Below are 69,069 nucleotides of genomic sequence, written 5' to 3'. Positions count from 1 at the left end.
ACACCGGCTTCATTTTAAGGTGATTCCTTCTCTGAAGTATAGTAAACTCCTTTACAAATCTTCACATCTTATACAAACATTCAAACTAGCATGTTTATTTATTCTTTCTTTTTTTTTTTGCCATATAGGCCTAAATCAAAAGGGTGAGAGTAAATAACGATAAACTATATAGACAACATAACACTCTAATGATAAAGATAACGATGAATCAAGTAAACATTCCAAGCTTTTACAAACAATTATTGAAATGAGTCTCAAACTGGTCGCTTCATTATCCTCATATCATTCTTCACTCTTTTAATCTTACGGCTGCAATAAGCGGAACCCTCGTTTAAGTTATGGGAGGGTTCCAGTGACCTGCCCTACTTCTCCGGGAGTGAGGACTACAGTGATCAACGCTGGCTGTGCGGGAGGTGGTGGTAGAATCTGCGGCAGAATTCTGGTTGTCTTTAGTACGTTTGAAAGTTTGTTTGTTAGGGTTTCTTAAGCCAAATTTTGAAAGTATATAATTTTTCTTCTGTTTTTCTTTGACCAGAATATAACTTCGTTTGCCAACTGGAAGGGGTATAGGACTCCCTTCCTGGGTCGTTCGCGTGTTCGATCAGCGGCTCATTCTTTCAACTGTTCAATATGCTCGGGTTTGCACCGACCTCTTACAAGATCACGCGATTCCTTATCATGACTTTTCCCCCTGATTTAAAACAATTTACCAAGTTAAGATAAACATAAATTATGTTATTTTTATTTCTATCTACGTTTAATGTATGATCACATGCGCTATTTTATATGCTGAAGAACTGTCCTATTTATTACGGCATTCTGCCTAAATTCGTCCGCACGGATGTAGGGCAAAATTTGACTGAAATAAATCGATGCACAAATGCAATGGTTGAGCAAATAAACATACGACAGTACTGAAATTAATGCTCTTTTGATCCTTTGCATTCCATCATAAAAAGTAATATTTGATATTTGATCGCGTTACTAATAACATGGTATTACGTCACATATCTTCAAAAGGTACTTGCAAAAACTCATTTTGAAGGTAGGCCCTGTCAGCTGTAGCTTATATAGCTATTATTTCCATGACGACAAAGATTTACAGCTATTCGTGACCGAATGAAACAGAATATGAGAATCATGATGCATATCACGTATGGCACAAAAGTGATTATTGCCTAGTGATTCAAATGATACCATCATTAGATTATGCATCAATTTTCATACTGTGCGATAGCCTTCTCAAATATGATCATAAGCACACTATATATAGCAAAAGAATCATGCACCGGTTATAGATATCTAACTCATCGACAGCAGGGTTTCAATCTTTGCAAATAAATCATAAAACTATTATCATTTGTTTGTTTAGTCTAAATGACAGCGGAAAAAGTAAATATTCAGTCCTCGGAGAAGAGTGACGAGAAGGGGTGGGGGCAAAAAGAAGAGGGCGGAGTCCGGGTAAGGGATAATTGATAGACTGTGGCGAGTTTTTTTTTTTTTTTTTTTTAATAACATCTCTTCAAATGTTGCAAAATGTCGTGAAGGAACATGAGTTTCGTATGGGTATATGTTAATGACCTTCTTTAGAGTGGAGTGAAGATCATAATTCTCATTTTATTCATTACACAGATATTTGGTCTTCGTGATTCTCTCCACCATGGTTCGCAGTGCTTTTCCTCTTAAAAAAACCCTGAAATGTAAAGGAAACATTATGATTACGATGAATAGCCTCGTCGTCATTTTTTCTTCCGAAATCGTAACGTTGCAAATTTAAAACAACAGTATTTTGCCAAATGTAATCTATTGCCATTGTCCTAATTATTCTTGTGGAGTTTTCCCTTCAATTTTAAATTATGTAACGGTTACCTCGTATACATAGCCCAGTTATAACGACAAAGCAGAATGACAACTAGTGTGCGAATTCATTGAATTTTCTGTTAATTTATTCTTGCGGCTTTCATCGCGTATAACCGAATAGTATGTAGGAATGGTGTCGCAGACAACAACCTTGTATGTAAGTGGAGGCGGGGTGAGATCATAGTTGCCTTAAACTTACTGATGACACGATATTGGGTTTATGTAAAAACACACACCAAAAAAACAAAACAAAACAAAACAAAAACTATGTGCATATATTTCGGAGTACTTTTCCTCTGGAATTTTGGATTTTCTTGCAAAGTATTGATGACAAGCGCGCCGGAACACTTCTGGTTTTTGGGGGGCAAAATCTCAACGGGGGCACAATGTGACGATGTGAGATCCTCGGCGCGGGAGCGAAGCGAGCGAGCGGGGGGGGGGGGGGGGGTGGAAAGGGGGATACCCCCCCCCCACACACACACACACGCACACACACTGTAGGGAGCTTTTGTAAAACATGGTACAAAAGTCCCGTTTATAGACCATTTAAAAGCAAATTTCTAAGGAATTAAACATAGTGAAAAATAATCAGTGCGAAGGACTATGAATATTACATACGGGAGTACATAATAATGTGATGGTGTGAGATCCTCGGCGAGGGAGCGAAGCGACCGAGCGAGGGGAGGGTGTGGGAGGGGGGATACCCCCTCCCTAGGTAGGGACTTTTTGTAAAAACAGAGTATAAAAGTCGCGTTTATAGAGAATTTAAAGCAAATTATAGAATTAACATATTGAAAAAATCAGTTTGAAGGACTATGATCATAACATACGGGAGTACATTAATAATGTGATGGTGCGAGATCCTCGGCGAGGGAGCGAAGCGACCGAGTGGGGGGAGGGTGTGGGAGGGGGGATACCCCCTCCCACGGTAGGGACTTTTTGTAAAAACAGAGTATAAAAGTCGCGTTTATAGAACATTTAAAAGCAAATTTCTAGGGAATTAACATATTGAAAAAAAAAATCAGTTGCAAGGACTATAATCTTAACATACGGGGGTATATTATGTGATGGTGTGAGATCCTCGTCGAGGGGCGAATCGACCGAGCGGGGGAGGGTGTGGGAGGGGGATACCCCCTCCCACGGTAGGGACTTTTTGCAAAAACAGAGTATAAAAGTCGCTTTTATAGAGCATTTTAAATTAAATTTCTGAGGAATTAAACATAGTAAAAGAAATCACTGCGAAGGAATATGATAATAACTTATGAAAACTTTTCATTTTACTGTAAGTATGGGCAGAACGAGCGATCGATCCACTTTCACTTTGCAATTTATCTGAAATGTACTCATTAAAAGCTTAAACGTGATCGCATCTTTCGAACAAAAAAAAATATTCTTATACTGCTAGAAAGCAAAGAAGAAAATGAAAAATGTAAGGTTTACTAAAGGTATGTTTCAGCGGGCACACTCGAGGACACGAGGCTACCATCTATACACTAAATTTACTCATAAGTTTATTAGTGTATAGATACAATAATGTATGTTGTTAGTGTATTATAATTTTCGCCCCGTTCGGGGCGGAAATTTTTGCATTTTCAGTTATGAAATTACAACATTTAGACAAGAAATATGCCTTTATTGTTCATTTTGGTCTTTAAATCAGTGATTAAATTGTTACGGGGGGCACTGGGGGGGGGGGGGCAAAAACTCGTTTTGCCCCCCCCCCCCCAATTTTGTTTGGGGGGCAAGTGCCACCCCTGCCCCCCTGCTTCCGGCGCCCTTGATTGATGAAACTGTTTTTTTACAAGGATGACTGCTAACGATGGCTGCGTTATCATGTGTATTTCCCACGAAACTATATACGGTAGCTTAATATTTCAAATAACCGCAGTATTCTGTAAGATTACTGCAAATCTATACTGTTCCCGCTCTGTTTTGTTCCTCACGTATACGTAACCGCTATACTCCTCTTTAGCCCAGTTTCCGTTATGACGAAACACCCAAATGACAAGAATGATCAATGTATACTCGACCTCGTCGATTTTCTGTGAATTTGATAATTCTGCGGCTTTCATAGCGTATCAAATTGGTAAAAGAATTTGGAGACATGAGTGTGGCAGTCGACAACCACGCAAAGTTAATGGCATTTTCAATGATCACGCCCTCTAGAAGTGCATTTGTGCTATACGCTCCTGGTCTGAAAAGCAGCAAGGTCGTTCTTCGGGTTAAAAATAGCTGTGACGGCTTTTTGCGTGATCGCCGACTCGCTATGTAGGACGGGTCCTTACAACGCGGATCAAAGGATGGAAGCCACTGAACTCTAAATGTGTTAACTTTGCGTGAGATGATACCATAAAATTCTTGTCTTTTTGTCAAGAGCACACACATTAAATGCCTCAAGTATGAAGACATTGATCACAATAGACCTATATGTAATAATCATTATAAATTTCTTTGACGATTCAAAGAGAAAAGGCAGCAGTTTCTTTGTAAGTGACGTTACCTAATTGCCAAGGTTTGCCAAAGTTTGCGGGTTGCGATGCTGTCCTTTGATATGTAAGTAGTAGGGAGAAATGTATGGAAAAATGACATAATCATATCTAAAACACCACTTAGGCCTTAGTATACAATTCGTCAAATTTGTGGAAAGTGAGGAAACAACATTCATTTAAAAGATGATGCTTGAATTGCGATATTTGGTCTAAAAACTAAAGTCCAGTCCCTCCATGGCGCTGATAATGACGTCTTAAAGCAGTCGTGTAGTAGGACGAGCGTGCTTGAGTGGCTAAACAGGTTGACGCGGGAACTTTAGCGTTGCTTACATCATTATTGTATGAAGGTATAAAGACACTGTGGCAACTCAGGTGTCGTTCTCAGCAGGCAAGCAAGCGATTAAGTCGCCTCTTTTTCTTCCGAGGGCAATACTTTCTATTCTCTTCCAGAGTCTCTGTACGTATTCAAGTTCCTTGAACCATAGCTCCTTGCCAGACGACGCCATGCTATGCAATCCAAAGCACAGCCTGCCTCGATGTTGTCTGGTGAAACGCAGCGGTTTTGAAAGATCGCTATTTAGAGCATTTTGTACTCTTCAATCTTCTCACACGGTTATATAAAATATGTAACAATGGTGCCCCATCTTGTCTCAAAGACTTGATTTCTCTCCGTTCCTCCACTTCAACCCGATCCGTCCGTTCTTCCTCTACTCTGCAATTAATTATCTATCACTGTGTATGGTCCTAGTACTTGTACATATTATGGTGATAGGGGAGTTTCTGTCATTGCTCCATCTCTTTGGAACAAATTCCCTTTTATATTCAAAACGCTGAAAATGTAGATAAGTTTAAATCAATATTACCTAAAACTAATCTTTCTAATCAATTGATTTTTTGAATAATAATTATATGCCGTATTGTAACTGTTTTCTTCATATTAATGCGCAAAGTATTAAGCGCTATAATAATCTTTATTTTATTATCATCATTGTTAATACTATTCATTATTGAGCACAGGGGGCCTCCTATGCTCCTTGGACGACGGCTAACAAGATTTCTTGCTTTGGAAATTTGTAGAGTTCACTGCATTGGTACTCACTGGTAATCCGTTGCGCGTACTCTGACATCCAGTAAAAACATATTTTAAAAACTACGTCCTACCTGAAGCTACACTGTACGATTATCACTTTGGGAGTCCACCAGTTATATCCATCTCGCGGGTTAAAACGTATCAGTCAGTTGCTGATTCGCAGCTTCTGTAGAAACTGGCTGCATTAAATTCACTGTCACACAAAATACAAATTCTTGAATTATTCATGTAAGGTTTAGCTTCTTTCTTTTTTTTTTCGGGGGGGGGGGGGGGGTGGAGTAATAACGGTCAGGGCATTACAGTTATTATAAGCTCGTGTGTATTCTTCTACGAGAAACTGTCGCGCTATAAGTTTCAAAGCCACGGGTGTACTTTTAATGAGCAGGAAAAGACCCAGAAGCATCGAAAACACACAAAAAAAAAAGAAGAAGAAAAAAAAAGAAAAAAGAAAGACTGCGCCGTCTTCACATTATACTCCTGTACAGAAATCAGTGTTGTTTTTTACGTCAATATCTTAATGAGCACTACGCATGAAAAGGCATTTTTATCTTACAAATCATTTTTTTTTTGGGGGGGGGGGAAGATGCCGATTTTAATGCTTAACAATAAGTCATGTTGAGAACCCAGGCTTCTAAACGATCTGGAAATATTTACCTTCCACAAATATTTGCAATCTACTCTTTAACATGACAATGGCATGGGTAGGTGAAGTCTGGAGGGTCAGCAATGACAATGGCGAGAGAGAAAGAGAGAGAGAGAGAGAGAGAGAGAGAGAGAGGGAGAGAGGGAGGGAGACAGAGAGAAAGCGTGTGTGTGTGTGTGTTACTAGTATTAAGTTGTCAGTATGATCGCGTGCAAGTGTGTTTGTGTGTGTGGGGGTGGGAGGGGGCTGGACATGTGGGAGAGATGAGCAGTGGAAACTTAGCAACACAATGGATATCCTACTCAGTTGAAAAGAAAGTAAATATTAAAAGGAATAATTTAGTGTATACGCCCAGTATGGCGGACTTCGGAACACGAGCTGCTTTGGGTAGACTTGTAAATCCCGCGTGCATTTTAGCAGTTCGTGCGCAGCTAGGAGGCCTTTATACCACATCTTATACTGGTCCCATCCACAGACTTAATTTTCAATATGGAATCTAAACGATTGATACGCTGAATACAGACACAGACAGACAGACAGACAGACAGACACACACACACACACACACCCACCCACACACACACACACACACACACACACACACACACACACACACACACACACACACACACTATTAATACAACTCACAAACAAAACAAAACATGTACAGCAAAACAAGCCATACAAGTGAAGTGGAACGAAACGAAATAAAACTAGAAAACGACCATTAACTTTCATGAAATTCTCATTTGTAATGAAAGATTGTGAACGTCTGAAAGTTCATGAGGCTGAATGGCGCAGTCATCTAGGTCATCACGAATCGGCTGAGCTGACAAAAGAGTGCTAGGAGCATACTGTGTGGGTCTGGACACATGCTGGCGTTTTTCTATGCGCATCACATTTTTAGTCCGCCACTGTAAATCAGATAAAGTGGCGGATCGGGTTGGGGGGGGGGGGGGGGGGGGGGGAGGGAGGGAGGGGATTCGGGGGTTTAAACCCCCTTGGCTTGTGCTCCGTATTCCTTTGATTTTTCTGTTTGTTTGTTTTTTTTTTTTGGGGGGGGGGGGTGGGGTGTAGGTTATCCCCCCTAAGTTTTTTCCTCTTTTTTTCCTCTTCTTTCGCTCGTTTTTTTTTTTTTTTTTTTTGTACTTATTCATTTACATATCTTTGCTTGTCAGCCGATTTTTGGCCGCAAAAAAAAAAGGAAAACTTATTCATATTTGCTTGTAAGCCGATTTTTGGAATGACGACCTTTTGTTTTGTTTTTGTTTTGTTTTTGTTTTTTTGTTTCGTCTTGTATTTGTTTTGGCTTGTCGTAACCCAAACTTAACTCCCCCCCCCCCCCCCCCCACCACCCGCATAGCAAAAAAGCTTTATCTGCCCCTGAGATAGGTCCAAAAGCAGTCACTATCACTGCCTCACTGGTTTTCACTGTCCCGCCCACTAATCTTCATGATGATTATGATTAAGATGTTTTGGTTTTGAATACAATTCATACTGCAGTAGCTGGAGTGTGTGCGCATGTGTGTGTGCATATATTATGATAGATGCATGTGTGATGACTTCATGAATCATTCTGCTTCCAGACCGTACTATTTAATTTTGCTATACAGGCACAGAGATTCCCCCCCCCCCCCCCCCCCACCAGTTACTGGGGGAAATCTCTTTGTATACAGGATATTGACGCCCTCAACGTCGCAAACTGGAGTAGGTTTAGGTGGATTCTTCCCCGGCGCGGAGGGCGCATTTGGTAAGATTAAAGAGGAGTCCAGGTGGCAAAGGGTCTGGACACCAGACTTTTCTGGGGACTTACCCCCACATGCAAACTGTTTGTTTGATTGTTTGTTGTTGTTGTTGTAAGTTCCCCAAAACATTATTTTAATTCCATATATGAATTTGATATACTATTATTAAACTGACTTCTGTGTAGACAGATATTCTGTATACATGGGATATTTGTTACTGGTGGTACCATTGTTTGATCCATAACGTGCAGTGTACAAGTATATCAAATATACTGTGTTGTATTGCAGACTTTAAACTTCATCGCTTCTGAACAGATTGTTCAGTCTTCCTTAAACTTATACCACTAATGTGATCTACTACATATGAGCGCTGCCTTCACTCAAGCCATATTTATATTTGGGATTCATTCTCTATCTCGATCGTAAACATACGATCCTGGCACGTCAAATAATTATGAGGTAGACAAAAAAAAAAAAAGAAAAAAGAAAGAACAAAAGAAGAAGGGATAAATCACAAGACTGCATATCAAGTTGATTTTTTGCATATCTGCACATGTCTGTTGTTTATTGTGAGTGCACTGTGTACACGTCATGTGCTGGAATCCCTACAATTACAAAGTAAAAGGAAAAAAAAAAAAACCCATCAGAAATCATCTCGACAAATAAATGCATTTTGAAATTGCTGATGCCACAAACAACCACACAGAAATGAGATCATGAGCGAAACATGAAAGCGTCATATTTGACAAAACAGTGTTTGTTGACACACAGAGAACATATTTGGTTTTTAAAAAATGACCCCCCAAAAAAGCTTACAAAAGAAAAGCGATCTGTCATACAACCTCGGGTCTAACTGGGTTACTGTGATAACTGCCTCATCCGTGCACCGTCATTACCATGGTTACTGCTCCCTGGCATCTGATTGCGGGCGTGCTTTGCACCTGGCTCCAACCCAAGCTATGATAAAATACTGTTACATCATCACTTTGAAATTCTATAATATGGTTTTTTAGTGGTGGCACAATCAGCCACCAGTTCTATAGAAAATTCTGACATCCCCCCCCCAAAAAAAAAAAAAAAAAATCACACGTGGTGACCTATGCTGTACTTGGTTACATAAGGCAATGGTTCTAGAATTAATGTGCCTTATCATCTATTTCAATGACATGTAGCCACAGTTTATATAAAATAGACCTAAAAATTAAACAGACACAAAAAAAGTCTTCAGGGGGTTTAAAGGCACATGGTCCCGGTGGTTTAGTCGAATGCATACGCAGGCGCACGGCGCAAGTTTCCTATAGAGACCTACGCTATCGACTCCTCTTTAGCACTTACGCTGTGACCCACTTCCCCCCCGAGTCCAAAGAAGTTCGATCCACTGTAGTCAGTGGTCTGATCACAATTCGGCTCATGATTCGGCTGAGGAGGATGACAGCTTTAGCAAACTTCTTTTGTGATGTCATAATAAGAAGCACATATGCACGCACCCTGGTATCACTACAGACTGCGCGATGCGCAGAGAAGACAACAAAGGCAACGTTACTTAGCAACACCTACCCACTTTACTCTTGATGACAGCTCAACTTCAGTAATCTTCATATCAATGTTAACGGTGATCGGCAGTATCATCAACAGCACCCTCTACACTACCGGGACTATGTGCCTTTAAAGGTAAGGCATGACTTCAAAATAGTAAATTCTGCACTTTCATTTGTATGCATGCATTGATGCATAACTACAGAAATCTATCACGTTTTTGTTTGATTTGCTGCCCCTAAGAAAAATCAAATATCATACACTTTAAAGTAGTACAACTGCACAGAATCAATTTTATGATTTTCACCAATTTAGTGCAGCGAGCACCATGCTTTTATCTTAAAACCTCTACCTCCAACAAGATCACATTCTATTCGCCGTCTCTTATTTTTTGTACAACAATATTACAGTGTTATGACAAACCATCATAACATATTCATTAGCTCTCAAAACTCTAATTTGACAGAAGAAAACTCAAGTGATTTTTTTTTTCTTGGCTAGACTGCACTTGTCCACCAAAATCCCTCTCTAAGCAACTTGACATAGACACTTTCGACTCTTCTGCCTCAGTGAGTCCTGCATTTTAGATCTTTTGTCTTTCTGGGACGGCAACTTTCTCAGTCTGAGGGCAAGTACAGTCAACCTTGCCTAAGTCGAATCTATTTGGACTCGAGAGAAATAGCTTCGACTTCGAGAAAATTTGACTCGTGAGGGATTAAAATCACTAGAATATAAAGAGAAGAGGATGTGAAAAGACCTTAGACATAGACGATTATCTGACTTACACGAGGTCGACTTAAACAAGGCTGACAGTACATCTAACTGGACAGAATTAAGAGTGCTCAGTTTAAAACTGTGGGAGAACATGTACATGGCTTACATGTACTTAGCATGAAATGTCCTCTGGTGGTTTGGTCTCCCTTCAGCAACATATGTCAAAAAACAAACAAGATAAACAGAATATAAGCATAATCATACTTAGGGTGGTAAAGTGACTCATGTTAACCCATTAAAGACTGGTCCCAAGTATAAATACTATAAGAAATACATGTTATAATGAAATCAGTAATTTCTCAATGGGTTAACAGAGGACTTATTACACAAAACCTATGAATGATTTTTGCCTTCTCATTCTATATTTAGACAGGCATCTCTCGTTAGACCCAAATCATTCATCTTCTGATAAAACAGTCTCGATTTGATTGTCTCAAGATAATTTCACAGTAATAAATTCGCATCTCTGGCTACTCTATCGATCAGAACTCAGGCACTGACATTTTCTTAACCTACCCTACGAGAACCCTGCGCCCTGTGTTATAATCCTACTATGAATGCCAACAGTAGTTACACAAGATCGGAGGTGGCAAACTTCACTCAGTGACCTTATTTCAGTCACTGCTACCTTCCAGCCTACTGCACTGATTCAGCTCTTGAGCATTTTTTTCATCGATCCCATGGCTCCTGGGTCAACTACAGAGGGAGCCCTTGTCAATCACAGTCACAATTAATGACACTTGGTGCCTCTTAAAATCAAGTTTCAGCTCACTCGTGTTACGTTGTCTGCTGAAATCAATTCAAGAGCTGAAGACCACACCTTTCCTTCATAATTACAGATGATCTATGGCATACTTGGTCCTTCTAACAGCCACTACACGTAAAATGGCTGAATCTATTAATGGAAATCAAATCAGTACATAGCATACTGGTATGTAAATATGCCACTAAGAATAGTATATTGAAACATACATTTTAAACAATAATATAGTAAATTTTTGAAATATTTGATGATAGTAGGAAGCCCTTCTTTGCAAAGAAGGGGTGAGGAAGGGGAAGAGTTGGGGAGGGGCCTTTTTTAAGAATGGAATTAAAAAAGAGTATCATTAGTTCATAATGACAGGCCATGCCATCATCACATATTTCTTGCTGCTTGTTAAAGGTCCCCCCCCCCCCCCGACATAGCAAAACTTTGCATATAAGAACGTAAAAGCCAAATTAAAATTTTGCAAAACAAATTGTCATCTTACTTTTAATCCGAAAGAAGATTTGGGTGATGATTGAAAGGACTAGCACACACACAAAATAACTACTTCTGAATAGAATAATGATAACAAAACATACATAAATTTGTCTCTTCTTTTGTCAGCCACGCCCTTTATTGTCACCATGGAAACTGTGAACCATCACAATGCCTGCCAAACATACAAAAGAGAACATCACTTGGTGATAGTTAGATTGGTCAGTGTTAACATGAATCAGGCGTGCTACAATGTATGTAGCACCTTCATGGTCAACCTACCAACATCTCCAAAGGGACCAGCTTACTTCTCCCTATTATTCAAAGTCAGTGGAATTTTCGGCTTAATTCCCAAAGAGGTGCTAACATTCCACACCAAAGGCAGAGAGATTTAAGGTACATGAAATGTAAAATGGGAAATTTTCACACAAGTAATCTTTCGCGCTCCGCCAGGTCAAATGATTTTTGCATGTTTTTAATTCCGCAGAATCAAAACATCAAGATGTGCTACACATAAGAAGCAAGAATATTTGCATGCTTTTGTTTTGGGGGCTAGTTTCTGGTTGCGTAAAATGTGCAAAAAAATGTACACACCGCAAAAATTTCCACTTGTAAAGTAAGTATCAGGGAGATACCGATGCAGCTAAATATGCAAAACTAATTGAATTCCCATATCAGGAATGCTTTGATATTTCTTTGCCAAAACACAGAGAGCTATTCCATTTTTTTTCAGTGAGCCTCATGCAGATTCAGGGAAACTTGTTAATTCTGCATACAAGTCTTGAAAATATACAAGAAATAAGTCGTAATATGGTCACTTTTCGAATGGTGCCGACACAACAACAAGGATTTACATGTGGATATGTAATCCTGCCTGACTTTGGAATTCTCTACAATTGCTGCGACGGGAGACAAGACGAAATATTCTGTGATTCTCAGCATATCTTCAAAGTTACAAAGCACATTTTACAAATGCAAGCCGTCCTCCGTGTTGACAATGATCAGACATCACAAAGTATTTTATGCACTGCATGGTGGGCAAGTGCATTATACACATAACTCTTACAATCATCATCATCATTATCATTATCAATCATAATGAATACCAAAAGTGTTTTGGGTATAGCACTCTATAATGTACACACTGCACTCACCAATTCTCATGAACTGGTCATGTTGAGATCCATTCATCTCTTCGTCTGAGTACCAGTTTGTTCATATATAAATTTATACTGTCACTTTGGTCGCATTTCCTATACAGTGCTTGAAAGTAAGACACCAATAGTACACACTCTACTGATCTACTTTGACGCTAATGCAAAATCCCGGTAACGCTGTTACTGTGGATCAATTCAGTGAAATCATAGCACGATGCCAAGTAAGCCAGGGGAGGCTCAACTAAACCATTAAAGCATTGAAACAATATGACATAGAGGTTAAGAGTCATTAGTATTAGTGTCATCACGAATGTTCAAATGTTACAGCATGATATGAGGTAATAAACTGTAAAATGGGGAATGTTCATGTGCATTTCAATTTCGCGAGAGACAAGATTTGCAAAATTAAAATGTACATGAAAGTTCTTGCCTACACTTTATGCATTGAATGTTACTGAGGCAACTTGCGAAAATTTCATGCCGCGAAAAAGGCCGTCGGCTCCAATTCGCGAAAATATCATGTTTTACGGTACAGGAGACTTCACCCTGAACTGCAATGTTGGGGAGGGAAGGGAGAAGATTTGGTGCTTAGCGTTTGTGACTGTTGCGAATTTGCCACAAAAAAAACCCCAAAATCTAGAAAGAAAAAAAAATCACCTTCGTCGTCAGAAAGAGTCCTACTGTACTGACTCTGCGGAGTATTTCAGGGCTTTAAAGTCGCAATCTGCAATACTTTTACGGTAGAAAAGAGATTACCTAATAATGATAATGGAAAAACAATTACATGTAATATCAGAATGACAACTGTACAAACTACACACATACCTCATGAAGATGGTAAGAAAATATGATTTACGGTCCACCTGTGTATACCTTAGCCTTTTAATCAAAGTAAGAGTGGTTGGAAGAATTAGATTAATGCACATTTTAACCATACTGTAATCACTGAAATATTTACTTATACCGGTGAGTCATAGTATTCAGGTTAGATGAAAATACACCTGGTTAGAGTATGATGGGCTTGTACATGCAGATTTATATCATCAAAGAGCATTTCTTTATGTATGTGTACAAACGTGAGGAGAATGTCATTCACAATTCTAATTCTGTTTTTCTCGTACAAATTTCTATCAAGGTGAGGAGCTACCTTCACTTCAGGTTAGATAAAATTTGCTGCTAATAAAAATAGGAGAATAATTAGGACAAACATGCCACTGCACAGTAACCATGCTCTATCGACATCGTAAGTGCAGAGCAGAACAAAATAAAACCAAAATGGTATCTGAATACTTGTTCTGCAGTATGGTTTCATGGAAGGGATTCTCCTTTAGTTAAAGATCTCATGATACAAAGAGATGTCCAGTCTACTAAATAATATACACTTGACAAACTCTTTGTTTGCATTTAATTGCCTGAGGAACAAATGCAACATCAACATGATTGGCATGACTTCAACAACACTTACTCACAGCAAGCTTCAGTTTTGGTTCTTGTTCATGTCATGGCCACAATTCAGTGACAGAGTACAAGTCTACATAGAAAGAAATAGTATGAAATAATCTATACAAATGAAGATAAAAATAAGAAAAAAAAAATGCAGAGGGAATAAAATTTACAGCATTCATAACTTTAATCTACATCAGCTCTCAAAACAGACTGGGCTCCAAACCACCGTGGTACTGATGTGTGCACGGGTAGGAATGCCATCGGCTTCTCGCGATGATGTCCACTGGTGCACACACGAATATCAACAGGTGAGACTACAGATACGGGGAGGTCAGTCAATCTTGACGGCACTGTAGATCTTTGCCACAAACCAGTAGGCGGCGTAGAAGCCTATCGTCCCGGTTAGGATCCAAAATGTGACGACCATCATGAAAGTGTAGCCAAAGTACAGAAGGGCGGGAATGAACTGGGTTATCTCCAGCTGTGCAGGTTGACAAACAAACAAACAAACAAACAAACACAGAGGGAGAGCAATGAGTAAAAACATATATTCGTACATTCACTGTGGAAATGATAACTGGGTCACAATTTAGGTGGGCTAAACTTCAATGAATTTAATTTGTTTACAATTTTGCAGAAGTGCATGTTTCTGAACATACTTGATATCAAAGAAAACATTTGCTTGTCATTATTCTGTACTTGCAAAGAGCACATAAATTTCCCCAAATTTGCAAACTTAGAAATTGCAACTTTGGTTAAATTTGGGGGCCAAGTTTGTAGATTATTTGGAAGTAATATATTTTCATCCCATTACATCAAATTTTGTTGAATAAAATGGCACACCGTTTGTCAAACTGGAGGCACTTCAATTTGTTTACAGATACCTTTTCTCGTGGGGATTACCTCCTGCAACTTGTGTCAAACAGCAAGTTAATCATTGTCCAAAGAAGATCAGCCTTTGTCCAATTGGAGTGTAATCTTGGTCAAAAAGGGGGTAGACTTTGTTGAAAGTTGGTAATTACCATAATTGGTAACTTGTTTATCACCTGGAGAATATCTTGCAACATTCATCCAATGAGGTAAACTTGCAGTTCAGTCAAAAGTTAGCTTTGGTCCAAATAGGAGCTCATTCTACAGCTGCTGTCCAATTCCAGGGCATCAGTAGTCTATAAAACTGTGGAGTTCATTGCTCTCCAACTGGGGCCTACCCCATTTCTGATTCTATGGGCAGACAACAGCTGCTTACATGGAGGAAAACTTCTCCAAGGTCCCCCATCGCATGAAAACATGGTAACTCTGGAATCAAGAATAGTAGCCACCAGAATGGCACTGCAGTGGACTCCCGTTATAACGAAGTCCTCGGGACTGGCAGTTTTCTTTTGCTATATCAAAATTTCGATATAACAAAACAAATAAACAATAACAAACATAGAGTGGATTATGTTGGGGGCTTGAATCTTCACTTTGTTGTAACCAGGATTTTGTTATAACCGTGTTTGTTATAATGGGAGTGCACTGTATTCCATAGCTAATCAAAGCCAAGAATTTTAAGAAATCAATGACGTTTACCACTGATTCCAGAGTTACCGTCATCATAAAGTTACTGCAGTTCTATGCAACGGGGGGCTCTGGTACCACAGCGCATGCCATAAATTCTCACCTTGGTGATGAAATAGAAGACAGAGTATACAAAGACATAGAAGGCTGACCCGCCCGACACGATGAAAGACCTCCACCACCAGTGGTAGTCCTGAGGAAAAACAACAACAAAACAACATGCCATCTTATATGTAAATGATAAAGAAGTACAGTCAACCTTGTCTACATCAATCTATTTGGACTGAAGAAATAGCTCTGACTTATGAGGGATAAATTAAAGTCAATATAGAATATAAAGAGAAGAGGACTTGAAAAGACCTTTGACTTGGGCGATTATTTGACTTATGCCAGATCAAATTAAGCAAGGTTGACTGTATTATCTTTATCTTCAAGTGGATGGCTTCGTTTTTGGTGGGGGAAAAATAATTATCCAAAACTTTCACCACACATAACAGCAAAATGAATGCTAGCCAAGAAGACAAAGCTTTGTCAATCCAAATTGAGTTATCAGATTCAATGTCTGTCAGCTCTCATACAGCAAATTTACAGAACATTTTCAACGTATGCCTTCAAGAATATCAAATCTTAAGGATCAAATGGAGAGAATGCAATTTCCAGAGGGAATAAGTTTTGACTTAAATCTTTAGCTTGGCAGCATAAGCCTGGTAGATAATAATTTATTGTAATTCTGACCACCACTACTAGTCTGGGTTGTGCCATGGGGGTCTGTATTCGACAGCCACTTCCAAGATTATGTCAACACTGCCAGGTAATTTTACCGAGTATTGCACCCTGCTCTCTACGACTAGTGCAATGGGATCTTTTACATCGCATATCCACTGGCTGTAACTCTTTCGCAAGAGGAAGTGTCATGTCCTGTCGTACATGTAGAGTGTTTTGCCTCACAAAGGGGGGAAACAGCACAGATTTATGACAGTGCGTTCAAAGGCTCTCCTAAAGCAAATTGAACTGTACCGTACACGCACCAGATGAGCACTCGAATGCTCCTAAAGTGTAATGTACTCAACCGAACTGAGCCAAAAGTGGACTACCTCCCGACGTGTGCCAAAAGTGGTCCCAAAGCGTACTAAAAGTTCGCGTGTGGAGAATATGTTTAACAAGCACATATGTCATAATGCACAGAATTCATTCTCTTTGTTTTGGACAGCTGTAAGTAGTTTAAGCATGCCCGGTGAATGACCCAGTTGCTACAAAATGTGTGATCTCTTCTCAAAATAACTCACAAGGTACGCTTTCTCCACAGAGCACTCAAACACTCCAAATCTGGTAAGTTCAGCACAATTCACTTTGGTTTGCTTTGGAGCGCTCGAGCGCACCCTAACACAAATTACTCGATGGGTCTAAATTCAAATCTTATTTCTGTCGATGTGAATGTGCTAGTTCATTGGCTAGCTTGCTGCCCTCTACTGGTCACAATGAGAACAGGTCATCAGACAATGAAAGCAACAACAACAACAATAACAAAAAAAGACTGGCTTGACCACCTCACCTCTCCACACAGTTGAAAGTAGACCATAACGATTGCAATTTGACCGCAGGAGACGATGAGGATGAGGAACACGAGGAAGAGGAAGCCAAAGAGATAGTAGAACTGGTTCTCCCAGATTGCCTGAAAATAAATACAGCAAAATGCGACCATTAGGAGTGGAAGGCACAGCCTACACAGCTGCTACTATCAATGTGTATTATTTTCTTCCTTATTTACACTCAGTATGACAGTCTAATATTCATGAAGATGAGTTGCGAAGGATTTACTGTTGGTGTAAACTTTATGTGAACCATTCTGTGTTGCAATTTTGACTGAACTGTTCTCCTCTCAAATAACACTACAAACTTTACAACTTAAAAGAGCACTGCCACTTGCTGAATGGCCCTCCTATCCAAAACCACAAAACAGTGAGAATGATACTTTAAGCACTTGCATATTAAGACTACACAACACATACGCAGCCTAAAGAGCTGACTTACGGTTAGAATGAAAAAGAGCTCAATGAAGACAGCTCCAAACGGCAAAATTCCAGCCATCAGGGTGCTGGAAGAGGACATAAAAAGAACAAAAAGATCAAAAGAATGAACAGGAGAGCTGGATTAAAAATGCCACAGAGTGTCAAAATTGAACACATGCCCTTATCGAATGTATTAAACAACATATCGTCATATAATAATGCATAACATTGTGGATAAAAGCAGAACATCTTGGAGAGACATTGATTTTAGCAGTGTATCTCTTTACAGGCTGAGGTAAAGAAACAAACAAACCTGGACCAATCCCAACATCAAGTACAATATTGGTGTTTGAGATAATATTGGCGTTAGCAGTGATGCTCTTATAATGGTACAATAAAGTTGATACTGGTGTACTGAACTCTAACAAACTGTCAGCATTTGATTACTTGATGAATACTGAAGAAATATATGAGGTACAAACATTTCAGATTTCTGCCTTTTTCACATTACCATAACTGCCAATTCAAAAAAAGTGTAGACAACCCTGTGTTTCTCTAGACCAAAGTTCTGAGCACAACTCACCTCAAGAAGGGGTTCATGTACCAGACTTGTTCTGGAACTTGACGGGGGATTTGGTTGGTCCTCACTGGGTGATCGTATGGCTAGCAAGACAAGGGTAAAGGAAATCACATATTACCACACATTTCTTTTTCTTTTTCAAAATTTCTTTCTGACTTTACGTATGTATTACAATCAAGATACTGTAAAACATGATATATTCGCAGCACGAAATTTTTGCGAATTGGAGCCGATGGCCTTTTTCGTGGCATGAAATTTTCGCGAATTGCCACTGGCGTTCAATGCATGTAGTGTAAACAAGAAATTTCGCGTGCATTTTAATTTCGCGAATCTCAGCGCTTGCGAAATTCGCGAAATTAAAATGCACGCGAACATTCCTCGTTTTACAGTACTTCCCTATGTACTGATGATTCGGGGGATTACAAAAATTCATAATTCATAATTGTGAGATATGATAAGATAGCAGTATGGGATTAAAAAGTAAGGACACCGTACATCATCTCTACTGTGTGTCGAGTCATTAAGCATGGCAATAGAACAGCAAGCTGTGATAACATCTCATCAAGGTAAAAAGAAAGAGTCACATGTCTTCATGAAATCTTTCAACAAAAAACTGTCAGACATAATCTTTACCGTAATTCTAAGTTCTAAACCTGAAGCTTGGTCTCAACCAAAACTATTAAGCATGAATGAAAGGAGAGAAAACGCTGTGCCTTACCTGTTTCCTGTACCCAAAGTAGTATCCGACGAGGACAAGGGGCAGGGAAATGCCAAACCACATGCAGAGGAGGGCCAGCAGAGTGGTAAAGGGCACAGCCCCTGACGAGTGCTTGCCCCAGATGAAGAAGTTGAGGAAGAAGGAGGTTCCGAACATGAAGGATGGGTAGATGAGGGCAGTCTGGATGGATGGGAGGAAACAAGCAATAAGAACGATGACAATATAGGAAGTATGGTTCTCTCAACATGTTCATGGTAAATATAGACAAAAAATATAGACATGCATGTAAAAGGGCATTTACAGTTCCACTTTGTGCATGAGCACAAAAAGGTCATTTGTACAATCAGGTGTGTTGGTTTTTAAATTCACTGAGATAAACATTTTAGTTACAGTGTACATCATGATTATTCCAGAGGGGATGTAGTTACACTATGCTCAAAATGGCCTGAACTGCCTCTGACACCATCTCACACTGGACTTTCTCATAATGGCTCAGCCTGGCTTGTACTGGCAGATTCAGGCCCATTTCTACTCAGTGTAAGATTGGTCTGAATAGGTACCACCAAGAAACAAACTTTGTCCAGTGTGAATCGGGTGTGAATGAATTTGAGAATATGCCTGTGCAGGTCAGGGTCACCAAGAACTCACCATGAACGCTGCTGTAGTCCACCTTGTTCCCTTCATTGTCTTATACAGCCTGCCCGAGAAGTATCCCGCAAACACACTGGCATAGGAAAGCGGGAACAGAACAAAATGATTACTTTAATTGTACACTTGCACTAATTCGTATTTCAAATGCAAGTAATAGACCTCTTTGCACTGTATTTGTAAAATACCACACTCGATGGCTGTGTTTTAATCTATGTGACCCTATTCATGTCGAAACAAATGAAAAATGACATCAACATATAAATGACATCAACATATCAATGACACACGTGCAGGAAACTATCATTTGTACTTATTACAATATCTTTTCTCTGACTGAGGTATAAAACACACCAGCAGCAGTCCTGATATAAAATCCTAAGTCACATGATTGTGAACCTCAACATGAGTTGAGGTTCACACAGGACATCAGTCAATGAAACTAACCTTGCTAAAAATTCTATCTACACTTTTCCACCTTTCCAAGGCCCTTTTTGAAATGTTGCATGTCTCTGTTTGAAACCTGCCCTTTGAATCTTGATATATCATGATTATCTCAAATAATGCCAAAATTATAGAAACCGAGGGGCCATTTCATTGAACTGCATGAAGCTGTTGTAAATCAATATAACTGTATTTACCACAGAAATAATTAAAATCCTCCAGGCTGATTGCTGTTTTTAGACAGGCACCACAATAACTGCAATCACTGCAACTTACAGATTGCAAACTTCCTCACGAAATGGGCCCCAGATCAGTCAAAATTTTAATGGGCTTGGACTAAAAACTAATTCGTAAGTTACCAAGACAATTTAAACAGATAGGAGTTATCTAAGACACATCCTCACAGTATCTCTGCATAGCCATCTACAGCTTTCATAGTAAAGGCATTGTGCTGATATACAGAGATTTTCTTACCCAAAGAAGACGAAGCCAAAGAGAGCTGCATTCAGGAGGGCTCCTCTACTGCTTGGTGACAGCATGCCAAACATTGCAATCACTGTAAAATACAAAAATACAACAAGGCAAGTGCCATAATGTGTCTCGCCCATTCGCGCACAAGAAATTGTACGCAAATGGGATATAACAGATTTAAAAAAAAAGAGATATAAAAGGGTAAAAATTTATGGCAAAAAAGAAATGTGCCATAAAAACTTAACATTGGGCCCTTAAAGTTTGTTGACCCCTGCCTGTGACCTTTGACCTTGTGGTGACCATCCACTCCCCAAGGGACATGTACCATCCAAGTTTGGTCACAAACGGACCTATGGATCAAAAGTTATGACCCATAATAGAAACGCACCATAAAAACTTAACATTGGGCTCTTAAAGTTCCTTGACCCATCCTTGTGACCATTGACCTTGTAGTGACCATCCACTCCCCAAGGGACATCTACCATCCAAGTTTAGTCACAAATGGAGTTATGGATCAAAAGTTACGACCCATAATAGAAACGCGCCATAAAAACTTAACATTGGGCTCTAAAAGTTTGTTGACCCCTGCTTGTGACCTTTGACCTTGTGGTGATCATCCACTCCCCAAGGGACGGCTGCCATCCAAGATTAGTCACAAACGGACCTATGGATCAAAAGTTATGACCCATAATAGAAATGCGCCATAAAAACTTAACACTGGGATCTAAAAGTTTGTTGACCAATGCTTGTGAGCTTTGACCTTGAGGTGACCTTCATATATGGTAAAATGTGAAACTTTGTATGACCCCTCTTCCCTCGAAGTTTGATTGCAATTGAAGCCCAGAGTAAAGAGTTATTGAAGTTTTTGTAGCGTTACGGACAGACGACGGACGGACGGACGACGGACGGACAGACGCCGCAGGCGATCCCTTGGTCTCCCCTCACCTCCGGTGGGCTCGACAAAAATCAAGTTGAAAGAAGCAAGACTGGGGAAGAAACAGAGCTCAAATGGTGGGAAGCTGTCACTCTGCAAACTCTGTATGTGCAATGTCCGCATGTCCGTCTCAGTCGACGTCGAAGTTAGCATACGTATTTTGCTCAAACGCATAAACCCGCCCAAACCGATAGATAAATAGCCAAATGCGGGCGATTCCATTCCTGTCACATAAAGCTTTCATTTTATGTGGTGTTTGAATATTACATGGTGTTCCCTACTGGACTGGAGAGTAAATTCTTCTAAGTTTGTGTCACTGTTTTGTGTGCAAAAGTCATGGCTCTATGACAATCTACTGGTCATTTGAAAGAAAAACAATCATGGATTTGTCATACAATTAACATCAAAGCAAAGCTTGGCATTTTTCCTACAACTTCGCTCATTCCATGTCTGGGATAACAAAACTCTAAATAAGTTATATGGATTTAACAAACAGAACGTTTTCTGGAAGCATGACTGCATTGCCGTCTCAGAATACTTTTGCACACAGGGGGTTTGTACATCATGGCACATCAAGAGTTAAAAGCTGAAAAGAGATTTCCCTGCTCGCATCAAATTTAGTGGGCAACTTTGAAAGAACATCAACTTGAAACGCATCCACTTACCAATGGTCATCAGTGCCATGCAAAGAATCTGGACTCCAGCACCGACCAGGGCAGCCAAGAACTGCTTGAAGCGAGGAGGGCGGAAGACGTCACCGTGGACCAGCTTCCATCCCGTCTCCTCTGCTGTGTCCTCCTAGATTGGTGGAAGAATTGTAACAGCACTTGGACATTTGTGGCATTGTGATATGGAGTGGTGTTAGGAGACTGAAAGGGGAGCCTAGATTCAATTCAAACTTGCCATGCTCACAAAACATTATACTACATCCGTAGCAATTTCTTCTCCTCTACTGTAACAAATTCAGTATAGAGTTTACAACAACAGTGCATATCTACTAGTCTTGTATATCATGATACCAAATTATGAAAATCTAATAGAAACTATTGACATAAAATTCATGATAAGGACTCAATTTGATCTTGTCAATTTGTTTTTGTCTGTTTCTGTTTCTCTTGGTATAAGTTCTGTTCTCTACACAGATTCACAATGTGCTATCATGCCTGGCCATGGTAGTAAGAAAAGGAGTACTTTATACCACATAATTCTTTATTGCTTGCAAACACAACACACAATACATAGAACATACATGTATACTGGGAAAAGGTTTCATCATATCACGTAAGGTTGACATTTTCAACACCAGAATTTAACCACTTCCCTTCCTGATTCTAAAATCCCCAACAGACTTTGCACACAATCCATGAGATTATAGCAAGGAGGGGGTTAACTGCCTGCAGCCAGTGTGGACGTCACTCACCCCATCTTCTTCTGTGTACCTGGCGATGTCCCTCCTCAGTGTTCTGATCATGATCATTGTCAGGATACCTTGTAGTGGGACAGATATCACAACACAGGGAGGGTGATCAGTTTGAAGATCAAAAAGCTTTATCATGATCAGCCACTTGTAATGATATATATATGTAATGATACAGGGTCCATTGCATAAAAATTAAAACTAATATCAAACTTAATCACGCATAACTCACTAACTTTCCACCTATGAGAATCAGCTATTTAGGACTCACATTTGATTTTATGTTTGATATCAAAAAGCAACATTTCTTATGTGGTATGCTTATTCTACATCCAGGGTAAAATTATCATTGTCAAATATAAACTTGTGTGCATGTCTGTCTGTGTTTATGTGTGTTTGTCTGTGTACACCCGTGTACATCTGTGATCAGTTAGCGTTTCCACATTAAAATCAGGAAGATTTTACAGAGCCCTCGGGGAGACACAGTGTGTATCAAGCATCTCAAAGACTCAATTGTCAACAATCAGCCACCATATCAAGGATGCTCCAAAGAGTTTTTCAAGAAGATACTAGTGTGATATGTAAACCTCAATAGGTGTTCACAGTGCTATATCAGGGATAGGCTTTTTATATTCTTTTATAAGGGAATCAAGAAATTATCAATTTTTTTTTTTTTTTACAGAGAGCCTCCGGCACAAGCACTGAAAGAGGCTTGGTAGGTCTACTCACCAGCGAGGAAGAAGATGACGACCAGGGAGTTGATGATGGAGAACCAGTGGATCTGGACGTCGCTCATGGCCAGGTAGGTGTCCCAGCGGGAGGCCCAGACGATGTCACTCTCCTCCCAGTTGATGCTGTAGGAGAAGACGAGGGTCTGCTTCTCCGCTGGAGATGGGGGTGGGGGGTATGGAAATGATGCAATGCGTTACAAAACTATTACGATTACTGTATACGCCGAATATTTCGCGAGGTTTTTAATTTCGCAAATTTCGCGAGTCAGGTGCTATTCGCGAAATTAAAGACACACGAAAATATTGTCTCTGATCCCGATGTGGATGTGATGTATGCGTGCACATTTCTCCGTTCAGTACAAGACTCCACGATCGCGAATTTAAGCACTCACGAAATCGTCGGGAATTCCCAATTCGCGAAAATTTACACTCGCAAAATATATGCCGTATATAGTATGTCATGCGCTGTGGGTAGCTTTGTGATTTTTGTAACCCCTGCAAGTATTTCTGTGAAATTCTACTTTCAACAGCATACATTTGTACATCAAATTTGAGGCATGCCATTTATTTGAGACCACGATGTCATCTGGATTGACGTGAAGGCATAGTACTGTAACAGTGGAAATTTTCACAGTTTGGAGATTTTTGGAAATTTCATAAATCGCATGCAAGTTCCAGGTGGTGGAATATCAATGCATCATCTTTTGTGGATTCTCTTTTTTAATTGTGCCATTCCTGCTCCTACTCACCATCAGCGACAACCTCCATGGCTTCGGGTGGAGGGTTCTGGTCAACTGCGGGCGCTGTGCAGTCGTCCGACTCCTTCTTGCCCGCTTCGTGCTTCAGGCTGCGGGCGTGGACATCAAAGCCGACGATGCGGAACTCCGTTCTACACAAGGAGGACAGGGGAAAAATGTAGAAAGTGACATCTACAAGAATAGGCCACGCAGAGCTTTGTACAACCACAGAGTCTCTCTACTCAGCTTTGGTCTGAGAACTGGAAGTATGATGTTGGTGTAAAAACATACTCAATGGCTAGTAGGTAGGATTCCCCTTCCTAGCAAATATTTCACTTTATCACCAAACTATTCTTACAACAGGATCTTTTGAAAGCAAGCTAAGCATACATTTGGCTAAAGAATATTCATGAAACTGTAATAAGACAGGTTACTTGAATGACATAACATGCAGTCACACACAACATTTTCTGTGAACCTAGATGTTTTATGAAATTGCAAAAAACGAAATGGTTTCTCAAGCAAGAAAGCTGCTTTTACTATTACTAAAGATGTTAAAATCACAAAAGATACATGTGCAAGTATTGCTCATTCAAAATCCTGGTGTTATATCAGCTAAGCCTCACTTCGTTTTTGTTTGTTTGTTTGTTTGTTTTGTTTGTTGTTGTTGTTTTTTTTGCTTCATCAAGACCTAGACATGAGAATGATGGCTGAATGAAAACAATTACCATGTTTTAAATAAAAGATAACTTCACTTACTCAGTCAGTTGATGATATTTCATGTTGAGGTCTAGATGATTATGTACATAAATCTGCATAAAAAGAAGAGGAAAAACGAAATCAAATTTTCTAACCTACAACACGAGCAATTTTGATATAACTTTAATTTCCTCATCCCTATATATGGATTAGCACGATGACCCCTTTAATACACAGATTTGCAAAAAGGTAAATACCATCTCAATAAAGTGAAAATGCAGTGCCCCCCCCCCCCCAAAAAAAAAAAAAAAAAAAAAAACACCCCAAAACAGTTCTAGTTACAACTAATCTGTATACATTTAAATTTAACTCATCTTAACAGAAAAGCTCCAACAAAGACAAGTGAGAGAGAAAAAAAGAATATTTAGCATAACCTGTGACAGCTCATATACTTTTCTCCATGAGAGTAAGATTTTTGCTCTGTTATCTATAGTTATATGAAATACAGCACTCTATTAAATTATACTGCTGTATGAAATTCTATATAATGTAAACTTTTTAATATCTAGGAAGAATCTCACTTTCAATCTGCTAAACTTAAGATTGCTTCAGAGAAAAGAAGATAGTACATATCATGGTGACAGCAAGAAATGAACAGAATTATATTGAAAAATAAGAAAACTGAGTTAAGAAAACGAGTTCATTTCACCAAATATTTTTTTTTTCCACAAAAGCAAAAGCGATAACAGATGTGTTGGCTTGCACAAACAGACCTTGCTGTTGGCCACAAAACCAAGTTTGTAGCCGTGGGCATACTGAAAGGTGCCGTCATTCTCAATCTGGATCTTTGTTGCTGCTGGCAGATTGTCCGCAATCCTGCCATGAAGAAAGCAAAATGGAAAAGAAATAATGTATTCTCATCAATTATTCCTCTCTAAAATCAAAGACAGATGAAATAAAAACAACAAAGAAAAAAATAGACAAACATGTAGTGGACACAACACAGGAAAATTTGCTGGGCCACCTACTGTATGAAACAGCAGCAGACGAGGAAGGGATGACCCTGCCAGGAGTGACAATGGTACTGATGCACACTGGTACACTGATTTGTACATGTACAGCGTGTGGGGGGGGGGGGGGTACAGGGTATTAAAGGTACAACTGAATTGGACAACCAGGTGAAAATCAGGTGAAACAACTAAAGTGAAATTTGATGACATGCTCAAGTTGTTTTTGATGAAGAGGAAAATGAAACAAATGGAATCAGAAGACATTTAGCTGGAGATCAAAGTTGAAATAACATTTAAAAAAACATTATTTACTTTTATAGAATTTTTAAAATTTCATAGGGTTTCATGAAGCAGGAATGCTGGTCACAATGACATATTGGAAACACTGTGTAGGATCAAGGTGACAATTTTACATCCTGCACACGATGCTCCTAGACACTTGATTTTCTTTTGACAGACACAAAATTGAAGGGAAAGGATTGTATTCTTTGCAGAAATTGTGGTGCAATACTTTACAATTCATTGTATTAAAACATGGCAAATAGTGACTTTTGAGGAGGAGGGGAATACAGTAATTTGTTCAGTCTGTTTTGTTTGATTTCTATAAAACTTTGTGAAGTTCCGTTTTGCTAAACTCTTTAATATGCCAATAGAATTTCCCTTTAATTGGTATGTTGTACCATGACATGTTCATGTTAGACTACAGAATATTTTTTAAAAATACATGTAGCACAAAGTAAAAAGTACTTTCTTGTGCTCATCAGCAAAAGGCAGACTGCAAATGCACTGATTTTTATAGCTGTCACAACGGTTATTTAATACTAATGACTACTTCCACCCTCCACTGGTAAAAGGAAACACCTGACTTTAGCACTTGTTGGTTGTGACACCTCCTGTACCAGTCATGCCACGTACACTACAATTTGTACAGTGTATTTTTGAATACCACGTATGTACAAGGTTGTATGTGGCCTGAACCCAAGTTTCATGACTTTGACACTTTTCATAGCAAAGGCAAAAAAAAAAAAGAAAAAAAAAAAGAAGAAGGACAAAGCAGGATGAAAGATGAACATGCACAAAGTCACAACTCCCAAGGCACATTCTGTACAATGTACATTATTGTAAAATGCACAACTACACTACACATCAATTTGTGCTACTATATGAGTACTAATCAAAGATGTACATGTACAAACAAGAGACACAAGACAGGTATACACATACAACGTGTACAATGTAGAAACACATACACAACCATCAATTTGCAAATCTTTCAAGACCTCCGGCATGACTCAATGACATGTAATCTTCATCCATTTTCAATAGATCACAGGCCTCAGAAACTCATACTCTCATTGACCAATATCTCCACTGACGCTTTGTCATTTCTTTCATGGGTGCACTTTGAAATTATAACAATACTTAGTCCTTGGCCTAAAAATTCTATGAATTGTGCAATTACAAAGTACAAATGTAATTGACCTGGAAAAGACCCACAGAACTACTCAGTATACTGTGTGTCAGCAATCCCTATACCCCCTGGAACGGCCAATACCCAAATCCCAGTGCTCTGTTGTGCCGAGGTGACTGACAATTATATAAATTTTGTGCACGCACAAACAAACTGCATTGTGTTGCATCAATGGCTAAAACACGCTTTAATACAAATAAAAGGAAAAAAAAATCTTCTCATAATGTACATGTATTATTCATTGCTCTTGCATTCAAGCAACCTGCATATACTCACAAGTGTACATTGTAGTCTTCTTTGATCCTCTGAACCAGTGTGTGGGCTTCTTTCTTGTTCAGCTCGACCTCACACAACACTTTGCAACTGTGCTGTACCTTCATTTGTACCTGTATAAAAGCAAGACGTGATAACCAGAATGAGGATACAAGGACAGATGTAGAGGAAAGAACATGGTACTATAGATAGAGTAAATGCATTAAAACCATGCATGCATCCCTGCACTTTACATAGTGGTGATGTCCTTAACCCGCTGAAGACGAGTGCCGAGAGTACTCGGGCAGGTGTCTACAGTATGGGAAATGCGCTGCAGCAACATTAGCCCGTCCTCAACGGGTGAAAATCTAGAGTATAGAATGTCTGTAGCATTCACATACAATGAAAATCCCAGAGGCTTGACCCACATACATTGTAACTGCTCATCTGTCAATCCAAGGAGATATTTTATCTCACCTTCATGAGCAATCCAATTGAGTACAGCAATGTCATAATACATGCAGTCCCATATGTGACATACAGATGTATGTACAGTATTTACAGAACTTTGTATTATCATGATAATTTGCCCGCGGTGACCGTGTGAATGCTGGAACAAATAATCTCAAGATTTTATATTCCATCATTTAAAGCATACAGCAGTGTGCGCACCACGCCGTGATATGCAAGAACAAAAGGGCAAAGAGAAGCACATACAGTGAAGCATACTGTGGGCGCTAGTTTGGCAGATTTCACGCACTAATTATTGTGATCAGCAATTAGTGCGATATTTCTGTCCATGGATGTGAACAGCAGCAAAATACTTGAGATCTGGATTGCAATTGATATCCTGCTATTTCTGTCTGTGCGAATACTTGCAAAAAATCTTGAGATACAAACTGTACAAGCTGTATGGATCAGGACTGTTATCCTGCTATTTTGTACATATAGTGTACAGTATGTGAATGCAGCCTTTGATAACAACATTCTCCCACCTCCCAAAACAAAGAGCTGTTCTACAATGTAATGAACATACACTATTATGTACATTTGTAGCATAATGCTATCATGGTACTCAACATCAAAGCAACTGCACAAATCAAAATGCATTCAGGAGCTCCAAATACAGACCCTGCAAATGCACTCATTCACACGCACTGTGCATGTGTATGCATACTGTGTGGAATGTGAATAGTTTAATGCATAAAAAAACTCTCACCATACTGCACATATCATGACATAAAATGTACTACAAATGTAACAGGACATCCAATTGTGAGTACACTCTGTGTATGAAACTATGATATGAAATCGAACGGATGCAGTACTTCAGCCCTCCACTATGATATGCAACAGAAATCATGTCCTGAAATATTGATGAGATTCATCCAATCCAATACACTTTCAATGCCACGAATCAGGGAGGTGAGACAAAAGTCCAATTCCTGCCACGTGCTGCACTTTCTGATTTTGTCAAATTGCCTTCCAATTAATTTGCACATTCATCTGAAAATGATGGTTCGGTAGCCATCACATCCCAACATACATGTACAACTACAAGTACCGTACATTGTAATGGCAGCAGAAACCAACATACAATGTATGTACATTGTACCGGTGCAGTGTACCAGGTACAGTGTACTGGTATATGTAAAACATGTCATACGAAGAAGGGTAAAAATAACATTACATTATGTACGTATATAAAGGAAATAAAAAAAAACTCCATTTATTGATGAAAAGATGCCATGTACATACTGTACATTTGTAAGCTCTGTAAAGGAAGTATATTATTCCATGTCTTCAATACGTCAATGAACAATGTACATTCCTTGCTCAATGCTATACGAAGTAGACTGTGCAGGATATCTTAATCCATGATGGCAGCATATGTTGTACATTTGTACATTGTATGAATGACAGTCTTGGGTTACACAATTGTTTTTGTATATTGTTTCACAAATCAAGTTGTACATTGTACATGTGTACATGCAGACCTTTTCCCTACACTGCAAATAATGATGATATGGAACAGAAATCAAGAAAAAAGTACACTGACTTTAATAAAAAAGAAAAAACACACACACAATAAAACAGAATAATCAGAAGCATCCCCACAACGAAATTCATATTTGACCCTGAAATCAACAAGATATTTTTAAATACTTCTGTCAAAAATTAGCAGCTCTTTGTAATTTTTTCCTGATTTTGTGCAGATCTAATGAATCTAAACACTTCCATATAATTTTCTCAAAATACAGAATATGCAGTAAACTTGAAAAAAAAAATTATGAGGACAAGATGATAAAATTCCACAGCAAAATTATAATTTTTATCACTGTCAGACAATAAAAATTACCATATTATCATAATTTCATCACTGTTGTATGTACCAGCTATACCGGTAATCTTGCAAGGTCTTAACTAGAACAACAGTGCCCTTTCAACTAAATTTTTCATTCATTCTGCATAGACGGACATATTATGGATGATGACCTTTACTGTGTGTACATTGTACACATCCACTGTTCAGCCACTAAAGCCCAGCTGTTGAAACGGAACTGAGTTTAAAACATTCCTATAAGGTACACAGACGCTGAAATGGAATTGGCAAAGGAGATCAATACAACATGTTTGCTCTACAAACACATTATGTCAAAGGTATAGGTAATTGGACTTTTCAAAAATGTGCACTGATGTACACACATTGTACAGTATAATTGCAATCTGCATATCAATCAATGCTTCTTCCCTGTTGCATGCTAGGAGAATGCCATATTAATTTGAGCCAGGATCATCAACAGGGAGAGTGATTTATTAAGTACTGGAATTTATGCACCCCCTCCCCCCTCCCCCACCCCCCTCCCCAAAAAAAGGGCCTTGTCAGACTTGTACACTGTAAATTGGCTAAAAAATGTAAAGTCTGCTATTACTTACCAAATACGCGGCTCATTCAAAACCTCTCCATCTTTGTGAATACATTGTACTGTCTGTTGCCCGTGAGTATGAAAAGCCGAATCAAGCCAACATTATTTGTAACTAACTACTGTATACGCCATACGAGCCTGTATATTCAGTGAGTCTAAATTTTCGTGAATCAGGATATCCATACAATTTCACGAGTGGTTAAATTCGTGAACGTGGAGTACCGTACTGAATGGGAAAATGTTATACACACATTGTAACATGTGCAGTACACAGTGGTGATCTTAATATACATGTAAATTTTACATGTTCTGTAATTCCACAAAAACCATGTTCACTGCTAAATTTGGTGGCTGATAATATTTGAATGCCCGCAGCCAATGGGCAATCACAATTTGTGACCCTGCACCTCAAAACAAACAAAAAGTCGCCAGACATGAATTTTTAGTTAAGACCATATTCTGAAACAGCAGACTTTAAGCTTTAAAATGATGTATAACTCAAATCAAATGAACTCTCCTAACCTATCTAAATATTGGAAAGAAAGCACAAACTCAGGAAAAGTGTGAACTGAGAAAAGAGGCTCTGAAGTACAGTGTCTATTCAAGCAAACCGTGCTGGCTGTACGATGAATGGGACAAAAACCAGGAAGTAAACCACCAGAGTAACAACAATGAAGGGATTATCAGATTAAACTGAAATTAAACATGCCTCATTAACACATTCTGTCCATAATTAATGCCAACTTTCAAAGCAGTAGCACTATCCTTTCAAAAGTTATTAGAGTTGAAAGTGAAGAGTGTGGACAAGGTTTTTCAGAAATGAAAAAGGGATTCTAAAGACACACCTAATCACACTATTCTACCAAAAATGTTCGAGATAAACTGCTAAAAAAACACACTTTCCTGCCCGTTTTATGATACCAAATTTTAGCATAATGTAAAAGAAGACCCACTCTTTCAGAAAATATGAAAAAGTCAAGTTCGGCTAGGTTGACCCATTTCACTTATTTTAAGTCCTCACGCAAAATCAGTGTGTGCGACTTTATGTTCGTTTTGAGGTGCACGGTCACATTTAGTCCCTTCCATACACGTTCAATGGGTTATCCGAGGAAAATACATTCCATCAATCATTTGTAAAATTGAACATGTTTACACCATCCAATATCATTCTGCCACGGGAAACTGTGCTGTCATGCACTACACTGTACATGTATAACCTACAGCTGTAATTGAACTAATTGATTAATTAATTCATTCATTCATTCATTCATTCATTCATTCATTTATTCATTCACTCTATACTGTGGTCAGTCTAACACTTCACAGTTTAACTATCACATCAGCTGACAGTGTACAGGATAATCTTGACGAGTTCACAATATTCAAAGTGTACTGTAGGCATACATGTACTATGTGTAGTTCACCACCCTACAGAGGGTAGCACCTACAGTCATGTTCACTTGTACACATGGTACATTGTATTTGTTTAGCTTCAAGGGTATTAAAATACAGGTTGCAAACCCTACATTCTGAAAGAGATGTTACAAGAAACAGTCTAATTCGCCATTTACTGGAGTAATGTAGTGTGTGCATAAACTGACAAGTACCCCGGTACAGTGCTGTATGTGTGTTCACCTTTTCCACATAAAGTACAGCTAGCAAGTGGCTGCAATTATTGTGTCATGTTTTCAGAGACAAACTTAGCATTGACAACCAAACTATACTATAGCCACAGTGGCTACAGTGACATTTTCAGGCACAGTCTGCAAATTACGGGCAATTTGAAGACAGCATTACATGCATTCAAGAGCTAAGATTGGCTGTTTCAACAAAAAAGTGCACACACCAAAGCGGGAGGAGACTGTCCTGAATAGAAAGAGCAAACAACCGCCCAAATCCAAAGGAAAACCACTCAACCAAACACTGCATAAAAAACAACTCTTTCTCTGCCCTCTGAAGTCTACCGAAGGAAAATATGCCACGTGTGAGTCTTCTACTAAAGGCAATATGTTGCCTGAGATCTCTTGGTATTCCATCACAAATGAGTAAAATCTGGAATTGTTTAGGTGCTGCACAGTATACAGAATAGTTTTTTTTTTTTTTTTTTTTTTTTTTCACTCTAGAATGCAGATTGCGCATGAGACACTCAGATTTTGGAATAACCATGTTGTGAGCTTATCTTTCCCCCCCCCCCCTTTTTTGATGATAGCTTGATACAAGATTTCAAGAGGCTCAAGGAAATTCACTAAAGAAGTTATATCATATGTACTGATCTTACAATTTACTACGTTACATGATGAAAACTTGGATTGTAGTTGGAGAATGAGTTTAAAGTTCAAGTATCAAAGAAGAAGAGCATTTTCTTTGCAACTGATTGACAAATTGCCCTGCATCGACGTAAATAAGCACTGAATTGATCAGTGTTTTAGTAGTAGCCATGATAAAAAATCATGGGCGTACATACTCAAGCGGGAGTATGTACGCCCATGATTTTTTATCACGGCTAACTACTAAAACACTGATCAATTCAGTGCTTACATGTATTTACGTCGATGCAGGGCAATTTGTCAATCAGTTGCAATGAAAGCATCTCCATGGAAGAATTTCATGAATTTGAAAAAAAAAGAGCATTTTCATTCTTTTCTTTTCTTTTCTTTTTTTTTTGATTCTGGAAAAGTTCATGAATTGATAAAATTCATAATGACAAGGTCTATTAAGTCAAACTATTATTTTGCTAACTCAGGGACTAATACTCCTCATATCAAAGGTTTCATAGAATTCATACCACAGCTTGATTACTATATTACAGTTATCAAACTGCTTTTGGCCAGTTGTGTCAAAGGTTTATTGGTCAAAGGTCATGGTCCTATTCCAAAATCAGACTTCGAAAGAGACAATGAAATACATTATGAGGTCATCTATTCTCAGTGAAAGTCTTCCCTGTGACAGGTGTATACATCTATACTATTGTATTAATATTGAAAGGGACTGGAATTAGGGATTGCTGTTTGCACAAAGTCTGAGGCCACACACACGAAGGGGTCAAAGTCAAAGGTGTGTGACAGGACAGCATCATGTCATCATGCACTCACCAGCTAAATGGGTCAGATCATGCATGATTCAAGGTGCATTGGACCCATCAATTAGAATCCAAAGTACAGCCCTGACTGTACAGCTGTATAATCCAGACTTTAATGGATATACGGGAATACTGCTTGAATGGGAAAATGTCACGGTCCAGTACTTTAGTCATCCTGATTACTATCAAAGGACAAGTTCACCTTCATTAACATTTAAGGATTGAGAGAATGTAGCAATATTAGTAGAACACATCATTGAAAGTTTGAGGAAAATCGGACAATCCGTTCAAAAGTTATGAATTTTTGAAGTTTTTGTGCAGTCACCGCTGGATGAGAAGACTACTGCAGTGTATGATGTCACATGCATAAGGAAAATACAAAATTTCATCTTTTGAAAAAAAAAAGTAGACATTCCCTCGACTCGTTACTGGCATACATGATGTTATGGGTAATATTATTCCCATTGCCTTTAGAAAGAGGCAAGTCAAGTCCTCTGTTATTATGCGAAAAAAGTGAAAATATGTTGAATTATCTTTACATTTTCTTTTATTATTGTACTCATATGACATCACGAGCCTGAGTACATGTAGTCTCCTCATCCAGCGGTTCCAACACATAAATTTTAAAAATTCATAACTTTTGCATCGATTGTCCAATTTTCCTCAAACTTTCACTGATGTGTTCTACTAATATTGCTGCATTCTCTCAATCCTTATGTTCATGAAGGTGAACTTGTCCTTTAACATGGTAACAACTGGACACTTTGGTCAGTTTTCACATCACAAAGTTATACAGCCCTAGAGTCTCTCTCTCACCTCATATTTGGTGTTGACAATCCTGTCCCCTCGCAGGACTTCTCCAAGGTTCTCGGACTCGTGGTGGATGTTTCCAGCCGACGGTGGGCAGAGCTTGACTGCATAGTATTCATAGGGGAGCTGTGTCTTTGTGCTGGTGAGCTTCACCCCCTGATGTGAGTAAAATGCACAAATGGAGAATGTGTAGGAGATTTACTCCTAAAATGCATTCATGTCATCGGAAAATCTACACTAATCTTCATTTGAAATGTCAATATTTTCAAAACGGTGTTTTTACAATACACAATTCATATGGATTTCTTCTTTATACAGGACCAGACACCCCCCCCCCCAAAAAAAAAAAAAAAAAAAATCTTTTCCAAGATACAAGTTCACTCATATGTACACGATTAGTTTGTAATTTGCTTCAAAATCCATACTAATATTTACTTGACATTTTGAACTGTTTGCACACCATAATGTTTGCACCTAACACCTGTAGATACAGATACATGTATCATAATAAACTTGCGCCCTTCTTGTTTTTTGGGGGTTTTTTTTGTCCCTACAAGTATACTGACAATGTTCTGTAAAACTAATTGTAATACTTAATACAGTACTGTACATCAGAAATAGAGATTTTGTACCTGAATAATACTTGTACCTGATACTTGCATAGACACGATCATTTTTTTTTCTTCAAGTTATTCAAGAAAGCAGTTTATTGTAATATTACTAAACCTTTGGTCATTCTAATTCTACACCTTCTGTGGAAACATTTTTTTTTTTTTTTTTGTGGACTGACAGGGAGTATCAGAAAAATTCTTTGTGCATACATTCAACAGTCATAAGAGTTATTGATAGGGTGAAGAGGACTCACAGGTTTCAGCATTCACACACATGACTTTATACTAGAACTTGAATACCCAATCATTAATAGAACAAACTCGAGCTACAATGTATCCAAGTTTAAAGAAAATTCTGTTTTCCAAAATACATCTGCACTGTAAAACTTTGTGATTTACACTGTAAAATTAAAAAGTCTCAGGATATTATACTCAGGACAAATACAAACCTTTATCTCTACTGATTGTCCAGTGGCAAAATCCACAGGAGCTACTCCTGGTACATAGAAGGCATCTGTGATGCTAACTGCAGCAAAGATCATGAACATGTAGGAGGAAATCATCTGGAGAGATAAAGAGAAAACAGAGTGAAAGCAAAGTTACAAAGATCACTGAAGGAGATACAAATACAACAGAAAGTATTCTTGATGTTTCAAAATGGGGAATGAGAAACACAAATTTGCTCATTTCCTTCTTTTGTATAACAGGTACCTCCTCATCAAACAAATATCTAAAGATAACATACATACATGTACATTACGACATGAGCCTGGATAGAAAATTCAACTGTTTCTCCTTATAACCCATTGAAGGTGAGCCCTAAATATACTCGAGCAGAAGTGTCTATGGGAAATGTGTGTTGTTGCAAAATCAGCCCGTCCTCAACGGGTTAAATGTACATCATTCATAAAACACTATCTGGGATCCTCATCCACCACAGGTGCTACCGTTTCATAGGTGTAACTGGGGTTATTCAACCCAGTAGCTTGAAGAGGCTGTCTATGTGGAGGGTTGACCCAATTGAACCCATTTGTTCACTGCCCACTGAAGTACACTGTACTTTATATTTGAAAATCAAGTCTTTACCGACTTTAGCACAGGTCTGCGCTAATGGTTCTATTAGCTGGCCTGTGCTATGTAGTTGTCTGTCAGGGAATACAAATTGTACCTGTACGGGCTCTCCAGTCCACAATCTTCACCTGTGTGTGTGCTGTGTAAAAGCACACAGTTGATTGCACGGATTTCCTAATACTGGGTTCGGCCAGCCTTCCAATTAGGGCCTACACTTTACAGTACATGGTCACCTCATGCTACTGGGGCGTTAAAACAGGAAAGTGGCTGTGCCAGGGCAATATTGCAGCAAACACTTCATAAAATATACATTTTTTTGACCATTCAACATCATAAGATGTACAAGTGTACACGGGCAAAAAATTGTAGCCCTGTAGGCCCTACATTAAAATTTGCATTAATGGCAGACTAAAAAAAACAACAAACGAAAACAGAGCTGGCATGAAATTCGTCTCAATGAAAGAAAAACTTGGATTGATGTGCAACAGTATCATCAGCTCACTCATTTGAACTCCACTTTAATAGTCAAATCAACTGTTTGAGCACTGTTTTGCAAAAATTAGCGAGTCTCCAAAACAAAATTCATGACCTTCCTGCCTTGACTCTCACCTTCCCTTATCTTTTGAACTGCTATGCCTACAACTTTGTATGACTGTTGTACAAAGTGTAGGTCTACTTGGCATGTATACGGCCTACATGTACAACAATACAGTAGTGTACTGTACATACACACCAAATATTTCGCGAGGTTTTTATTTTCACGAATCAGGTGCTATTCGCGAAATTAAAGACATGCAAAAATATTGACTCTGATCCCGATGTGAATGTGGCATGCGCATTTGCATTTCTCTGTTCGGTGCAGGACTCCACGATCGCGAATTTCACCACTTGCAAAATCGTTGGGAATTCCCGATTTGCGAAAATTTAGACTCGCGAAATATGTGGCGTATACAGTATATTCTCAGCCCTTCCCTTCCTTCCAGCGGGGGCCATCGGCACCTGCACCAAGGTTCGACCTCCTCTGCAAAGGTTCGACTGTGCGCAATACAGCCCAGGATCTAGAATCTATAGGTTTCTACATGTATGGTTCGACCTACTACTCATCGACCGCCTAATTTTTACTTGCTTGATAAGAATATTTAACACTGAAATTCATGTAAAACTTGACCTATGTGATTGAGAAAATCCAGTACTCTCAAATGCTGTTGTTCCCTTTTCAATTCGAAGTTTCAGTGCCAAAATATCACCGTCGAACTTGCGTGGCCTCTTTTCAGCTCCCCGCGGTGCCGCTTATTTAGATCGACTGCTATTTTTGCATTGACAGTGCACACAAACCGAGTTGTATTGAACACCGTGTTGTACGAAGCTTTTCAGAAAATGCATTGACATTACATTTACTCATTATTCTACAGGAGACAAAGAGGCGATATGATTACTGTTTATAAGTTGCTCAATGGAAAGTTGGGGATTTCTGGTGACATGTTCTTCGAACCAGCCATTCACTCATCAACAAGAGGTCATAAATACAAGCTCTTCACCAAACGTTCGAGATTAGAACTGCGAAGTACATTTTTCAGCCAGAGAGTAGTTGCAGACTGGAACAGATTGCCTCCTAGTGTTGTTGAAGCTTCCTCGATTAATAATTTCAAAGATTTATTAGATAGACATTGGAGGGGGGAAAAATTCAAAACCTCTGTTCCTCAACGCACATAAAGCAACAAAGTTGAATATAATTATATTATGTTGAGACCGGAATACTACAGGACCAGTCCTCTACTTCCGTATCAGATGTGATGTGATGTGATGTGATGATACATTATGGTTCGGTTAAAATATTCATTCGAAATGTTGTCCTTGATTAAAACCATTAATGCGCAAATGAACAGTGAAATTTCGTGTTTTCCCACACATCCTCATCAACGGTCAAAGCCAATACATTTTTATGCGCTCTGCGCGCAGTGCAGTGCGTACTAAGCATTCTGTGCGCCAAAACTACGCGGTCGGTTTCAAAAAGGGTGGTCGATATGTAGTTAGTACAGTAGAGCTACCTACACCATACATAATAATTAATATATTAACGTAGCACTGCAGGTGGTCAAATTATTTTGGGTGGCATTGTCGTCGAACTATCAGCATATGGGCAGCTTGCATTAATTCAATAATTGTATGGCCCGTCACTAGATCAGAATAACGATCTAAAACGAAAAGAGAGAGAAAAGCAAAAGGTTAGTCTCAACGGATTACATTTGAAACACATTTGCAACCTGACAAGGAGGGAACTGCTGCATTTGATTCAGAGTTTCTAAGGGGCATTAGAAGCCACCATACTAAATAGGGCCTATTTTTAATACATTCAGTAAAAGTGTTGGCTAGACCTACGTAGGCCTACATCATAGAGATTTCAGCTGAAACATGGCATGCACATCATGCATCTCTAACTTCAGTCCAAGATTAGTCCAAGACCTCACTCAGCTCATTCCCCCCCCCCCCCCCCCAAGAGCCAACGACAACGTTTAGGGGTAGAAATAGAAAGACCGCGACATGATGAGACACTTCTTAAAACCCTGTTCTACTGGACCTAGATCTAGTTTTACTAAAATTATTTTTTATTCATGGCCAGAGCCAAGCATGAGCATGATGAGAGCAGAGTTTACAAGCCTTTACAAAATGTGTAAACTTTAGATCTATTTTCCGCTCCACCCGAACACCTCATTCTCAATCATTGTCATTGATCATACGAGAAACACGTAATGATGAAATGTTTACAGAAAAGAGCAATTTGCAAGCTTACCTTGCATAAGAAGATTTGGACGTGTGACTGGGAATTAAACGACGTTTACCGTCAGACTTGGGTTTTCTCCGCTCCCTGTTTGCTTTGCAACAGTGCTGTACGACTACTATTCATAGATAGTGTACTGGCCCACTGTGTCCATGCATCCTATGTGTTATGCATGCTAGATAGGCGTTGAATGGTACAAGAGCGCATGATATGCACACACAGCGTCCAGGGAAAAGCCGCTTTTGACGCGACCGAGTCGACGTGGAACCATCGGGGATATGAGGTTAACGCGCAAAATGCGACCTCAAACTACTCGGCCCATTATGGCGGAAAGACACTGGCAGAAGGTGCCGGGTGAAGAATGCTTTCCACTTTATCTATGTTTCTTTTGTATACTAGCTGTCGTTAAACTATAAACTATGACTAATGTTCTTCTTCAGTATTATGATGTGATGAAAGTATACCGGTTTAGGAGCAATAATGTCAGTCAGCCCTGACAAAATTCGCTGGTATTTCTTCAAACCTTCCATTACAAGTTGTTAATATTTCAAAGTTTTAATAGAGTGTGGACCAGGAATCGATCATAAACATCTTATAATGCATGTATTGTTAAAAGCATTATTTGTCATTTGCAGATGAAACAAAACCCATCGTTAGTGCTTCAAAATAGTTCTAAAAATGTGAGTTAGGGATAGAAACGACCAATGTAAAATGTTTTGTTAGGTGCAACTTGTAATATACTACATTATACATATATATAAAATTGTTCTCATAGCTAATAAACCGTCTACAGCTCTATTGAGAAAAGATATCTCCCTATTATACTTAGTATTTTAGGCTTTATTGCAAATTTATGGTATAGGATGTTTTTTGATACAACTGATCTGCGTATATGCATCAAGTTCGAACAGGGAGCCTCATCACTGCTCCCAATTGGCCTATACACTTCTGAATGAGGCCCTTCATACAAGCCATGCTCTTCATCAGTTTCCTCCATTTCCAACACTTTTGATTCGGAATAGTCATAAAAGTTAAAGCATCCATTGTACTTGAATTCAGCAGTCACCGAGTGGCGTATAAAAAAAAAAGAAATAAATGCTTAGGCCTATTGCCATTGCATTTTGTGTGTGTGTGTGTGTGTGTGTGTGTGTGTGTGTGTGTGTGTGTGTGTGTGTGTAGTAAAGGAAATCTGCACAAATCTACTCATTGTATAAACAAATTGAGAAAATATCCTTGTGACCGGAATAATTCAACTTTATGAACTCGAGTGGTAATAAGCACTAAAACTGTCCCTCGAATGTTCCAACTATACAGCGCACATAAAGCTGTACGACTGTACATCAATGGTTGCATGGATTGGTGTATTGAACATTAGCATTTTTTTTTTTTTTTTAGGTAGTACTAATAGGATGATGATAGAAATTATTTCTAGTATTAATAAGTCTCTGGAAGTCTACCCAAGTCTCCGTGTTATGAATTTACCAGGGCCGGCGGAGTATTTTCAAAAGTGGGGGCCCACTTCCGGGTTTTATGAGCTAACAGAAAAAAAAAAAAAAAAAAGGTCTTCATCGGAAAAACATAACCGCACTAACATTTCCGATCTCTATTTACGTATACTTTTGGGTTAAAAAAGTGGGGGCCCGAGCCCCCATAGTCCAGCTCAAAAATTGCAACAGCCTCAATACCTTCAAGTCTGAACTGAAGACTTATCTTTTCCAGCAACTTTGTGAATGATGTGTGACACTTTGTTGGAGCTGGGTGCTTTTAATGTTTCTACAGATAAATGGCGCTATATAAATGCTGTTTCATCATCATCATCATCATCATCATCATCTATAATTCCGTTCTTGTAATTCTTTCTCTTATTCTTCTTCATTTTAATTTTATTGCGACGAATTTTTTGTTTCTTGTAGGACGGTTGTTGTTACTGATTGTCAGCAGCAATGCCGTCATCGTTATCATCTGAAACATCTTGATTATTTCCAATATCTGCACCATCATCATCATCCCCGCGGGGCAGTATCCCCGTCGCGACTGTTACCAATAGCAGGTTGTGTACTGGGTTGGGGGACGACTTTGCTAATCGTGACACGACTACGGTATGCTAGTACTAGTGCGTGTACTAGTGACATTCTCGATACAAATTCATGTACCGAATTGTTTAGGGGCCGATTTTGCCTAGCTTACGTTGCACCGATAATCGGTTATCGATACACGTTCTTACTATCGAGACAGTACGATACATGTGCACGTTGAGATTTTTTCTCTTGCATGAATTCCCACGAAACTGTCAATTCAAAAGCGAAAATTTGGTATGCACGTCATAAAAGTTACTACATTGTAGTACTTAATTGTTATAAACTGGTCACCTTGGAAACCATTTATCACCGCAGTCTTAGTTGATTTTTTTTTTCGTCTTTCCTTTCTATAAGTGAAGGTCAAATTTTAGATAGTGTCACAGTTTCAATCTCTTGATAGATAGATTGACAATTATGCAAGGGCCAGAATAGCCCGACCAGACGCTGTTACGCTATGCGAAAACAGCGTCTGACGAGCGCGGCATGCAGCCTCAAAGTGAGGAACCTCAACACAACTACAAAACTTAGGAAAATGTATACTTTTCTCCTTTAAACAGAATACTTTACTCACGTTAAATGCATGTTTCTATTACAGAAGAATAGTTCGCCACACTGGGTCCATGGAGACCACTTGCGATAAGTCCGTGGAACAAATAAATGACACTTTCTGGCGCAATTCCTGACCGTCGGTAAGTCGCGACGTACCATGTACAGCGACTAACCTGGCGTGAAAGATTGTGTACCGTGTGGACATGCTGGATATGATGATCAATTTCGGTAAGTTTCATTGCGTACATTTGAATACTGATAGCATCAGATGTAGAGTAAATATTGAAAAGTATACTCGTTGAGTTTGAGGTGACAAAAATGATGTTAAGTATCAAAATTCAAAGCTATCGTAATACGATTACGTCGCTCTCCTAGTGGTTGGTGGTCGCGCGCGTACAGCCCTGTCGCGACGTACCATGTACAGCGACTGGGCTGTGTATAGTTAGGGCCAGAATAGAAATCATGTAGAGATTCTGCTGCCCTAGCTGTCATCCTTACATGTGAAGCATTAAATAACATGTGCAAAATATTAACTCCCGAAGACGCTGAAACAACTACAATCAAAGAGAGCAAAACTATAGTTGAGCAGAAGAGAGTACCGGTATTGAATCAAGTCTTTCATATGCTTGTCATGGCCGGCGCCACGTTTTCAAAAATGTGTGTGTTTGTGGTGGGGAGGGGGGGGGGGGGGGGGGGGGCACTTTAGATTTCTGGTGCCACTTCCGGGTTTCACCAGCTAATAAGCTAACGCCAACGGGTATAGTAGAGCAGATAAGCCCTCAAAATCACGTGAATTGTGCAAAATTTGACTAAAGCATGAAACTTTCACCAGTGTTAGTACATACCATAAGATTTATTTTAAGATCGGGAGGTAAGTCTGATTTGACCTCTGATGACCTCCAGAGGTCAATGTACTTTAGATATCAGAAAATCGATGTTTTTAGACATTTGCAAATGATATATGTGGTTATGTTGCACTAAACATGCATTTATACCACAGAGAAATCATTTCCAGATTCAACAGAGCACTGACAGGTTTTTACCTTTGACCTCTGATGACCTCCAGAGGTCAATGAACTTTAAATATCAAAATATTGATGTTTTTAGACATTTGTGAATGATATATGTGGTTATGATTCACTAAACAGGCATCTATACTTCAGGGAAACCATTTTCTGATTCCACAGAGTATTGACAGGTTTTAACCTTTGACCTCTGATGACCTTTGGAGGTCAATGACCTCAAAATATTATATTGATCTGTGATGTCCTTGGTTAATGGTAACCATTGTTAAGATGTACAAAACAAGCATATCTCTCTTACAATGAAATTGTCTTCATATTCTAAAGAGCAGACAGGTTTCTACCTTTGACCTCTGATGACCTTGAGAAGTCAATGACCTCAGAATATCAGAATATTGAAGTATGACATCATTGGTGAAAGGTCAAACATGGTAAAGATGTACAAAACAAGCATATCTGTGTACAATGACATCGTCTTCATATTCCAAGGCACACAGACGAGTTTCTGCCTTTGACCTCTGATGATCTCGAGAGGTCAATGACCTCAAAGTATCAGAATAGTTTGGCATCATCAATGGTAAACATGATGATGTTTTAGAGAGCACTCGTAGGCCCCGTTTATTAACGAGCCATTACCGTTCACCTATGAAAATCACACAAGGTCAAATACCTCGAATGAAATGTGAGGATGTTAATATTGATATTGCGATAGTTAATAGTTAATAATTGTTTATAATGTAGGGCTTACAAACCATGCATTTCTGTTACCAAAAAAGTGGCTACTCATTCCGCAGAACTTTTCAGGTAATTATCTAAGTCGGGTATGTGCACAGAGCAAGGGGTGTCGAGCTGTTTTCACGTGGGGGGGGGGGGAACTTGGAAAATATTAAAGCATAAGTTCATGGTACAAAGGAATGAAGCGGAGGGGGAGGATGTGGGTGGGGGATAGGAATTTTTGCAGGTTTAGACCTGAAATCAGTGATTCAGTGTAGCTCTTGTTTAATGTGTGCGTCATCACTTATACGGAAGTTGATGGGGTGTGGGCGCATCTCACCTACCCTCCTCCCAAAGACGAAGTTTTTTTTTTGTTTTAAGAATATGATGCATACGTTTTGGGGAATATTTGGAAAATTATGGATCACCAAGGTGTACCAAGTCTATATGGATGGGAACCCAGCAAGCGCAGCGTTGGCGAGGGTAGGGTATTCCACTCCCATTCGACAGAGCTCTTGTATTTTGAGAAATGAGATTCAACGACCTGGCACACAGGCACTTTTGAAGGAATACCTCGAAATTGTATCAAAAAGGTGTAGTAAGTCAGCCATCTATGGAGGAAGACCAATCGACAGAAGGATGTGGGTGGAGGTATCCCCCTCCCACATTATGGAGCTTTTGCATTCTTTTGTTTGCAATTCAATGATCTCGTGTCACTCTTGGTTGAACTACCATTTTGAAAAAAAAAAAGTTCATACCCAAATGTGTAGCCATAATCAATGCATGGAAGAGAGGTTGATACAGCGAGAGGAGGGTATGAAAGGGGCTGTCCCCCAATCCTTCCCATGCGAGGGAGCCTTTGCAGTAAGAATAGAAATGTAAAAAAAAAAAAATCTAGTATACACATTTATGATGGAATATTTGGGAAATTATCAGTAAAAGGAGTGTACCAAATCTAAGGGTAGAAACCGAGGAGGGATTGTTAATTGAAAGATACACTACCCCCTCCAACAAGAGGGATTTTCTTTAATATGTCGGAACTGAAATTAAAGATCTAGTACATACTTTGTGATGATATAGAACAAAAAATGGGACAAAAGCACTGAGCGTATATGGAAGGGGACATAACGAAAGATAGTGTGGGGAAGGGGGTATGCAAAGGAGATTCTGCCTTTTAATCTGGTGCATACCATAGCTGAAATGTTCAGTGACAATTCATTTTCTGTCAAAAAAGTGAAGAAAAAAAATCTCAATCTCAGGAAATACTTGGAGGCAAAGTTTTATGTCCCCACCATTCCCCCTCCCATATTTTCTCGGGAGGCGGGGCAAATGCCTCTTGCCCTCCAAAATGAACAATCGTGCATATATAGGAAAGCCCTTTCATCTTTGGAATTCAAATAAAAATATCTCTTAAAAACATTTTTCATAGAATAAGGGAAATCATCCTTTACCAAAGTATGTTATATCTGTGGAAGGAACCAAGCAGGGGGAAGGAGTCTATCGAAAGGAGATATCCCCTCTCACAGAAGGGAGATTTTGCATTTCAGAATTAAATTTTAACAATCCGATGCACACTTAAAGTGAAAAACTGGGCAGTTTTCTGTCTAAAAAGCAAAAAACAAAAAACAACAAAAACTAACAACAACAAAACATAGTCCATGACGCACATCTAAGAATTTAATGGGGTGGGGGTCAACTATCCTTGCCACCACCCCACCCCTCCTCCAAACTGATGCCCCGGTATGTGCATGTGTTTTATTCCACTTGTTGAAAAGAAGAGAGAGTTTTAAGAAACAATATTGTTCAGTGGTCGCTATCCCAGTCAAGTTAATTGTTTATCAATAAGGTGATTTCCTTCACCTGTATACCTTAAGATGATGTAGGTCTGGTATTTGCCTTGCACGTTATTACATCCATTTCTTTTTTAGTATTCTCGTTTATATTTTGATGTGAAAGTTGTTTACTTTGCCACGATTTCATTTGTACATAGAAAAAATAATCCAAGATTGAAAATGAAACTGATACAATATTTAATGATTGACATGATGCACATATTGTGTATTTCTATAGCAATAAAAGTGAGCAATTCAAAAGGCGTGTACTCATTTCACTTACATGAACATTAGCGATGATCCTCTGACCCCTGGAGGATATTGAAAGATATGCATCAAAATGTAAGAATATTGATGTCTGGTCTCATTGGTTTGTAATGGCCAGCTGTTATGAAATAATAATTATATTTAAAAAAATGCATTTTGTGTGTGTGTGTGTGTGTGTGTGTGTGTGTGTGTCCAAAATTGTATGCAGAGTATTCCACACACAGTTCAATTTTGACTTCCATCTAGGACAATGAGCGGTTACTTTTTTCTCAACTTCACTGTAATATCAAAATCTATTGAAAAAACACGGTGGCGGCTGGGTCTAACACATTATCATTCCTTTTCGTTGGAGATCCATGCGGGATGGTCAATACAAACATAAAAAATAGATATCTCAGACCTAATTGTTATAACAAAGCTTCATATCCTCATATTTCCAACCCAACCCTCTATGCCCAGACAATGTAAACCACCCCATGGACTTACTTGGAGCTTTAGAATATCCTTTGTCAACAGAGAGAGACATCCAAACATTTGCAGTGCCGACTAAGATCTGCCATGGAACTGATTGGTATTGGCTCTGCATCATTGACAGCAGATCTCATTTCCTATTCTCCTTCTTCTTCTTCTTCTTCTTCATTATACTGTGTAATCTTGTAATATTCTGCCATGGAGCCTTTTCTTAATTGGTTAAAGAAGGTATCCAAAGAGCTATATGAAGCAAAAAACAACAAACAAATGCAAAAACAAAAAGAGAGACATATGTATCTTTAATAACAGAGCTGAATATTGAGTATCTCTCACCTGAAGTGTTTCAAAGAGATACAAGAGACAGTGGCCGAGAGTAGCCGCCACCTTTTTTGGGAGTAGGCCTACTTTGTGTTCTTGCAAATGATGCCTGACATTTTTGGTCATTTGCCCTTTTTGAAGAATGGAGCAATAGAGCCACAACTTCCTGCGGAGTGAATATTGTGGGGTTCTTGATGCAGAACATCATCGCTGAATTTGCCTGAGCTGTACTTTCTTACAGGGATTGCCATTGTAGTTTTGTTTTGATTTGCTTTGTTTTGTTTTTCAAGTGTGGCTGTAACACTGCTTGTTTTGCATATGATGGTCATTGCAGCTAAAGAGTGCATATCTTCTCTGGATCATTCCAAACTTCATGATGTTTCACCTGGGTGAATGGATCCCAGATGATGCATGCATATTCCAGGACAGTCCTGAGCGGCATGGAGTAGCAAAACACCTGAACTTTATGATACTCGTATCTTCGTCTGGAGAGAGTCTTTGGTTGAAGTATAACCTTTTTAAGCTGCTGTGGCGATTTGATTCCAGCTGAGCCTCCTATTGGAACTCCAAAATATTTTGCACAATCCGCTTTCTCCATGGTTTGCCATGAATGCTTATCTATTCCCTGGGTAGGTCTCGGATGGCAATAGCTAGTTGCAATACACAGGATTGCTTCATGTGGAATGCATGTTGGGCCTCACAGTATGTCGAAGTTTTCAAGATGGTCCATGATGTCGCAGCTGTGGACTATATACTCCAGGACCATGAGTCATTCATCGCAGTCATACTGTAACAACCCACCAGCTTTACACTGGCCAATACAGGCCCACCAGCTGGAAACTATGCAAATATTACCCATGAGCTTGACACTTAGGCAAACCAGTCCCATAATGAGTCCGACAAATGGGGGAAAAGATCTATGAGACTTACACTGAATAGATTAAACACTCTGTATATCAGTCTCGTGGGCCTTGTTTTCCTCGAGTGTCGAGATAATGGCCATATTTGCCTATATTTGCTAGTCTACATAACTAACCCAAACATAACAGTTGTATTTGAGGTCACTGCCATCACTCAAGAAACTTAAGCTTATTTCTGAAGTAATTGACCTCTCACATTTCAGAGATCTGTTACTATAAACCAATGCTCTGTGGAATATGCATACATACTTTGATCAAAACATCAGTGCGTGATTTGTACATGATTAAGCATTTACGATTACACCAATGAAGCCAAACATCAATACTGGTAAGCCTACACATGTGACCTCAGTGACCTCTCATTGTCCTGAGAGGTCAAAGTTGGATATAATGCACAGGCTAACGACCAATGTTCCATGGAATGACAAGATTCTTCTATAATAGCATAAATGATTGTACATCGGGTATTACAAAGTTGACCATTGACTATACATAGAATATCAATATTCTGATATTTTGAGGTCATTGACCTGTCACCTTCCTCAGAGGTCAAAGGTAGAGACACGTGAGTAATTTCTCTTGCTCTGTGGAATAGGAAAACAATTCAATTGTAATACAAATGAATATAACATCTAAATCATGTTTGTCAACCAATTGCACCAAATATCAATGTTCTGACATTTTGAGGTCATTGGCCTCATCATAGGTCATCTGAGGTCATCAGAGGTCAAAGGTAGAAATCTGACTCGAAAGGCTCAGTGGAACATTGAGGCAATTCCTCTTACAAAAATTAGTTTTTAGTACATAATTATCGTGTTTCAGTTATGAGTGACGCATTAAAATATCAATTTTCTGACATTTTGAGGTCATTGACCTCTGAAGGTCATCAGAGGTTAAAGATAGAAACCTGTCAGGGCTCTGTGGAATATAAAGACAATTTCACTGTGACAAAAATTAAGTTTTAGTACATCATTACTGTGTTTTATCATTAACCAATGATGCAAAATATCAATTTTCTGACATTTTGAGGTCATTGACCTCTGGAGGTCATCAGAGGTCAAAGGTAGAAACCTGTCAGGGCTCTGTGGAACATAAAGACAATTTCACTGTGACAAATATTAAGTTTTAGTACATCATTACTGTGTTTATCATTAACCAATGACGCAAAATATCAATTTTCTTAGATTTTGAGGTCATTGACCTCTAGAGGTCATCAGAGGTCAATTCAGACTTACCTCCCGATCTTAAAATTAATCTTATAGCATGTACTAACAATGGTGAAAGTTTCATGCTTTAGTCAAATTTTGCACAATTCTTCGGCTTATCTGCTCTACTATAAGAAAAAAAGGTCTTCAGCGCAAAACAAAGCAAAACAAAGCCTTACCACGCTCACACCTCAACTTCAGGTTTCTATATCTACATGTATTTCTTTCTAGTGCCACTACCGGGGTAAAAAAAAAAAAAGGGGGGGGGGGAGGGGGCAAAGTGGTGACACCTTATGTATTCCTTTATATGGTGCAAAACGTGCCCCCACCCCCCCCCCCCCCGTTCCACCGGCCCAGCTTGTAAATATTGGTAAATAAACTGTGTTGAAGTTTAATGTAAATACATGTAGCACTCGAATTGAGTAAATTTATGCGGTAAGTTACACAGCCAGTCTGCAAGAATTAATATACAATTTGTATAGTCGTCAACTATCCAAACGTAAATTCAACATGTAAAATATGTTTGATGAATACAAAACGGTTGCAGTAGACATCGATATCATGTTTAGATGTTGTATTATTCAAATGGAATGTATAATCATTGTAAATCATAATCTCAATCATTGAGAAAAATAGTCTTTATGCATCAAGTAATGTTAAATTACGAAGTTTTATGCTCGATTTCCTGTGGACATAATTATGCCAATTTTTCTCAAGAAATAGTAGTGGGTACGGTAGAGGGTAGAGTTCAATGCGCGCGCTGGCTGTGACTGCAGTTGGCTGTGCTATGTGGGGTACCAAGCCGCGCCGATCGATCGTGTATTGTACCTTGATTGTACTAACTGTATTGATGTGGTGCGTGCGTACAACGTACGCGTGCTATAACATCTACGCAAGGCAATAGCTATGTGCAATTATGCACAAGCATACAACTTCCGGTCGTTTGCGACGATACACGTTTCGAAGCCACACGGCAGAAAGAAGCTAGCTCACCTCTGTTCAAATTCTGTTTGTTTTCAGAGCTTGATTACGTCGGCTAGCATACAAAATCATGGTACGAAATATGTTGACTTTAATTATGAAGTAAGAAATGTATACGTAATGTTAAACTGTAGATAACGATCGTTTCTTTTTCGGGGTGCTCATACTCCGTCTACTACGATTCGGTTTCAACGTATTAACGTGAACAATTCGGGCAGCGTGCGTGCACGTGCTACTGTGCTTTCACTGCTAGTATGCTGCGATAAATTATACACAGTACAGTGACCTACTACTGGCTATGTAGACAATGTAGGCCCTACCATAATAAGCTATGCACCCACATCATGCACATGTATTGTTATTGTGTCCGCTGCCCGTATCATATGCCTCGTAACCATGGACCACGGTTCTAGATTTTGTTTCCTTGTATTCAAGTAACGTTAGAATTTCAGACTAATGGCTGGTACAATGATCTATCATAGTGATAATCGAATGGGATCATTTTCAGCTTTAGGCCTACCCTTACTGAATAGGCTTTGATTATAAGTCTCGGTCAAAAACTAATGACCATGACAATGTTACTAACATTCAAATTATCAATCTGGGACAGAAGAGAGGATATAAAAACTATGAAAAAGGTCAGTGCAAGTGTTGATGATTGATATTTGAATAAACAAGAATTTTGATATCTTAGTTGTAGAATCTGTAGAAAAAAGGATCTAGCTACTACCTACAGTCAGTAGCACTACAGTACAAACATAAGTTAGACGTCTGTGTCTAGCATGATTTGGGGACTATCAAAAACTGTCTAACGCATTAGATTAGACAACCACTCTTGTACCAGGGACTACTATGTTTATACAAACAAGTTGTGCCATGTATGTGGAGAAGTGTTGGTGCAAACTTTGATGCAAGAAAATACTTTTTACTGACAAAAGTTTATCACTCCAGTGTTTATCAATGTGTAAGCGTACAAACGTCAGACAATAGCGATACTAGTGATATTCATTATCGTTGGGATTGGGATTGGGGCTCTGACTTATGGTTGACATCTTGATTGGTCGTCTGAAGTTTTTGCATTCAAAGGCCATGGTAGGCCTCTGTGGGGAAAACTCCAGTTATTTCTATAGAACCTAGTAACGTTACTCTTCTTGTTTACAAAGAGCATCCCTCTTCAAGTGTATAAGATTGAATAAAGTCCACTGAACAAAGTCACAGTAAATTATGGCATATCTTGTCTCTTGCCGTTCACCAACAAACAGGCATTCAACAAGGATACCATGAAGGCCCCGGTGGAGGATGTGCCTGCTCACCGCATCCGCATCACTCTCACCAGCCGCAACGTGAAGAGTCTAGAGAAAGGTAAGGACAGTCGGTGGCGGGACACTACCCCAACCAGTCAAGGATGCAAGGAAAGAGTTTTTCGGTCCAGTGTAAAGTTTGCAAGTTTTCTTTCGTTAAAGATACAATTGTGATGACATGTCTGCTGGCACTTGAAATCTCAGGCTCTGTGATTTTACCCCATAAATTTATGAAAGATATCTTGTTACAGTTACTACTCAGTGTGCGAGGTGGATTGAAACTTTGTGTATGCTATAAAGGATCAGAACTTACACTCTAAATTGGCCTTGAGTTTGAAGTACTAGCCTCACAAAATGGCTTGCATAGTGTGATTTGGATAATACGCTGGAAGAGGAAGGCAAATTTGGTATGGATGTGTGCACCAGCGGTGAAAATACCTTTTTTTTTTTTCCCTTTTCTCTCTCGGCGTATCCATCTTGCAGTAATCTCTATCATATCTATCCTTATCCATTATCTGTTTCTATCTCTCTGGCCGTCCCACAGTTTGTGCTGATCTGAAGCGCGGAGCCCAGGAGAAGAACCTGAAGGTGAAGGGGCCTGTCCGCATGCCCACCAAGACCCTGCGCATCACCACCCGCAAGACCCCCTGTGGTGAGGGCTCCAAGACCTGGGACCGCTACCAGATGCGCATCCACAAGCGCCTCATCGATCTGGAGTCCCCGTCGGAGATCGTCAAGCAGATCGTATCCTTTCTAAAGTCTCTCTGTGTGAACTGTGTCACAAGAATGCTGTGTGATTACAGTTTACATACAATTGTGTTCTGAAATGGATGTCAATTTTAGCAATGGTCAACTGCTGGGGAAGAAATGTGATAAACGGGATCTTGAGCATGATGCTGATTTGAAAGGGGAAAGAATAAGAGGAATACCAAACACACCATTACTCTCTCAATGTGGCAGCTTTTATGAAAATTTCATGTTAAAGTAAACAGTCACATGAAAAAAAAAAAAAAATGAAGAAAAATCCAGAACTGAAATGATGGGAGGTGGTTGCTTTCCTCTCCTTCCTCAGTGCTCTTTATCTATTTGTATGTTTGTTTGTGTTTTTTTATTTTTCATGCATCCTTGAGTAGCTGACCACTTCTGTTAAACAAGGCTGGAGTTTGAGGAGATACAGACCATTCCCGTGGCATAGAATTGTTGTGAATTGGAGCCAACAGCCTTTTCGTGGCATGAAATTTTTGCAAACTGCCACCGGCATTACAACGCATCATAGTGTAGACAACTTTTGTGTGCATTTGTAATTGTGCAATTCTTGGTACTTGCGAAATTAAAGCACGCAAACATTTCTGGTTTTACAGTAATCCTTTCAGACCTTAATTATCCTTTGAGAAGGCAAATATTCCATATTGCATTATCTACATGTACTTTTTTTTTTTTTGGGGGGGGGGTGAAGAAGGGGGTGGGTTATGTTTGAGATCAATAGCTGAATATACCTGAAGGTGAACCAATCCTACAGTATTTATTATATACCTCATTTCTAGAATCCTCTCATCTGATTGGTTAAAAGGGGAGTCATGAAAATAACTGTGCCCTATTTTTGAGTTACTGTGACCGGGGCCCGGGCACAGTTAGTAAATAGGTTTTAGAGACAGTCGCGACCCCGTACACGTAGATCGCTCATATGTACGCACCAATGATACGACCGCCGCGCATTCAATCAGCGTGCTGTAAAAGAGACTAGCGGACTGGTTTGGAGACAATCGCAACCCCGTAGTACACGTAACGTACACTGTACACATCACTGTACGCACCAGTGATACGACCGCCGCGCTGTCGATCAGCATTGATTACGAGTGCTGTAAAAGAGACTAGAATCTATATTTTCAGTATCTATATTTCGGAATCTATATTTTCGGTATATAAAACAAATAATAACTGCTTGACATTCGGGTCACAGTTAAAATTATGGGCCCTCGGTGATGTGAAAACCGTAACCATGCCCTCAGCTTCGCTTCGGGCATAGTTACGGTTTTCACATCACCTTGGGCCCATAATTTTAACTGTGCCCTCATAAGCAGTCATTATTTGTATACTAGTAGATGGAATGAATGGCATAGGTATAGAAGGGAACACACGAGGATGCTCCAGCAAAATGCTTTAAAGGAGACCTCCGGATGATTTTCAGATTTTTACATTTGAACAACTATACTGAGGACAGAGTTTCAGAATTTGTGATAATTGGGATGAAGAATAAGAATATTTTCAAAATTTAGAACAAATTGCAATGAACAAGGATGATGACATGGCAGAGTCACCATAAGAATGCATGAGTTGGGGCTCAAGGAAGCAGAACAAAAGAAGAAGGCATGCATAGATTATACACAGGTGAACTCGCAAGCAAGCGGTATTGTAATGGAATTGCACTGCTACATTTCTGAAATATGTGAACCTCCTATGTCATCATCCTTGTTCAGTGTAATTTGTTTAAGGTTTTTCAAAGTATTGTTTCTCTGCTCAAGAATCGCAATAAATTTCACAAATCTGTACATGGAGTTGTTGATTTATGTACTACATGATGTGAAATTATGAAAATCGCATGGAATGTCCCTTTAAAAGGCTGTTGAGGGTGGATATACATCATCACTTCATTACAGAAAACTGTTTTTCCCTTGGAAGACCATCGCCAAAAGTGTTCTGCCCATCGGAGAACATTGCAAGTGATACACTCGCACCACATTTATCAATTTGATGATTTGTTTTGACTATTCCAATGTCCTTTGGGTGGCTTGTGATGTATACTTGTCATTGATAGTTTCTGTTTGGATGGTGACTGTGCAATGATCCACTATGCCATGCACAGGGATTAGTTTGTTTGTTTGTTTGTTTGTTTGTTTGTTTTTCCCCAGGTACCAGCCAGGCATAACTGTACTTAATTAGATCTATGAACTTGGTTTCAATATTTGCTTTTTCCCATTTCGACAACTCTGTAGTATTTGAAAATTGCAACTGTCTCCTTATCGTTATTGTTGATGAGCGACTGTTTCCTTGACCCACTTGCTCCCCAGACTTCCATCAGCATTGAGCCTGGTGTTGAGGTCGAGGTCACCATCGCCGACGCATAGACTGGATGGTTTCTGGTTCATCCGCATCAGATAGCAAGGAGAGGAGGAAACTGGAATGACATCACAGATTTCTGATTACACCATCTCTTGTGAAAGGTCAATAAAGGCACAGGGGTCATCCTTGCTGTAGTGACATCATACTTGAAGCATCCTCAGATTTTTGTTTTTCTTTTCAAAAGTGTTTTAAAATTTAATGCTGATGCTGGTTGATGTGGAAGTGAATGAGTTGAGTCGGGTAGCCTTTTGTGATCAGAAAAATTATACATGAAGAAAGCTCTATTGAAGCATCACTTCAGAAAACTTTCCATGTATGCTGTCCACAAAAATGATACTAATTGAGGGCTGCATTTTGCATATCACATAAAGTGAGGAAATCAATTTCTTTCAAGCTGAAGACATTGAAAATAATACATTTTGATTATGTGGATGAGAATAATGAGAATACTAGCATAGTGCTGGTGTTTTCTTTTTGTAAGTTTGTGTGGAAGCCAGCGCTGTATGACCAAAATATGCTACTGCTGAATTGATGGAAATACCAGTGTTTGATTTTGTTGAAATGACATGTAGTCACCATTTTTCTTTTCTTTTTAATCCTAGATGAAACTGAGGGAGTGTATTTGTGGTGGACTGAGTCTGTTTGTGTTTGTCTGTGTGTCTGTATGCATATTTGGATAAACGCAGCTGTGTACATGTATGTGTGTGTGTGAATACATCGCATTAACTTCCAACAAATCTCATGACACATAATTATCAAACAATCTCAACCAATCTCCCAAATGTACTTTTACAGGTCACCTTGTACATTTCATCAAGATCACAATGTATAGGGCCTACTCCCTTGCTCATACATGTGTTACTATTACATACCGGTATTTCATCTCGTGGTTAGCGCCATCACACGTCCTCATGCGTGTATGCTAAAGTGCGTGCATGTAGCACTATTACGGGCCCCCTTCATTGTGGAGGTAGGGATACAATGCAGGTTAATACAGTGTATACACATTAATTTTCGTGTGTTTGTATGGTATCGCAAAACGGGGTGCTGTTCGTTATTCCGAAGGTTCGCTATTCCGAAGGTTCGTTGTTCCGAAGGGTTGTTAATCCGAAACACGCAAATTCCCTATACCTAGAGGTTCGTTAATCCGAAAATGAAAAGAGGTTTGTTAAACCGAAAATTTGTGGCGTTTATATTCCGAAGGTTCGTTATTCCGAAGATCGATTAACCCGAAAATGAAATTCGGAACAATGAACTTTCGGAATAACGAATCTTAGGAATAAAGAGCCTTCGGAATAACGAACCTTCGGAATAACGAGCTGTAACCGTAAAACGTAATGCAGTAATGCAGTGTATAGCGTGTGCACTCTACACCTCAAATGACCAAGCAATGTTCAACATCGCAAATTCCATGAAATCTATGAAAACGACTGACGGGTCGATTTTCAACAACATACCGGTAAATAATTAGCTGAAAACTAAGACGCTAAAAAACAACAACAACAACAACAAAACACCCAACAACAACAACCAACCAAACAAACAAACAACCACAAACAAACGAACAAGCAAACAACAAACAAGCTCATTCATTACAATGTATTTGAAATAAGAACATAGCCGTAGGCAAATTCTTCACATGTGATTAAGATTCCTCCCATTTACAACCAGACTCTCGACGCATGTAGCTGTTTACGATAACCATGAGAGGGCCTGATTTCGTAACGTTTTCATTATTCATCTTGCACCTGAATATTTTTTTTTTTTCGATACAAAATCTTCGTATATAATACTAGTTCCTAGGAATATACAGCTGTATACACGTTATAAAGTAAAACGCTTCCCATGTTCAATATGAGTGTAATGATTAGTGACTAAAAGAAAATGGCAGACAAGAATGATACAACTGTAGTTTAATAAATCAGATTACAGGGAAAAAAAATCAACCTAGAATTTTGGTGTGTGTGAATGTGTGTGTGTGTGTTTTTTTTTTCCAGTCATAAGATAATGTAGATTATTAGATAAAGTGATATTGGCATTTAGGGCAGATTGATCTATTGAAATTTTGTCGAGATTCCTACGAAATTCTCGAAGCTTTGGCTTTTCAGTCGTGACCATACAAAATTCATGTCTCACCGTGAACAATACAGCCGACTGTACGTCTGACCGTCGTTGTTGTTTTTAGACCAATGTACAAAATTACTTCGTCTGGAGTTTCCATATGGAAAACTTGCGCGCATTTGCTCCGGAGCGAGAGCACCGGTGCTTATAACACGTGAAAAGACGCGTCATATCCCCCTCCTTTGGGACAAAAATAGCTCTGCACAAAAAACATGGCTATGAATTCAAAACCCTCGCACTCCAAATGAAACTAGAATGTACCCTCTTTCTACTCCGTGTATTTCCCCACAAAATAGGTTTGGGGAAATTAGGGCACTTTTCCTCTGAAATTCTGCTTCAAATCACCAAATCTTGAGTTTGTCTATGGCGGAGTACCCAAAATAAGCCATAATTTTCGGACATGCCCATACAAATCACAGGCTGTACCACGGAAGCTTAGTGGAATTGTTTACCCTCGCACTTCAAAATGAAGTAGAATGTTTGGGCTTTTCAGTGATGTATAACTTGCTTTGATTGGTCAGAGAGAAATTAGGGCACTTTTCTTGTCAAATCAAAGAATGTTTTACAAAACTGCTTGTGACTTTGCTAAAGCGTGCGAGCATTTGTGCTGTCCATTGTACACAATTCCCCTAATGCTTACGGACAACGGACGAGTGTGCGTAAACAAACAATTGTGTTTGTGCTGTGAAACGAAGGCGGGAGAGTTCAAGATATTCACAATTTTCGCTGGATATCATGCCTTTTGAATCGTCTTTCGTCCGCATTATAACAGATTAGTCTTTATTAATATTCTGACAATCCTGCAGAGTGTATTACCACTTCTTTCAGAGCTAAATATTGCCAAATTCAAGTATCATCATGCGTATTTTGCTCTGCAGAGATGACTTGAGGTTGCAACAAGCCGTGCTTGAACAGACCATGGTTCAGTCCCATTAAATCAACAGGGGTGAATGAACCCATTATGTAGATACTGTACGCGTTGGTGTGTGTGCTCGTGAATGATCAACTTGTGTGGTGAAATGGAAATGCCGTTGTAGAAAATCTAGATTCCCGGTACTAAAAATACTAATATCATTTCATTATTAGCTGTCAGATAAAAAAGAATGGCTTCCGTGTTCATGCATTCTGTCCCTCCAGTAAGCACACGCACGGTTCTCCCGATTCCCGTACAATGGACGAGTCCGCTCCTTCCCATAGTATGCTCGAGTGCACTCGGCTGTTGGCTCTCGGCGACTACGTGCACTCTGGTCTGTCAACCCTAAATGCGCGAAATCGTGCGAAAGTTTTCCATATGTGTTAACTGCAGCGTCTCCTGATCACATCGTGTTTATTTGTCGCCGCAGCTACAGGGTTGCCATAATGTTTAATACTATGGCGAATTCTTAGTTTAACTGCAACTCGTGCTGAATTTCGTGTGGCAATAAAAAGTGAAATCTGAAGAGTGTGTTCGCAAAATAGGGTTTAAAAGCCCCGTTTTTAAACCATGTGAAGTAAAGCCATCATTAGATAGTGCAAAGTAAAACCTTTCCGATAATACTTCACTTTTACTTGTTGCGCAACAAAGAATATTCTTGAAGTTATGATAAACATATCCCACATTTTATTATCATTTTCCTTGATTTTTTTCTTTAAGCAGATTCAATCGCAAATATCGCATATTGACAAGAATGGAGTAAACTCGTTTTACGATCAAATTCTTCAACTATTCTCCAGTAACAGAAGAGACACTTGATAATTATAATTATTAAAAGCGCTTCTAAACTAATGGAAAAACTGCGGATAACGAGGGTGATTCAGATGTAATGAGGCTTGGTCAAAAGCGTTGACCTTAAACACTATTAGGCCTACAGGTGTCCCTTAAAAATCAGTTGGTGTGTTTGGCCGTTACGAGAAGACCTGTCACTGACTATACCCAGGGCTTGATATCAGACCTTAGCAGTTAACAGGCGGCTTTAGTGTCTCATGGTGAGTAGGGGGACACGATTAAGTCGGGCAGGTTGTACGAGGTCAGGTGTGTGATTCATCGGTCCATCGATTCATCGGCCTCCGCCACAGGTCCCCTTCCCCCTCCCCAATACACTGTATTGGTCATCTCGCCTTTTTAGGCGGGGCGGCTTCAAATTAATTTTGTCAGCAACGGCGAAGAATTCTGCTGACCATTTTGATCAAATACATGTATTGCTTCACAGCGGAATAGAGTGAGAAAATAATGTATCATTTTGCTTTGTCAAAAAAGAAGAAGAAGAAGAAGATAGTACGAACGGACAGGTGTATTCGTTTCAATTAAAGATTCCTCAATTGGTTTCACATGTCATGGAACTATACTATTCGTGTAGAAAACATCGACTAATCGGCGGTGATGTTACTTGCAGACCAATGAATACCATTCGCCCTTCCTACTTTGATTTTAAGAATTCATTGGGAGGCAGTGCAATGACCCCTTTAACGTGAGCTCTTGATTTTTCAGCAGTTCTTTAGATGACATTTTTTTTTTCATTTATTGTTTGACTAATTTTTGCCGGTTGAACTGCCTCATTAGTACTGATTGCAACGCTTGTTGCATAATAATGCGAAAACGTAATGAAAAAATGGTTCTTTTTTATCAAATGCATTTTGACATGTTTAGTGAGTTTATTTCCATCCATCACAAAGGATCGATATGAAACAGTTACGCAAAGTACAAGTGTATATACAATGTACCTACATTTCATGAAAGGAGTTATACATTGGTACAAAGTTTATCAGAAAGTATTACAAAATCTAAACAGGCCTACAAAGGAATTGAACAATAGGATAAAAAGAAACATACTTATGCAAGGTTGACAGGAAAGTATAGGCCTATAACAGTGGAAAATAATTATCCACTAAAAAAGTACAGATGAGCAAAAATGTAAAACGTGAATCGCTCAAGGGACCGTACGAGGGACATTATTTACATGTCTTCATGTTGTTATGTATTTATGTATATATGCCGGTATACTGGTTCTTGTCAAGTCGACTGAAGAATCCTTTCCCGACAATGTCATACTAGTACTGTGACAATGTGACAAAGAATCTGAAATTGCGCCCTCTGTAAAAGGCTGCTGTACAGTCCTATCTCGCCGCTAAAGCTTTTATCGTCTGCTCGGCAGCCCCGCTGTCGTGCATGACTTTGTATACATTGATATTGTCGAGTGTAAACTGTGATCTAGCTGAAAGCCTGTTGATGCATCCTTTCCTGTAAACGTTGCGCATGCACTCTCTCTCAGAAAAACCGTGCCGCTGCAGTCGATATTACTCATCTAACTTCGAGTTACCCTGTCTCTCCGCCTCTTAATATTACAGCCATGCCAGTGCAACGCGTGTCGTGAAACAAAAAACACATTGCTAACTCTTATAGAATCGGGAAAACCTGCGGTGTACCTGTTGTGACAATCCGAATCTTGTGCATAGGATAACACTGTACAAGCGAGAAGCTAGAGCTAAACGAAAACCCAGGCGCATAGCCTTAAACTTTGTGTGTACCGATTACTACCTCGGATATTTATATGTTTGTTTGTTTGTATGTTTGTCGTCAATACTTCAGATGTGTTCCATGGGAGCCTTGGATCCATTAGATGAAGATGTATCATATTTGGATTTTACGTGGAATCTCGCCAAACTCCATGTTGGTTATCCTATCATGTGTTATGGTCTCTTCGGCTATCAGTAAGTATAAGCCTATACTTTTTCCCACTTTCATTCGAAGTTCCAGTAACCGTGGTGACAGTCATTATGAGTTATTCGACATTATAGGCCATTACGAAATGACCATGACGCGCACTGTCACGGACAGCTCCGGACTTAGATAATTCAGAAATTCAGAACTCTCACATGGTTCCCGATCATCGTAACTTTTGTTCTGACATTTTGACTCGATTCTGATTGCGATGGCTACACGTGATACACCATAACAGAAAATAAGAGTTAAAATGAAGATAAATGGCGAGGAGAACAAGGAACGCGGCAGTGGGTTTATAAGAATAAAAACAAAACAACGAGCTGATCGTGTTTACAAAGCACTTTGTCTTGTGACTTGATTTTATGATTTCATTGTGATCAGATACAAGCACGTAACATGCAGAAATAAAAAACGATTGCAAACAAGAGTGTTCATATTTTTACTGGCTTGATTTAATAAACGTCAACCGTACCTGAGCGGAGCCGCCGACACTGTGTACGAAAGGACCAGACAGCCGGAATCCCGTTGGCCTAGCCGGGGGTAGTCCGTCAGAGAAAGCCACCCTGTGGTTCGACTTATTATAGCCCGTGTTTTGTAGCACAAGTTACAGTAACTGAACCAAAGATACTAGGCCTATAGTATATTATACGTGCTATAATGTATACCACCACGCGTATACCTCGTCACCAGCACATCTGCGACACATATACATAGCAATTCAGTTTTAAAGTTATAATATAATATGTTATAACATCATTAGTTATAATAATTATGGATGAAGACAGGATACGGAAAATCGACATCTATTTCGTTACGCGTATAAAGCACACAGTGAGATACATTGATTTTTTTTTTTTTAAATAGAGGTTGTGGTGTATACGGATCAAAAGGCATAGTTAGCTTAGTTGGTATTTTGCATGTGAAAGGAAATAGACTATGCACAGGTTATTATATACGTATAGATATGTTATGGCATGTCATTATTGCCTTCAGATTCTTTCATAGGCATTTCAATACGGAGTGAAAATTTGTGATAAGAATCGGAAACCTGAACTTGAACCTGACAAGAAATGTGTAAGTATTTGGTTGCAGTTCGCCATATCTCGCAAATTCCCAGCTGTCTGGCGGTGAATATCGGCACAGCCGTCAGTCAGTTATACGTGTTGAGAATCTGAAGTTCCATGAAAAAAGAGTATACATTTTTGAATACGTATTTAGTGCAGTTTTGTTGATATTTCTTATTGTGTGGATAAAACACCACCAGAAAAATCGCTAACAGCACCTCCTAAACAATTTCACACCCTACAGAAGAATAAAAAAGTAAGTTAGTTTGCTAAAAAGGTAACATTCAAACAAGCACACATTACACGCACGCACATTGATTGTGCGAACTGTACAATATTCTTCACTATGTATAAAACAAATTCAGATTTTGATACTTATTGTGAATTAGCGTTAACAAAAAAAAAAAGAAGAGAAAATAGTAGGCCTATAGTTGGATTCAACCACCACAGGGGGAGGTTGGTTGATGAAGAAAAGCAAAACCATAATAGGCCCATGTTGATAGGCAGAGGCAACTAAAATGCTCTATACCCGCCCGTTGAAGCCCACTCACTATATGGCAGCATGTGAGAGCATACAGTTCTACAAAATAAGGGGCGCTGGTCGCATTGAATGAGTTTCTTTGCTAATATAAATAATTCGTATATATTTGAAGTTATATACCCTCGATGAAGTTCATAAATCCCTCATTATACAAAGTGGCAAGTAAAGTTAAAACGCGAGTATAGGTAGACAGGCCATATTTTCTTTTTGCCCCAATACCCTCATTTTACGCAGCGCCGTAGAATAATCTTGTTTCCGTTCGTGTTTCTCAATGATGTATTGAGAAATTCTCCAAGCACGCAGAAATCTACCGGTCTGGGAAGGGGCACGTTTGTCCCATTTTAGTGGAGATGAATTTATTTATAGATAAAACCATCGTTTCAAAGATAGATTGTGGGGCTCCCAATCGAGTATTCTCAGCGACAATGTGTCACATTATCCCATACAAGTGAAAAAAACATTGACCTTGGGTATATTTTCGTTTAAAGGCGTCTGTATTGCTCGTAATTCGATGTCAATTTAGTAGCCGGGAACCTTTATTTGATAATCACGGACGAAAGAGTGAAGGTGTGAAAAACGTGCTATGAGGGCCTACAGGTAAATTGTGAGTCACGAGCCCCCATAGCCTTTTAACAACGTAGGCGTGAGGTAGAACTTTGAGAGCCTGTGCGTCATGGAGTTTGATCGTAACAAACTTCAGAAGCTGTACATTAAGCTACTTCATACTTTCTTAACAACGATGCATAAATTATAATGATGTACATTCATTTCTCACACGAGGTATTATGAATTATGCCTTAGCCATTCTTTCATTAAACAGTTGCAAAATCTGAAATACTTGAAGCATGAGCTTTGCAAATTGCAATAATACTTTTACAGGCAAAAGGAAAAAAACACAAGGCAAATATTAAAACAAAAAGAACGTAATGCGTGACGGACGTCTACTGAATAACAATGACTTAAAGAAATGAAGAATTGAACATCATGTTCAGTTTACACTTCATCATTATTATACAAGATCAAAAAGAGAAGGTATTTATTCAATCAGACAACTAGCTACCATTGTGACCTGCTGCATGTTTATCACCGTTATCATTATTATTATCGTTATTGTTATTATTATTATTATTATTATTATTATTATCAACATTATTATCATTAACATTATTATATTACTATATTATTTGTTGCAATAGTGTTTTTATCATTATGATAATAACGATCCTCATCATCTTTATTAACATTATCATTGTAAGGACATGAAAGTTGTCTTTTTTTCATGCAGAGATTGGCACATGATGCTTTTATGACACCTAAAGATAAAGAATAATGATTACAATTTAACAATCGAGTTGGTGGGAGGGGAAGAGACGGTCTGCTAATAGATATATTACACTGTTAACCGCCTCCTCCCCTTCACCCCGTCTGGTGCACACCTGTTCTTGCCAACCTTTGCCTGTGGTATCCAGGGCCGCCCTTCTATACCGGGAATATCCGGCGTCTCTCAATGTATGTTTTTTTTTTTTTTTTCCGATTTTATGTTCTGTTCTGCTTGAGTATGTGTACATAAATTTGCAGATGTCCTGATTTCTGATAATTGTATTAATTAATTCAATTTGTGCAAATGTCAATATATGCACTTGTCTATCTGCAGTGATAACTTGCACCCTTATTCTAGATCATTGTCATAAATTAGTAATCTTAAGCGGGGCGTTGTCATCAGTATTTTTCATTCTACTTTACAGTACTGGTTGAGGTGGGGATTCATGTTTTGAACATTCCTAAGTGAGACAATGAGAAACCTCTTATGAAATAATTATGAAAGAGCATGTAATTTCAGGAAGGATTCAACGTTTATTTGATGAAAATTGCTTTTCAAATGGCTGAGATATCAAAAAAGTAATGATAATAATAAAAGGCGACAGGCCACGCCTTTTATTAGGATCCCTTGGTTTCACTGTTTTTTTTTTGTTGTTGTTGTTGTTGATATTTCAGCCACTTCAAAACCGATTTTCATCAAATAAACTTTTGATACCCCTTAGAATTGCATGCTCTTTGACATCTCATAGAGTGGTTTCTGAATATCTCGCAAAACGTTAAAAGCTAAATCCTCACCTCGCTAACCAGAACTGTCCACACCCTTTAATCGATTAAGATGCAGCCGTGGTTATACATTTGCAGCTCAATTATCAATTAAGAAAAAAGGATAGACAGAGATATATGAAGAATGCTTGGTTGAAGAATGTCGGTATCAAAATTCTGTCATTCAGCAGTCAGTCTTTCTCTATTTGACATCAAGTAATGAAGGACAAGTATTCAAGTTCTTGCGCCTTTCCTTCGTCTACAATCTTGGATCCACTAGTGGTTGTAAAACACAAACCGTCCCTGTTGAAATATCTCTTCGAGAGCCAGCATAGCTATTGAGTAGCTGTGTTATATATCTTCTGATACGCACACGTTATGAATTAAACAGGAGCTTTCTCTTGGAAAGCTATGAGGAGAGTCAGTGTGTCCGCGCACTGCATACATTAATAGTGTTATAAAAATCCGGTATACAAGACTGTTGTATATACACATCAACGACGGTGGAATCTCTTCGTGATGACGCCGTCTTCTATACGGCAATCATGATAGAATAATATTATGCCAATTCGACGCATGGTGATGATGCTATGATCTAGGGGCCCCATGGAGACGTTAGAAGCTCTGATAGAAGTTAAAGGAACACTCGAAGATCTGAAAAGAAACTGATCTTATAATGTTCAATTAGGCAGGAATGAAGAGATGCTATCCAGACATAATAATTGTTATGTTTGCATTTTTAAGATTTAATACAGATAGGCACTATATAATGCTATATTTTTGTAAAAATGTCAGAACTTAGTGAGCGAAGAGAACAAATGAAATTTGGAAAAAAAATCATGAACATTAAGGTCGACCGATTGAATGTTGCGATCTCTCTCACACTTATGGGTCCCTGCGAAATGCAACTGTTGTGGTCTAGTCCGTCTGAAAGACGCCGAATTACGGCGCGCGTACGGAATCGAGCGACGCGGATGACATGACAGTTTCCCCCGGGAACATACGAGTTTGCGGCGCACTCTCTATAATATAAGTTTTCGGGGCAGAGGGGGTAAAGAGGGAAAAGTTAGTTGGTGTGGGTGTATGGGGTGGGGGGGGGGGGTGACTGCGGGCACCTGGGGTATGAAAACATCACGATCTGTCTGGAGAGACAGGTGCCCAGTAAAGCAAAAGGAGGGGAGGGTTAATGTGAGAGATCTTTTAGTCATCTATGCAGTCATACATATAGCACGTGAGTATGATGTGCCCTTATCGGGGATGGTAGCTGTATACACGTATCACATCTGAGGACTTCATTTGGTGTATCGTGATGTTTCTTCTTCTTCTTCTTCTTCTTCTTCTTCTTTTTCCTCTTTTCTTTTTTTAAACAGATAACATAATTGTTATGTCTTGTTCACTTTTCTGCACTTTGTGTTTTCGTGCCCGTACTCCGTAGCAACTATAGTAGCCCGCTAATCGTGGATTTGATTACGAAGTTAATACAAGTGCATAATGGCTTATACTGATCAAAAAATGTCATGTCACAGTGGCAACTGGGCAATTATATACAGCCATTTTCATTTCCGTTGCTGAAGTCTTCAGTAATTATATAGACAGGACATGCTTTCTCTGAGTGCATTTCATAGGAAAGTGTAAGATTTTCTTCTTTTTTATGCCTCCGCAACGAAGTGGCCGGAGGCATTATGTTTTCGGGTCGTCCGTCCGTCCGTCCGTCCGTACATACGTACGTCCGTCCGTCCCGTTTTGTTTTTGTCGATATCTCAAGAACCGTGTGATGGTTTTACATCAAACTTGGTATGAGGGTATATCCTTGGGGGATAATACTTTGCGTGGATTTTAGGGTCACAGGGTCAAAGGTCAAAGGTCACAGGTTATTTTGTGAAAAAAATTGAAATTTCATGTTTTTCTCCATATCTCGCAAATGGTTCAAGGTATCTTCATGGAACTTAGTATATATGCTTGTACCGATGGGCAGTGATTATCTAGGGAAGTTGGGGTCATGGGTCAAAGGTCAGGGGGTCAAAGGTCAAGGTCAACTCCTCAAAATATCACTACTTTCCTTAAAATGCAATATGCCTGAAGGTTTTTTTTTTTTTTTAAACTTGATGTATGGCATGTATTACCCAATATATATATTTTTTGGGAAGTTTCTTGCCAAAAGGTCAAAGGTCAAAAGGTCAAAGGTCAGGTGAAAGTGCTAAATTGCACTTTTTCCTCCATATCTCGAAAGTAACTCAAGGTATCATCATGAAACTTACATATTTATGCATGTTCTACCTAACAGTGATTCTCGGTGGAACTGTGAGGTCAAAGGTCAAAGACCAGGTTTAGATAATGCTATCTTCCCATTTGATACTGAAATTATACTTTTTCTCAATACCTTGAAAATTACTCAATGCATAAACTTATAAAAGGGTCAAAAGTCAAGTAAAAATCATCAGTTCCCCAAATACCTGCACTCTGACATTTTAATCATTCATCCAATTGAACCTAGTTCTAGAAAGTGAACATTCAGCACATTTGTGTCAAACCTGTCATTTCAATATTTTGCCAATTGTGTGAAACTGTCATCACACATTGTCAAGACATTGTACTATAGACCTATTAGGAGAACCATGCATTATGGCGGAGGCATATCAGTAGCCGTAGCGATATATCTAGTTTTTGTATACAGGCGGAACGTCTACATGCGATTATAATCACTTTATTTAGTCGTCTCAATGATTAACGACCAATACGATCGTTCAGTGAAAACACGTGGAATTCTAAAATTTCTCTATGAATTTCTGTCTGCAAAATATTTATATTGAAACTTTAGTTGTTCCGATTGTTTGATTTCTTCCTTTAATTCCTTCAATAGTCTACTTAAAATGAACTTTACACAGTCATAAAGACAGAAAAAGAGTGAGAGATAGAAAACAATCCATTTCACATCGGTTTGGTTTTTCAATTGAAAGTTTTTGCTTTTATGTTAATCAATTTTCTTGTTGTCATTGGAACATAGAAGAAATTCTATTCAGAAAATCAAACAAAATGAAGAAACAAAGAAACAAGAAACCCCTTTATACCGTCGTCTCCGTAGTTCATTAAGCTGCAGCCGTTGTTCCGGATTAAATCAATTTCGCAGATCCCATTTAATCGCACGCCCAGACGCGTGATGACAGGCAGCAGCGCACACAACATATCTGAACGATGATTTCAACTTCATATCAGGGTTTACACGAATATCATCAACACGGGCAGGCGGGCAACATCCAATGTGTTAGGTTTCCACAACTTAGGATTTTTATCAACAATATATGATATTGCTGCTTAAAGGGACCATCTTTTTTAACCTAAAAGAGATAAGTGTGATAAAGGAACTATTGATGTTGTTGTTACTGTTGGGCCACAAAAAATTTGCCCAGTCCGATTTTCCTGAAGGCCTGAAATTGTGTGATCGAGTTAGAAATGAAGCTCATTTTCTGTTTTGGATTTGGTAACTTTCACGTGGAGTTTTATCACTGTGTTTATTTGTCAATTTATTTATCTATATATTTATCTATTTATTCATTCATTTATTTATTCAACTGCTTATTCTAGTTATTCATGTAATCATTCATTTATTTATTTAGCTGTTTATTTATTTATTTATTTATTTATTCATTCATTCATTTATTCATCTATCTATCTATCTATCTATCTATCTATCTATCTATTCATTTTGCATACGTGGGTCCCCGTACTTATTTATTTTATTTATATCTAGAAAATTGCTTTACATGAAAAAAACAAAACAAAACAAAAAAAAAAACAGTAACTCCATGAAGAAACGGTCTCTATCTAAAATTTTGTCCTGAAGTTAGAGAAAAAAATGTCCCCTCCCTCTCGACCTCGTCCAAGGCAATCCTCCGTAAATACTCACTTCCCTCTGATAAACTGACCTCAATAATAGCACTGAATTGTCCTCATTCAATACTATGTTCCGAATGAAATCACCTGCACGTGTAAACCCCGAAACCAGGGCAGCTAGATTGTGGAAACGACACGAGGGAGGGCCTGGGATTAAAGTGCATGTCAGAGTTTCGGCATAAAATATAGCTCAGCGGAACAGCAGGAAAAGCTGACTTTTGCTCTGGTGTATAGGGATTTTGCCGTTTGAAGGTGAGAGCGGGTTTGCCCGCTCGGTACAGCGGGAAGAGGCCGGGAGGGGGACGGGGGCTAGACCCGTCGAGTGATGCGCGAGTTGTTGCTGGACATGCTGTCAGTCAGCAGATACACGCGCCCACTCTGCGATGACTTCGCCGATTTATTTAACGGGGTCACCATGACAACCCTTCCGGTCCTCTGTGCTTATTCCACGAATCACAGGAGGAGTCAAAGGGGGAAATATGATTTGGCAGGGATGCGCTGTCCAGGGACCGCTGGGGGATAAAGATGTCGAGTAGCGAGTGCACTAAAGTGCGAAACTGCATGAGCACATTCAAAAAAAAAAAAAAAAAAATCAAATGCTCCAAGATTGCTACTTCTTCATTATCAAGCAAAGCATAATATGAACAAATTTATGTTACCCCATGGCTTTTTCCAACCGTATTTTATGCCAAATAGTGCTGACGCCCAAGAGCAATTCGCAGATCCGTCGACACAGAGAGCCTATATAGGCCTACTCATGCCATAACCAGGGAAGTGGAAGAGAGACGCTTCCACCTCCCTGTTTTGCCCATCAACACGATCAATGCCGCGAACGGTTACAGTCAGTTATTCCGAAAGTTCGTCATTCCGAAGGTTCGTTAATACGAAAATGAAAAAAAAAAAAATATTATACTCCGGGGGCACGTTACTGACGTCTTACGTTCGATATCGGACTAACGAACGTTATGTCATTTAGCATCGAAACTTGTTTCATTTGCGGAATTTCAAACCTTCGGAATAACGCCAGAAATGTTCGGATCAAAAAAAAACACTTTTGATTTTCGGATTAACGAACATCTCGATAGGCCTGTAATGAATTTGTGTCTCTCTGAATAACGAACCTTCGGAACAGCGAAACTTGTTTTATAGTCCAATTAACGAATCTACGGAATAACGAACATCACCAGTCGCGAACCATGTTAATTTCATGCGTTAGCTGCATGGCATCAGTCATTATGCCATATACTGTAAAGTTATATGCGGCGGCTATAACAACGGTACAACTCACAAGAACCGAACATTTTATCAAACGGGATAAAAAAAAATGTTGGCTAATCTTAAAGATACTCTTTTTTTTTCTTAATGAAATGCACCACTTTAACTGCTTTCCATTATCTTGAGAAGGAACAAGATGAGACAGACATACACCGCTCCCCCCCCCCCCCACACACACACATACACAAATGCACAGATGGTGTTAGACAGCCACCAAGAAAGAAACGCAGCAGTTCCTCCCACGATTTCTTGTGATAATCTGATGTTTGTTTGTTCATTTTCCATCTGAGAAGATGGCTGGATAGCCCATATTCAGCTATGCTAAGCTGGTCTTCTATAGGGTACAGTTGGCTGTGAGGTGGGACCACTCCACCGGGTTAACACCCTGCTCTTTGCGATGAATGAATGAAGTGGAATCTTTTACGTGCATGAGTAAAAATTGTGTCTCTCTCACACAAGGGATCTCCATGTTATGTCCCATCCGAGGGACGCGGCACATTTTACCTGACATGTTGGCTCAAATTCTTGTCGAGCCTCGTGAAAGTGAGAATTTGATTGTCACGCCGCCAGCGTTCGGCAGTTGTGTTCAGCAATTGCGCCATTGATCTGTCAAGGAACAGCGTCGTGGTGAGGACGAACTCACTTCAGAGCAAGTCGTATAGCGTTCAGAAGAACTTGCTCA

At 39.1% G+C, this 69,069-nt stretch overlaps 2 protein-coding genes across 2 annotated transcripts; one reads left to right on the top strand and one right to left on the bottom strand.

Annotated features, from left to right (window-relative positions):
- Nucleotides 1-8,358: 8,358 nt before the first annotated feature.
- LOC140234280 (transmembrane 9 superfamily member 4-like) lies at nt 8,359-39,080 on the bottom strand. The gene is made up of 18 exons (XM_072314340.1): nt 38,948-39,080; nt 35,535-35,648; nt 34,481-34,630; nt 27,683-27,792; nt 25,699-25,801; nt 24,986-25,038; nt 24,239-24,378; nt 23,488-23,643; nt 22,762-22,829; nt 22,007-22,139; nt 20,411-20,492; nt 19,493-19,568; nt 18,845-19,024; nt 18,130-18,209; nt 17,569-17,632; nt 17,090-17,209; nt 15,641-15,730; nt 8,359-14,461 (listed from the first exon to the last, which is right to left on the bottom strand). The coding sequence occupies exons 2-18, from the start codon at nt 35,646-35,648 to the stop codon at nt 14,312-14,314; spliced, it is 1,869 nt and encodes a 622-aa protein (XP_072170441.1). The 5' UTR covers nt 38,948-39,080; the 3' UTR covers nt 8,359-14,311.
- Nucleotides 39,081-49,232: 10,152 nt separating this feature from the next.
- LOC140233620 (small ribosomal subunit protein uS10) lies at nt 49,233-53,858 on the top strand. Its single transcript, XM_072313721.1, has 4 exons — nt 49,233-49,365; nt 50,555-50,654; nt 51,138-51,337; nt 53,662-53,858. The coding sequence occupies exons 1-4, from the start codon at nt 49,363-49,365 to the stop codon at nt 53,716-53,718; spliced, it is 360 nt and encodes a 119-aa protein (XP_072169822.1). The 5' UTR covers nt 49,233-49,362; the 3' UTR covers nt 53,719-53,858.
- The last annotated feature ends 15,211 nt before the right edge of the window (nt 53,859-69,069 follow it).

The sequence above is a fragment of the Diadema setosum genome, chromosome 10 (genome assembly GCF_964275005.1).
Source record: "Diadema setosum chromosome 10, eeDiaSeto1, whole genome shotgun sequence".
NCBI lineage: Eukaryota > Metazoa > Echinodermata > Echinoidea > Diadematoida > Diadematidae > Diadema > Diadema setosum.
The sequence above is the reverse complement of the archived record's forward strand: the minus strand, read 5'-3'. Positions and strand labels throughout refer to the sequence as shown.

Excerpts from the sequence above, each read along its gene's own strand:
- LOC140233620 (XM_072313721.1), top strand. Across the intron at positions 50,655-51,137 it reads CGTGAAGAGTCTAGAGAAAG|TTTGTGCTGATCTGAAGCGC; the intron begins GTAAGGACAGTC and ends GCCGTCCCACAG. Across the intron at positions 51,338-53,661 it reads CGGAGATCGTCAAGCAGATC|ACTTCCATCAGCATTGAGCC; the intron begins GTATCCTTTCTA and ends CTTGCTCCCCAG.
- LOC140234280 (XM_072314340.1), bottom strand. The coding sequence starts at position 35,648 with ATGATTTCCTCCTACATGTTCATGATCTTTGCTGCAGTTAGCATCACA. Across the intron at positions 23,644-24,238 it reads CATGGAGGTTGTCGCTGATG|CGGAGAAGCAGACCCTCGTC; the intron begins GTGAGTAGGAGC and ends CCCCATCTCCAG. Across the intron at positions 19,569-20,410 it reads TTTGGCTTCGTCTTCTTTGG|TGTGTTTGCGGGATACTTCT; the intron begins GTAAGAAAATCT and ends TTCCTATGCCAG.